General features: G+C 35.7%; 2 protein-coding genes and 1 non-coding gene across 3 annotated transcripts; 2 read left to right on the top strand and 1 right to left on the bottom strand.

Annotated features, from left to right (window-relative positions):
* Positions 1-3,125: 3,125 nt before the first annotated feature.
* On the top strand, positions 3,126-12,898 carry tcof1 (treacle ribosome biogenesis factor 1). Its single transcript, XM_067383501.1, has 9 exons — positions 3,126-3,337; positions 3,868-3,923; positions 4,023-4,057; positions 7,092-7,172; positions 7,388-7,407; positions 7,506-7,644; positions 8,665-10,011; positions 10,107-10,189; positions 12,126-12,898. The coding sequence occupies exons 1-9, from the start codon at positions 3,221-3,223 to the stop codon at positions 12,189-12,191; spliced, it is 1,944 nt and encodes a 647-aa protein (XP_067239602.1). The 5' UTR covers positions 3,126-3,220; the 3' UTR covers positions 12,192-12,898.
* A 2,005-nt stretch (positions 12,899-14,903) lies between these two features.
* Positions 14,904-14,985, bottom strand: trnas-gcu (transfer RNA serine (anticodon GCU)). Its single transcript has one exon. It is a non-coding gene; the product is annotated as a tRNA-Ser (tRNA).
* Positions 14,986-16,483: 1,498 nt separating this feature from the next.
* On the top strand, positions 16,484-47,942 carry f8 (coagulation factor VIII, procoagulant component). The gene is made up of 25 exons (XM_067393023.1): positions 16,484-16,673; positions 17,423-17,520; positions 17,615-17,737; positions 26,949-27,161; positions 27,645-27,818; positions 29,336-29,560; positions 29,647-29,896; positions 29,970-30,150; positions 32,225-32,312; positions 32,592-32,809; positions 33,607-33,757; positions 33,872-34,081; positions 34,871-35,999; positions 37,122-37,287; positions 37,723-37,965; positions 39,324-39,552; positions 40,018-40,200; positions 40,655-40,771; positions 40,892-40,963; positions 41,269-41,354; positions 41,793-41,954; positions 42,733-42,877; positions 44,687-44,835; positions 45,590-45,772; positions 47,111-47,942. The coding sequence occupies exons 1-25, from the start codon at positions 16,525-16,527 to the stop codon at positions 47,264-47,266; spliced, it is 5,100 nt and encodes a 1,699-aa protein (XP_067249124.1). The 5' UTR covers positions 16,484-16,524; the 3' UTR covers positions 47,267-47,942.
* Positions 47,943-72,089: the final 24,147 nt, after the last annotated feature.

Here is a 72,089-nt window from a genome sequence, read left to right as displayed (position 1 = left end):
CAGGTCATTTATGTTCATAACAAAAAATCTGTTTAAATGTCTGATGCAATATCTTGCCCTTTTAACTGTTAAGGGGTTTTCCCGTGACTGACAGCGCTAGTCAAAGCATCTGTCAGTTGTTCCGTGTTCACAACAATTCAGTCTTTTCAATGTAAAAGTCTTTGCTACTCACTGACTCACTCATAAAGACACTCTTTGCTGCCATCTAATGGCATAATAATGTAACTTCTGTTGCTGTTCACGGTCAGGGACTATTTTTTTCCGGCGGAATGAAGGTTTTTAGTGATTTTACTTCATGAAAGTTACTTTGATACATTTTTTTTTGCTTTAATATTTGTATTGTGTAGTAACCGTTTTATAAAAGCAATAAGGTGCTCGAGGCTAGTGCTGTATCGTGAATAAGTCACGACTGAAGGGATTGCCTAACAACGCCCTTCAGCCCTGACTTATTCATGATACAGCACAGCCTCTCGGACCTTATTGCTTACATATGTTTACTATTGTTCAAAATTTCTAATATTTTTATGCAATATTGCAGTATAATTATAAATGATTTATCCATGCACATCATGTTTTTTTTATTTACGTTCTTAGTAATCTTGAATCAGAATAACTTCCCCCTCTTGCAGCGACATTTCTTCTCTGATGATGAGGGCAGGGCAACCTGTCACTCACATGAGATCCACCAATAGCAAACCACAACCATCCAATCAATTCTCCACAGACAAAATCAAGCCCCGCCCTACATTTGTTTCTATTCCAGAAGCCGTTTTACATAATATATGTCACAATAGGGAAGAAAGGACTATTGCGACTTCCATTTCATGTGCATGTTGTGCATGTTCTTGTTTTGCTCTATAAGTCACATGACATTCACAGCTCAGGTGATTGGCTTAAAAGTGCGATCCCATGAGCTGCTGCTATTGAGATGAATGAGAATGGATTGCTAATGAGACTGCTAAACTCTTTCCAGTACAAGTATAGTATAGCCCTCCTTGGTCAGATGAATTGCCGTCAATAGAGAAACATCCTTTTTTGCCCAAATATGATGTAGTTACAGCATGTAAGATAACTGCAGAAGCTAACCAGCCAAACCCTGAACCCCTGGCATAACCATTTACAAACTCTCTTTTTCTCAAATACTCATGAATTGAGCTCTGTGAACGCTGGTTACCCCACTCCCCCTGTCAGCTGACCTGCTTACCATCACCCTAAAGAGCTAGTGAAGAATTTCTCCTTCATTAATCATGCAAACAGAGCCAAATGTTAGGGAATTGTAAGTTTCATCACAGTCATGAAACTTTGAAACTGCTGTGTTTTGGATTTATCCCAGGTTGTTCTTACCACCCCAAATCCCTTTTAGAGAAACACGTAAACACGAGTGGGCTGTATCGCCCTAAAATAAACATATTGACACATACACACCCTTCACACTACATACACACGCTCAGACCTCGAGGACACACTCCACAGCTCGAACCGTAATCCAAACACACCTGCTCACATTCATTTTACCACACTGGCGGGTTTGGATGTCTGGATCTGATTGGTCTTGATTGGTCGGAGCCAGGCGTTTGTGGTTTTACACTTACACAGAGATGTTTTTTCCCTGATGTGACTCTGGTGGACATGCTGACTCTACTGTTTTTGAAATCAGACAAGAAGTGTGACCCCGGTGAACTGCTCAGGTAACATGTTCAAACAGACCACACCAAATCATGCCGTGGTTGAGATGTGTCTCAGAGCTATCAAGACATGCGCTAGAACCGCTTGATCACTTCATAGATTAATATAAAGTGAAATACAATTGAATTAAATCATTTCCTTAAACACTGTGCCGTGATAAGGAACAAAACTGCACAGAGTCATGTGGGTAATTGTTAGCACAATTTTTAATGTACATATATTAATCATATCATTATATATATATATATATATATATATATATATATATATATATATATATATATATATATATATATATATATATATATGCTGTCAAATTGATTTATCGCATCTAACAAAAGTTTGTAAATACAATAATCACGATTAATCGATTTGACAGCATTTATATATACACACACTTAAAAACAACCCAAGTTGGGTTAAATATGAATAAACCCAGCAGTTGGGTTAAATGTTTGCCTGCTGGGCAGTTTTATTTAACTCAACTATTGTTTAAAAATGATTATATGTCTGGCTTAAAATGAACCCAAAATAGGATGGAAATTAAAAATCAGACACATCATTAATAGAGGGAACAATAATAATCAAAAGGTGAACATTTATTATTAAGCAATTTAATAAATGTTTATTATTAATTATTAAACTTATTAATAAATGTTAATTTCCATCCTATTTTGGGTTCATTTTAAGTGAGCAATATAGAAATTTTTAATAGTTGAGTTAAATAAAACTACCCAGCAGGTTGGGTCAAACATTGGGTAATTTTTGAAAATGCGGTACATATATATTAAAAAATTAAACATGAAAAATAAAATTAATTAAAAAAAAATATGATTTATTATAATAATAAGGTAAATTTGTACTATATTAGATATCAGTGCGTTCAAGTCCTCCTGGGAAGTTCGTATTTACTAGTTGGGAAGTCGCGTTTACAATGTCAGGTGACTTTCGTCTGACTAATATGGCGTGTAAGTACATAAATAAAAAAAAAAAAAAAAAAAAAAACTATAGGCCTACTTCTAGAAAATGAATGAGAATGTATATCAGGTGTGTTTTATGTTTTTAATTAACGACTTTAATTAACTTTACGAAGCCACCTTATTGTTACATAATATTGTTAGATTATATTTTTGTGCAGGCAATTGTTGTAAAATAATTGTTGTAAATAAAAAAACCTGACAATGTCACTGCTAAACACCTTAAAGTATTGTAGTATCCCGCGATGTTTCTCACTGACACGCCCCCAACTCGTAAACTCGAAGTTTAAAGAAAATTCCGAACGTCCCAATCGTATTTACGACATTGTAGTGACGTTCATGTACGTTCAACTTGTAAATACGATCTTACATGACTTGAACACACAAAGAGCTCACACCTTCAAGAACTACATTTCCCACGATGCAGTGCGAGCAGTGGAGAGTTCAGGGGTCAGAGTGAAGGAATGCGCGTGTTGCTGCTGTGCTAGCGTAGCGGAAATAGAAACATGCAGCAAAGTTTTTCACGCCACCGTTTTTAATTTACCACCATCACAAACATGACCTCAAATAATACAGACGCAGCGCAAGACAAGCTGATCAATTTAATATATCACCATTTAAAGGACAACGGCTACAAGAAAGCAGCCAAAGTGCTGAGAAAACACGCGCCTCAGGTGCAGATATGTTATGCATGTGTGTATGAGGGTGTGAGTGCATGTTCGTAGATCAAGAGATGGGTTTTTTTGCATGCATTTTTGAAACATGGCAACAGAGGTTAAAATAAAGCATTTTAAACTGTTGCATTACAGCCTCCGATGCATTCACCAACAGCAATTTATTTAGTGTTAATCATTTCACACTGGAATCACTGCCTGTTAGTGACTACAGTACACGGACATATTTACATATGGACATAATGCAATAGATAAAACTTGATTTCTACAACATAGTTGTGGCTTCATGCATGCATGCATGACATATGAGCTGAGTGGTAGAACAGAAGTTTGTGCATGTAGTGCAAATGAACTTTGTCCTGTGTTATACTGATATTAGTGCTCAAATAAAAGCACTAAATAAGATTTATACTCATGCAACAGTTCACAATGTTTTATTAGAGTGATCCTATAGAGCTCAGCACTGTGATATGCACACATATATGAATTCCCTGAATGCACTTTATGTTTGTATTAAATGTCAATTGCAGGTGGAAACTGAGAAAGTGAAAGTGTCTTTGAGTGAGATCTTTCAGAAGTGGGCAAGGTAACATGATGCATGTGTGTCTTATATTGTGGGCTCTGTTGAAAAGCTTTCAAACTAACTGATCATTTTTCCCTCCATTTCCCAACATGATGTATTCAGCTCAGATGATGGAGTTATTCCACCGGTGCCTTCTGGTATGTACATCAGCTGACGCTTCACATCTAATATTTATCAGAAGGTTCATGGGAAAAAATGGGGTATCCTACATAATAGAGAGCTAGGGGGTTATTATTATTATTTATTATTTAGAAATAATAAATTAATACATTAGATTAAAATAACTATTAAAGGGGTCATGAACTGCATTGTTTTATGTTTCCTGAGGTGCACTTATAATGTTAGTGTGCTTTTTACATCAACATTTGTCACAATTTAGAAATAAAAGGCATTTTTCCCACCCTGATTTTAGCCCTTATTTAAAGGAACACTCCACTTTTTTTGAAAATATGCTCATTTTCCAACTCCCCTAGAGTTAAACAGTTGAGTTTTACCGTTTTCTAATCCATTCAGCCGATTTCCGGTTCTGGCGGTACCACTTTTAGCATAGCTTAGCATAGTTCATTGAATCTGATTAGACCGTTAGCATCGCGCTTAAAAATGACCAAAGAGTTTTGATATTTTTCCTATTTAAAACTTGACTCTTCTGTAGTTAAATCGTGTACTAAGACCGACGGAAAATAAAAAGTTGCGATTTTCTAGGCTGATATGGCTAGGAACTATACTTTCATTCAGGCGTAATAATCAAGGAACTTTGCTGCCGTACCATGGCTGCAGCAGTGCAATGATATTATGTAGCGCCCGTGAGCCCCTGCTTGCACAGGGAACGTGCCTTGCAACCATGGAGACGTTTGTGAGAGACGCTGCGTAATATCATTGCACTGCTGCAGCCATGGAACGGCAGCAAAGTTCCTTGATTATTACGCCTGAATGAAAGTATAGTTCCTAGCCATATCAGCCTAGAAAATCACGACTTTTCATTTTCTGTCGGTCTTAGTACACGATTTAACTACAGAAGAGTCAAGTTTTAAATAGGAAAAATATCAAAACTCTTTGGTCATTTTTAAGCGCGATGCTAACGGTCTAATCAGATTCAATGAACTATGCTAAGCTATGCTAAAAGTGGTACCGCCAGAACCGGAGATCGGCTGAATGGATTCGAAAACGGTAAAACTCAACTGTTTAACTCTAGGGGAGTTAGAAAATGAGCATATTTTCAAAAAAAGTGGAGTGTTCCTTTAAAGGGTTAGATCACCCAAAAAATGAAAATGTCATTTATTACTCACTCTCATGCCGTTCCACATCCGCAAGACCTTTGTTAATATTCGTAACACAAATTAAGATATTTTTGATGAAATCCGATGGCTCTGTGAGGTCTGCATAGCCAGCAATGACATTTTCTCTCTCAAGATCCATTAATGTACTAAAAACATATTTAAATCAGTTCATGTGAGTACAGTGGTTCAATATTAATATTATAAAGCCACGAGAATATTTTTGGAGTGCCAAAAAAACCCAAAATAACGACTTAATAACGAATCAGCTGTTCGGAGCGCCAAAGTCACGTGATTTCATCAGTTTGACACGTGATCCGAATCATGTTTCGATACACTGACTCATAACGCTCCGAATCTTCTTGAAACAGTGTTTTGAAATCGGCCATCACTAAATAAGTCGTTATTTTGTTTTTTTGGCGCACCAAAAATATTATCGTCGCTTTATAATATTAATATTGAACCACTTTTTCACATGAACTGATTTAAATATGTTTTTAGTACATTAATGGATCTTGAGAGAGGAAATGTCATTGCTGGCTATGCAGACCTCACTGAGCCATCGGATTTCAACAAAAATATCTTCATTTGTGTTCTGAAGATGAACGAAGGTCTTATGGGTGTGGAACAACATGAGGGTGAGTAATAAATGACATTAGTTTCATTTTTGGGTGAACTAACCTTTTAAACACTGTTTTAAGGGGCGTGTCTGCTTTGAGACTTCCCTGCTGTGATTGGCTGACATCTTTCCATTTGAAATAACTAAGTATTATTCTCTCTTTTAGCATGTTTTTAATATTACTGCTCTCAAGTTTGACTAATCGTGAAAAGTGCTGCATTACATTTAGATCTATGGCATTTCGATCGTGGCATGAAAGGTTGCAGTGATGATCATGTAGTCGATCACTTGACATGTTGTTGAGCCCATGAAAGCAGTGATCTCGTCATCGCAACTCAATTTCTGCACACGAACGAATGCTTTCATCATAACTAATAGTGCAAATGCATTGTAACTAAGAGATTCGTTGAATAAAACGGGAGTTTGGGACGTGTCCAGAACTGATAAACTCGCATAATTTGATTGACAGCTCCAGCGACTGTAAAGGGAGCGTTCTTTGATCACTTTCTTTATATAATTTAATCACCTTTTAAATAACTGATTATTTTCATCCTACTAAGAGAAACAAGGTGAAGTTGAGCGTTTAGTCACTGGTTTGATTTACTGACACAAAGAACATCTGGCTGTACATGAATCATTAATATCAGATCAGGCATTAGAATGAACACAGTTACTGACATGTTGTTGCATTACTGTCGAGTCCAAATCGTAAAAGTTTGTTTGCAAAGCCTGTGCCGAAATGAGATTGATTTACCAAAGAATCCAGAGTGAAATTGTGAATGCAAATAAGTAAAGCTCAACTGAGACATTCACATTCATGATTAATAATCATATTCCTAACATTAGGATCCTTCGAAAGGTAATGTTATTTTTTGTCCTGTATCGCTCTTCTCTCCTCCTCATCTCACTTCTGAAACCTACAGGATATTCTTATAGTACGATGACCTCTTATATATCAAAAGCTCAAGGAAAAGCTGATTTCTCAATTCATGATCGCTTTAAAATAAATGTAATTCAAATAAATAATAAATACATTTGATTAAAATGAATGAATGAATAAATAACGATAATACAAATATTTGATTAAAACAAATGGCAAAATGGGTAAAAAGATTGAAAAGCCCTGCAAGAATGTTTGACAGCCTGTTTTGATAGAAATCAAATATTTTTGCCACCATTTACTAATTTCTAGATGTCAGTATTAACACTGACACTTCAAAACCTAGATCAAGGGCTCACAATTATTACATAACCTACAGAAACTCTTCGTATCCACAGGTGTTCAGCCTCCTGCAAAGAGACAGAGACAAAGAGCCCCTTCAGCTGGAACCAAGTCTAGAATCACAGCTCTCTCTGCTGGTAAATGAGTAGTCGCTTTTAATATTATGTTTATGATGTGTAATGTGTGTTTGAGCAGAAGCTTCAGTGTTTGGCTGACATCTGTACACATGCTAACTGTTAAGTCTTACTTAATCACTATGTTACCAGAACGCACTGACCTTTTTTTTTGCTTTGTTTCTGTGTGTGGACCGTACTTAATCCAAAAAAACCTGTTGGCATCATTAAAATTTCAGGATCAGCGAGCAAATCAGCGGTATTTGATTTAAAGATGACTGAAATATTTTATTCAAACTTAACTGAGCCACTAAACAGAAGTCACCTGACATATTCATCATTGATTCCACTGCACAGAAACCGAAGAAAAAGGAAAAGTCCAGCTCTGAAGATGTTGGGGTGCCTCCGTCAGTCGCCGCTGCTCCGGGGAATGATTCCGACTCTGACTCCAGTTTAGATGTGGAGAAGTGGAGGAAAATGCTTTCTCAATTATCAGGTGCGAAAAAAAAAATGTATAATGCACAATAGAAAACATGGTAATATTGTGAAATATTTAAAATAGCTGTTTTCTATGTGAATGTATTTTAACATCTAATTTATTCCTGTGATCAAAGCTGAATTTTCAGTTCCAGTCTTACAAGATTAGTTCACTTTCAAATTAAAATTTCCTGAAAATTTACTCACCCCCATGTCATCCAAGATGTTCATGTCTTTCTTTCTTCAGTCGCAACAAAAATAAATAAAATACATTTTTGATGAAAACATTCCAGGTTTATTCTCTTTATAGTGGACTTCAATGGGCTCCAAACAGTTGGTCAAAATTATTTTCAGTGCAGCTTCAAAGAGCTTTAAACGATCCCAGATGAGAAATAAGGGTCTTATCTAGAGAAACCATCGCTCATTTTCTGAAAGAAATTTAAAAATATATACGTTTTAACCATAAATGCTCATCTTGAACTAGCTCTCTTCTTCTTCTTCTCTATATACACTGCCGGAATTCAAATAGAGAAGAAGAAGAAGAAGAGAGCCTATATATTTTTAAATTTCATTTAGAAAATGATCGATGCTTTCTCTAGATAAGACCCTTATTTCTCATCTGGGATCGTTTAAAGCTCTTTGAAGCTGCACTGAAAATAATTTTGACCTTCAACTGTTTGGAGCCCATTGAAGTCCACTATAAAGAGAATAATCCTGGAATGTTTTCATCAAAAACCTTCATTTCTTTTTGTTGCGACTGAAGAAAGAAAGACATGAACATCTTGAATGACATGGGGGTGAGTAAATTATCAGGAAATTTTAATTTGAAAGTGAACTAATCCTTTAAGTGTCACATGATCCATCAGAAATCATTCTAATATGATGATTTGCTTATTGATCTAAAACTTTTGTGTACGTAGTGTACGTATGACTGAATGCATATGTATTTCCTCTTTTATTTTTGATGTAAGGGTGAAATGTGACATTGCATAAGATTTGAACAGAAATATGATCATTCAAGTTTGTCTGTTGTTACCAGATGCCGACCAAGAGAAAATGGTCGTTCTCTCAGTGTTGGATGAATCTTTAGTCTTGGGGAAGCCTGCAGCAAAGAGAAAGAGGACAAGGAAGCCGACAACATCAAAAAAAGAGGAAAACCAAGCCAAGGGAAAGTCCGCTACACCAACAAAGAAAGCAACCGATGCACCTAAGAGTCGTTCAAAAAAGCCGAAAGGCAAAGATGCTGTAGTTCCTGAAGTCAAGACACCATCAAAAAAGACTAAAAATAAGAAAAATAATAGCATCTCAGGTCTTGAAGTGAATGAGACCTCAAAAAGTACTAAAGCTAAAACTGCCAGCAGCTCATTTGATCAGGGTGAGGGCGATAAACCTGAAGCACATCATGAAAGTAATGGACTGTTGGAAACTGGCACTCCATCTTCAAGGACTAAAGAGACTGGTGTATCAGATTCAGAAGTCATTAGGACTCCTAAAAGAGTTCATTTTGAAACACACAATAGTTTTTCACAGCAGGTTGAGACTCTTAATGCTTGGAAAGATAATAGTACCTCAGAAACCAGCAGCACTCATACTCCATCTAAAAAGGCCAAAAAAAAGAAAGGCCATTCTGAAGCTAGTGATGTTGAAACTGACACCTGTCTCTCGAATAATATTCAACAAGTTATAGAAACCAACCTTACGACGGACCAGTCAAAGAAAGTGAAAAACAAGAAGTCTAAAAGTGTCGTGGAGCCTGTTCTCAATGAGACGCCTTCTAAGAAGGTTAAAGCCAAGAAAACAGAAGGTCCTTCTGAGATTGACCAAGAAACAACATCTGAGAAAGCTCCAGAATCCATTAATCCAGAGTCTTCACCTAAAAAAGCCAAACGTAAGGCCAGTGAAAGCCTCTCGGAAACAGTCGAGTCTGAAACGCCATCTAAAAAATCTAAAGCCGTGAAAGAGCCTGGTGAGGTGGAAACAGCCAATAAGAAGCCGGATGCTGATCTCCTGCAGTCCGACTCTACAAACAGCACTCCGAAAAAAGGAAAAAGCAAAGTGGCTGCTGATGGCGTGGAGATCCAGCATGACGTTCCTTCAGAAACGCCTGAGAAAACCGGTCAATCTCGAGCACAGACTCAGGATGATGTTGGAGATGGTTTGCGAAATGAGGAAACCTCCAGTCAAGAGTTAAAAACTCAGTCTAAAAAAAGAAAAAAACACAAAAGGGAAGAAGCTTGTGACGTCCCAGCCACTTCAGAGGTCAAGAAAGACAAAGTGAAGAACAAAGACAAGGAGGGAGAAAATGGAGAAGATGCTCTTCAACCTCAACCTCCACCACCACCAGAAGAAGAAGAAGCATCTGATGCAGTGAAACATAAGAAAAAAAGTGAGTAATTAATTGTATGCATATGTTGACTGGAGGCTTTTTACTGCATCCTTCAATTTTTTTGTTTGCTTGTGTCACACTGAAATTATGTACAGAGAAGAAGAAAGAGAAGGAGAGAGAAGAAAAAACTGAGGAAACAGTTCCTGAGGATCCTCCTGAGGTGGCAGTGCACAAAAAGGTAAAATTGGTGGACTGATGGATGGTTTCATAATTGCATGTTCAAAATAATGCTGTTTTTGAGCAGAATTTTTTATAGTCCTGTTCCCTGTGTACTTACTATAGTAATTACAAATACTACGTAATAACTAGTCTAGGTACTAACCCTGAACCTACTCCTAAACCTGGCCTTAACTCATGTAGTTACCTTATATTACAGTACTTTCTTAGGTAAGTTCACTGTAAGTACACATACTGTCAAATAAAATGCAACCAAATTTTCTTCTGAACTTTATCACTGTTCTTCACCAACAAAAATACACTTAAACCTATAAAGCCTACTGTATTATATGTGATACACATATTTGTTAAAACCCTGTCATGCACAATCTACTAGTCCTTCTGTCTCTGATTGATATTTTATAGGTTTTTAGCGAGTTGAAAGACTGTGTAATTCTGAAAACGCCCTCTTTCATAATACATGTCTTTTTGTGAGTAAATGTAAGAATAACTTGTTATTATACGTGTTATAAAATATTTGCCCCCCACAATTAAAACTACTAAGCATTTAAATATTATCTTACTAAGACATATTGGAGATATAGGATGACAACTGATATTTATATGCATTTAATTTTTTTAAGTAATCTTATAAAGATTTCATTGATTTGCATTACAAGAATCAGAATTTAATTTTTTTGTCCATATACCAGCATCTGCACTAAACTAGGGAAGAGGATTAGGGCCAAGCAATAATAAAAAAATAAAACCATCTCGAGATTAAAGTTGTTAAATTTCGAGAAAAGTCTAGATAAAATTTTGAGAATAAACTCGTTAAATTACGAGAAAAAACTCATTAAATTTCGAGAAAAGTTGAGATAAAATTGAGAATAAACTCGTTAAATTACGAGAAAAAACTTGTTAGATTTCGAGAAAAAAGTCTAGATCAAATGTTGAGAATAAACTCAATAAATTATGAGAAAAAAGTTGTTTAATTACGAGAACAAATTCGTTAAATTACGAATTTGTTCTCATAATTTAACATTTTTCTCATAATTTAACGAATTTGTTCTCGTAATTTAATGAGTTTATTCTCAACATTTTTTCTCGACTTTTTTCTCGAAATTTAAAAAAATTTTTCTTGTAATTTAATACGTTTATTCTCAAAATTTCTCGACTTTTTTTCTTGAAATTTAACGGGTTTTTTCTCGTAATTTAATGAATTTATTCTCAACATTTTATTTAGACTTTTTTTCTCGAAATTTAACAACTTTAATCTCGAGATGGTTTTATTTTTTTATTGCTTGGCCCTAATCCTCTTCTGTACTAAACTCGGTTTGCACCTCTGAATAAAACTGAGCTGTTTGTTCTTCCTCAAGTTTGAGCTATAAAAGCCTAATGTATGAAATATGATACTAAATAAAAATACATATGTGACCCTGAAACACAAAACCAGTCATAAGTCGGGTATTATCGTAGATCATAGATCATGTTCCATGAAGATATTTTGTAAATTTCCTACCCAAAATATATCAAAAATGTATTTTTGTGAGTGGATATACATCACTAAGGACTTCATTTGGACAACTTTAAAGATGCAAAGAGATTCCAGATTTTCAAATAGTGATCAAATATTGTCCTATCCTAACAAACATCAATGGAAAGCATATTTATTCAGCTTTCAGATGATGTATACATCTCAATTAAAAAAAAATTTTTTTTTTAGATTTTGTCTGAAGGTTCCAAAACTGTTCCATTTAAAAACAAAACTTATATACTGTATATCTAAAGTATTTGATATTATTTTATATGTCAGGCATTACAGGGTTAATTATGAGCAAATACTAATTTGCTTCTGCTGTGATTCTTTAATTGACTTTCCAAATGATTCACTTTTCTGTAATAAAAGACGGATTGTTCTGTGAGTGAATGACTTTTACTGCTCTTTTATTGTCCAGAAGAAGAAGTCTTCCAAAGAGAAACAGCTCAGTAGTGACGAAGTTCATGGACTCAATAGCACATAATGTTCAAGACATCAGCTCTCAATCTCCCCGAGGACGAAAGGCTGAAATAATGACTCAATCTCAATGCATGCTCCGTCCCTACTGTATGGATCATGTGTGTTTATATGTATGTAAGTCAGTGTTTGTTTTATATTTCTATGGAGAAGTGGAATTTGAGAAATATTTAGGTTGTTTTTTTTTTTTTTTTGTCTTTTCTATTTTTGATAACTGACTTTGATAAGAAGAATTTTATGCTGTTTGTATTCTTTTAAACTTTTTTTAAAAAGAACAAATCATGAGAGGCAAGAAAGAACTAATCATGCGGTTTTATTTTCATTTTGGTCATCTGATAAGTTTTCATCATCATTTTTATTTTATTTTTTAAGATAGATTGTAAAAGTAAGAAGTACAACTGTTTAAGATCAACCTCTTAATTCTATAAATGTGACATCTGTGTTCAAATGTGTGAAAAAAAAATGTGTCTTTTTTTTGTGATTCAAAATACATATGAGATGGTTTTATTTATATTTGTCTCTCACCTCATTCTTCACACAGAAATGAACTGCATTTTTACATATGTTGTAATATTTCCTATTTAAAAACAGGACGTTTGGGTGGGACATATTGAATGTTTTTTTAATAGCTAAGAGACAAATCTGTGACAAGATACATTTTATAAAGTAATTTTCAAATGTGTACATTTGTAGATTTCAATTATAATACATATCTTTAAAGGCTTGTTTGTTCTCAAAATTATTTCCCTCATGCACTGAGACAGAAATGTCCACTTAAGCATCACTCTTGTACATCAAACTTTCCATTTTTTGTCCTATCTATGTTTTGAAGGGGTTTATTTTTTACTGAAGGGTTTTTTCATAAATCATTGTTTATATACACTGATCAGGCATAACATTCCATAACAACCATCGGCGGTGGACAGGGGTCAGCATGGACACCCTGACTGGTCTATGCAGCTCCATTCGCAACAAACTGATGCACTGTGTATTCTGACACCTTTCTATCAGAACCAGCATTAACTTCTTGAGCAATCTGAGCTACAGGAGCTCATCTGTTGGATCGAACCACACGGGCCAGCCTTCAAAGAGCCTCGGCCGCCCATGACCCTGTCGCCAGTTCACCACTGTTCTTTCCTTGGAGCACTTTTGATAGATACTGACCACTGCAGACCGGGAACACCCACAAGAGCTGCAGTTTTGGAGATGCTCTGAGCCAGTCGTCTAGCCATCATAATTTGGTCCTTGTCAAACTCGCTCAAATCCTTACGCTCGCCCATTTTTCTGCTTCTAACACATCATCTTTGAGGACAAAATGTTCACTTGCTGCCTAATATATCCACCCACTAACAGATGCCGTGATGAAGAGATAATCAGTGTTATTCACTTCACCTGTCAGTGCTCATATATATATATATATATATTCCTTAGAACATGGTGACTTTTTTCCTGGCTGTTAACAGTATTTTCAAAATGATGAGGGAGAGAGAGAATGTCCAAAATCCCTTCTGTAAAATTCCTCAACATTTTCTAGCTTTCTGTTCTGAAAATGTATGCAAATTAGTGTATATTTAATTGTACAATTCCTCATTTGCATATTCAAGCAAAACATTACAGAAAACGGATCTGTCTTAATGTACTGCGATTAATCAACTGAAGAATTATGGTGATATACAGTACAGTCCAAAAGTTTGGAACCACTAAGATTTTTAATGTGTTTAAAAGAAGTTTCGTCTGCTCACCAAGGCTACATTTATTTAATTAAAAATACAGTAAAAACAGTAATATTGTGAAATATTATTACAATTTTAAATAACTGTTTTCTATTTGAATATGTTTGACAAAGTAATTTATTCCTGTGATCAAAGCTGAATTTTCAGCATCGTTATTCCAGTCTTCAGTGTCACATGATCCTTCAGAAATCATTCTAATATGCTGATTTGCTGCTCAAGAAACATTTATGATTATTTTCAATGTTAAAAGCAGTTGTGTACTTTTTTTATTCAGGATTCCTTGATGAATAGAAAGTCCAAAAGAACAGCATTTATCTGAAATACAAAGCTTCTGTAGCATTATACACTACCGTTCAAAAGTTTGGGTTCAGTAAGAATTTTTATTTTTACTTTTTTGAAAAGAAATTAAAGAAATGAATACTTTTATTCAGCAAGGATGCATTAAATCAATCAAAAGTGGCAGTAAAGACATTTATAATGTCACAAAAGATTAGATTTCAGATAAAAACTGTTCTTTTGAACTTTCTATTCATCAAATAATCCTGAAAAAAAATATTGTACACAAATATTTTGTACAATTGTACACATTAAATATTTCTTGAGCAGCAGATCAGCATATTAGAATGATTTCTGAAGGATCATGTGACACTGAAGACTGGAGTAATGATGCTGAAAATTCAGCTTTGCATCACAGGAATAAATTACTTTGTCAAATATATTAAAATAGTACACAGTTATTTAAAATTGTAATAATATTTCACAATATTACTGTTTTTACTGTATTTTTAATTAAATAAATGTAGCCTTGGTGAGCAGACGAAACTTCTTTTAAAAACATTAAAATCTTAGTGGTGCCAAACTTTTGGACTGTACTGTATATTAGTTACATCATTTTCCTTTTTCTTGAATTAATATGCAGAAGTGCTTATGAAGATTTTTCCAAATTACTGTCCTGGCTAAACTTTTTTCAAGAACAAAACCTGTACCGACGAGGATGGGATTCGAACCCACGCGTGCAGAGCACAATGGATTAGCAGTCCATCGCCTTAACCACTCGGCCACCTCGTCACGATACCGCATGTGCGTTCTGTACAGGTGCTCGTGGCGGCACGTGATAGCTATTTTAAAACTACCCTAAACTCGGTTCAATGCTACATAATCAGTTCTGATCTTCTTACCGGTTTATCAGGCGAGGACGTCAAATCATATACACGTTTCTGCGTGTGTGTATGCGCGCGCTCGCTACTGTCATGTCCACAAGGGGGCGCAGTTACATCTCAATTATCAGACAGTCTCTGTTGTATAATGTTCAATATCTTCCTTTTTGGCTAATCTAGGACGTCTTCTTGACACTGAAAGCCCATGTTTACATGTTACACAAGATAAAACAGAAAGCAAATGCTTCACTTTAGTCTAGATCCTAGTCTTAATGCAGTTTTTCTTAAAGTATGGGTCACGATGTGTGTTTATAGCCGAAATGTACAATAACTGCTTTAGCTTAACTTAAGTTAGTAAATTAAATGTGCTCTGGTTAGTCCGCTCTCCCGCACCGTGACTGTGAAACTGAACTAACCGGGACTACAAGGCTTTTTTCTAATGATAATATCACTACGCAATATCGTTTGTGTGACGCGGTCCGCACTTGAGAAATCATATCACTCCGCGGTGTCAGCTCCTGTGCATCGGTTTAATGGACTGACACTAATTAGCACACGATCCAAAGATGACAAAATCAAATAATGTGTTGTTTGGACATGTAAAAAGTAACGAGTAATTATTTAACAATTAAAATAAAACCCTAAGAGGGTTTTTTTCAGAACTGGGCGAAAAGTTTTTTGTAAGCAAATTGCTTACAAATGTCTACTATTATTCACAGAAGTATCCAACCTGTTTAATCAGATTTATTTTCTTTAGAAATGTAATATCATAGTTCACTCCAAAATATATAAAACAATAAATACATTATAAGAAAACTACAATAAACCCATTAAATTTATGTAATAATAGCCTACCTAAAAATTGTAAGAAGCTTTCAGAAACTTTCATTGGAAAAAACTTGTGTTATATTTTGTTAGTTTGGTTGTTTCTGTGAATGTTTAAATGTTTAATATGATTTAAAATAGATATTTCATTGATAATGTCTGTATTTGCCCATGTTTTTTTTTTTTGCCTAAAAGCCCAGATTTACAGTTTTTAAGTGTGGGTTTCAGATAAACAAAATATTTTTGGCCCTGGGCTAAGAATACTGAAGATCCTCTGCTTTAGACACACAATTGTACTTTGTTTCCAGTGATAATGTAATTAAATATTAAGTAAATATAATGAAGACTTTTGTAAGTGCTATTGACAAGCATCACTAAAACCGCTGAAAAAGACATAAAAATAGGCTAGTAGGAATTTACAAAACTGTGCAAACAGTCATCCTTTCTTTCTTTTCTTACTTCATTCTTTCTATGACTCAGACACTCATTATTACTCATGATTATCATGCACATTCTCTCTCTCTTTCTCTTTCTGGCTCCTCCCTAAACACTTTTCACAGTTAAATATGTCCCGACAGCATCCCAGCATCACATTCAGTCAGCGTGTCTAACTTGAGCTCCAGTGATGAAGGTCGTGCCGTTCCTCCTCTCCCTCACGTTGTGTCTGAAGTGTTCCTGTGTCCTGGCGAAGACTTTGGAGTTCTTCATCGCAGCAGTGGAAACTAAGTGGGAATATGTGTTTACAGACACAGCAGATCCTACAGCAAACCAGAGGTGGGCACTTCTATCATTATGAACACATAATAATTACATGCATTACAACCCAAAATGTTTTATTATGCACCATTTATGAAATCTTATTACAGTGTTCTCAAAAAACACAATTGTGTTCAAACTGTGGTATAAACTAGAATGTGACTATAAAGCATACTGTCATCAGTTAGTCAGTATTGAAAGGAAACAGCTTTGAGAAAGTGTTTGGTCTTTTCATTAGTTGAGATGGACTCAGTCCAGCAACATTCAAAGGCAAAAACTTTGAGGACTGTCCAAATTTCAATTACGCTTCCATAGTTAAACAGAGCGTGACAAAAGTGAAATAAGTTTGCATTCAGTGTCGTTAACAGTTTGATTGATCATTTTAGGAAGCCTAATTTGGTTACTTTTTAAAAAATTAAAAAACAAAAAGCAGATGCCTGTTATTTATATTTGATATATTCTAGAAGTGATTTATGAATAGTGCATGCGGTCAGAACAAACATCTTGGTGTTTTAGAACAGAGTGTGATAACAGTTCATCAGTGTGAAACCGCAGAGGATTGTTTGCTGAATATGCATATTTCTTGCAACCATTCATAATACTTTATAAGACAGAACATACTGAAATATTAAAAGACAATGTCTGGTACAATAACTGAACATTTTGCATTGCATTAAGAAATTGCCCCTTGTGTGCATTGTTTTTTGTTTTATTGCTTTGCATTGTTTTGTATAGATGGTTATTTACAGTTTATTCATTCTGAACAGGAAATTTGCATCTGGTGTCCAGAAATACATCAAGGCTGTATATACGGAATACACCGATTCCACTTTTACAACGCCAAAGTCAAAACCTCCATGGGCTGGTCAGTATAAACTCTGCTTCTTAGGAAAAACATTAAGATGTTTCGAATGAAACAAATAGAAAGTTAATTTATTTCTGTTTTCCACCTGTTTCAGGTATTCAAGGCCCGACCATCAGAACAGTGGTGAACGACAGGGTTGTGGTGCACTTCAAAAACTTTGCATCACAAGCTTTCAGTATTTCTCCCATCGGTATTCCGTACTGGAAACAATCGGAAGGTAAATCTGATGGAATGTGCAGCAAATTTGCATTAATCTTCTTGGAATTCTATAGAAATTTACATTCATTCATTTAGCAGACGCTTTTATCCAAAGTGACTAACTATTGATGAATACAACAAGTGATTCTTCTTGAGGCAATAAACTTGAGTAATACAAAGATTCAGCCATCAGTTAGAATTACAGAAGCTTGGTTCCGCCGCTAAATAAAAAAGGTAATTTTTCTCGCAAGTGTGCATTTTTATCACAATTCTTTGATAAAATTCTTGCAATTCTGACTTTATATCTCACAATTCTGACTTTATAACTCGCAATTCTGACTTTATGTCTTGCAATTCTGACTTTATAACTCGCAATTCTGACTTTATAACTCGCAATTCTGACTTTATAACTCGCAATTCTGACTTTATATCTCACAATTCTGACTTTATAACTCGCAATTCTGACTTTATAACTCGCGATTCTGACTTTATATCTCGCAATTCTGACTTTATATCTCACAATTCTGACTTTATAACTCGCAATTCTGACTTTATATCTCTCAATTCTGACTTTATATCTCACAATTCTGACTTTATAACTCGCAATTCTGACTTTATGTTTCGCAATTCTGACTTTATATCTCGCAATTCTGACTTTATATCTCTCAATTCTGACTTTATATCTCCCAATTCTGACTTTATGTCTCGCAATTCTGACTTTATAACTCGCAATTCTGACTTTATATCTCACAATTCTGACTTTATAACTCGCAATTCTGACTTTATAACTCACAATTCTGACTTTATATCTCACAATTCTGACTTTATATCTCGCAATTCTGACTTTATATCTCACAATTCTGACTTTATAACTCGCAATTCTGACTTTGTCTCGCAATTCTGACTTTATATCTCTCAATTCTGACTTTATATCTCACAATTCTGACTTTATAACTCGCAATTCTGACTTTATGTTTCGCAATTCTGACTTTATATCTCGCAATTCTGACTTTATATCTCTCAATTCTGACTTTATATCTCCCAATTCTGACTTTATGTCTCGCAATTCTGACTTTATAACTCGCAATTCTGACTTTATATCTCACAATTCTGACTTTATATCTCACAATTCTGACTTTATAACTCGCAATTCTGACTTTATAACTCGCGATTCTGACTTTATATCTCGCAATTCTGACTTTATATCTCACAATTCTGACTTTATATCTCACAATTCTGACTTTATAACTCGCAATTCTGACTTTATATCTCACAATTCTGACTTTATAACTCGCAATTCTGACTTTATAACTCGCGATTCTGACTTTATATCTCGCAATTCTGACTTTATATCTCACAATTCTGACTTTATAACTCGCAATTCTGACTTTGTCTCGCAATTCTGACTTTATATCTCTCAATTCTGACTTTATATCTCACAATTCTGACTTTATAACTCGCAATTCTGACTTTATGTTTCGCAATTCTGACTTTATATCTCGCAATTCTGACTTTATATCTCTCAATTCTGACTTTATAACTCGCAATTCTGACTTTATAACTCGCAATTCTGATTTTATATCTCACAATTCTGACTTTATATCTCTCAATTCTGACTTTATATCTCGCAATTCTGATTTTATAACTCGCAATTCTGACTTTATATCTCACAATTCTGACTTCATATCTCTCAATTCTGACTTTATATCTCACAATTCTGATTTCATATCTCGCAATTCTGATTTTATAACTCGCAATTCTGACTTTATATCTCACAATTCTGACTTCATATCTCTCAATTCTGATTTTATATCTCACAATTCTGACTTTATATCTCGCAATTCTGACTTTATATCTCGCAATTCTGATTTTATATCTCACAATTCTGACTTTATATCTCTCAATTCTGACTTTATATCTCGCAATTCTGATTTTATAACTCGCAATTCTGACTTTATATCTCACAATTCTGACTTCATATCTCTCAATTCTGACTTTATATCTCACAATTCTGATTTCATATCTCTCAATTCTGACTTTATATCTCTCAATTCTGACTTTATAACTCGCAATTCTGACTTTATAACTCGCAATTCTGACTTTATATCTCGCAATTCTGATTTTATATCTCACAATTCTGACTTTATAACTCGCAATTCTGACTTTATGTTTCGCAATTCTGACTTTATATCTCGCAATTCTGACTTTATATCTCGCAATTCTGACTTTATATCTCACAATTCTGACTTTATAACTCGCAATTCTGACTTTATGTTTCGCAATTCTGACTTTATATCTCGCAATTCTGACTTTATATCTCGCAATTCTGACTTTATAACTCGCAATTCTGACTTTATATCTCGCAATTCTGATTTTATATCTCGTGATTCTGACTTTATATCTCGCAATTCTGACTTTATAACTCGCAATTCTGACTTTATATCTCGCAATTCTGATTTTATATCTCGTGATTCTGACTTTATATCTCACAATTCTGACTTTATATCTCGCAATTCTGACTTTATAACTCGCAATTCTGACTTTATAACTCGCGATTCTGATTTTATATCTCGCAATTCTGACTTTGTCTCGTAATTCTGACTTTATAACTTGCAATTCTGACTTTATATCTCTCAATTCTGACTTTATATCTCTCAATTCTGACTTTATATCTCTCAATTCTGACTTTATATCTCTCAATTCTGACTTTATATCTCACAATTCTGACTTCATATCTCTCAATTCTGACTTTATATCTCTCAATTCTGACTTTATAACTCGCAATTCTGACTTTATGTTTCGCAATTCTGACTTTATATCTCGCAATTCTGACTTTATAACTCTCAATTCTGACTTTATATCTCTCAATTCTGACTTTATATCTCTCAATTCTGACTTTATATCTCTCAATTCTGACTTTATATCTCGCAATTCTGACTTTATATCTCTCAATTCTGACTTTATATCTCTCAATTCTGACTTTATATCTCTCAATTCTGACTTTATATCTCACAATTCTGACTTCATATCTCTCAATTCTGACTTTATATCTCTCAATTCTGACTTTATAACTCGCAATTCTGACTTTATAACTCGCAATTCTGACTTTATATCTCGCAATTCTGATTTTATATCTCACAATTCTGACTTTATATCTCTCAATTCTGACTTTATAACTCGCAATTCTGACTTTATAACTCGCAATTCTGACTTTATATCTCGCAATTCTGATTTTATAACTCGCAATTCTGACTTTATATCTCACAATTCTGACTTCATATCTCTCAATTCTGACTTTATATCTCGCAATTCTGATTTTATATCTCGCAATTCTGACTTTATATCTCTCAATTCTGACTTTATATCTCACAATTCTGACTTTATATCTCACAATTCTGACTTTATAACTCGCAATTCTGACTTTATGTTTCGCAATTCTGACTTTATATCTCGCAATTCTGACTTTATATCTCGCAATTCTGACTTTATAACTCGCAATTCTGACTTTATATCTCGCAATTCTGATTTTATATCTCGTGATTCTGACTTTATATCTCGCAATTCTGACTTTATAACTCGCAATTCTGACTTTATATCTCGCAATTCTGACTTTATAACTCGCAATTCTGACTTTATAACTCGCGATTCTGATTTTATATCTCGCAATTCTGACTTTGTCTCGTAATTCTGACTTTATAACTTGCAATTCTGACTTTATATCTCGCAATTCTGACTTTGTCTCGCAATTCTGACTTTATAACTTGCAATTCTGACTTTATATCTCGCAATTCTGACTTTATAACTCGCGATTCTGACTTTATATCTAGCGATTCTGACTTTATAACTCGCAATTCTGACTTTATAACTCGCAATTCTGACTTTATGTCTCGCAATTCTGACTTTATATCTCGCAATTCTGACTTTGTCTCGCAATTCTGACTTTATAACTTGCAATTCTGACTTTATATCTCGCAATTCTGACTTTATATCTCGCAATTCTGACTTTATAACTCGCGATTCTGACTTTATATCTAGCGATTTTGACTTTATAACTCGCAATTCTGACTTTATAACTCGCAATTCTGACTTTATGTCTCGCAATTCTGACTTTATATCTCGCAATTCTGACTTTATATCTCGCAATTCTGACTTTATATCTCACAATTCTGACTTTATAACTCGCAATTCTGACTTTGTCTCGCAATTCTGACTTTATATCTCTCAATTCTGACTTTATATCTCACAATTCTGACTTTATAACTCGCAATTCTGACTTTATGTTTCGCAATTCTGACTTTATATCTCGCAATTCTGACTTTATATCTCTCAATTCTGACTTTATAACTCGCAATTCTGACTTTATAACTCGCAATTCTGATTTTATATCTCACAATTCTGACTTTATATCTCTCAATTCTGACTTTATATCTCGCAATTCTGATTTTATAACTCGCAATTCTGACTTTATATCTCACAATTCTGACTTCATATCTCTCAATTCTGACTTTATATCTCACAATTCTGATTTCATATCTCGCAATTCTGATTTTATAACTCGCAATTCTGACTTTATATCTCACAATTCTGACTTCATATCTCTCAATTCTGATTTTATATCTCACAATTCTGACTTTATATCTCGCAATTCTGACTTTATATCTCGCAATTCTGATTTTATATCTCACAATTCTGACTTTATATCTCTCAATTCTGACTTTATATCTCGCAATTCTGATTTTATAACTCGCAATTCTGACTTTATATCTCACAATTCTGACTTCATATCTCTCAATTCTGACTTTATATCTCTCAATTCTGACTTTATAACTCGCAATTCTGACTTTATAACTCGCAATTCTGACTTTATATCTCGCAATTCTGATTTTATATCTCGCAATTCTGACTTTATATCTCTCAATTCTGACTTTATATCTCACAATTCTGACTTTATATCTCACAATTCTGACTTTATAACTCGCAATTCTGACTTTATGTTTCGCAATTCTGACTTTATATCTCGCAATTCTGACTTTATATCTCGCAATTCTGACTTTATAACTCGCAATTCTGACTTTATATCTCGCAATTCTGATTTTATATCTCGTGATTCTGACTTTATATCTCGCAATTCTGACTTTATAACTCGCAATTCTGACTTTATATCTCGCAATTCTGATTTTATATCTCGTGATTCTGACTTTATATCTCACAATTCTGACTTTATATCTCGCAATTCTGACTTTATAACTCGCAATTCTGACTTTATAACTCGCGATTCTGATTTTATATCTCGCAATTCTGACTTTGTCTCGTAATTCTGACTTTATAACTTGCAATTCTGACTTTATATCTCTCAATTCTGACTTTATATCTCTCAATTCTGACTTTATATCTCTCAATTCTGACTTTATATCTCTCAATTCTGACTTTATATCTCACAATTCTGACTTCATATCTCTCAATTCTGACTTTATATCTCTCAATTCTGACTTTATAACTCGCAATTCTGACTTTATGTTTCGCAATTCTGACTTTATATCTCGCAATTCTGACTTTATAACTCTCAATTCTGACTTTATATCTCTCAATTCTGACTTTATATCTCTCAATTCTGACTTTATATCTCTCAATTCTGACTTTATATCTCGCAATTCTGACTTTATATCTCTCAATTCTGACTTTATATCTCTCAATTCTGACTTTATATCTCTCAATTCTGACTTTATATCTCACAATTCTGACTTCATATCTCTCAATTCTGACTTTATATCTCTCAATTCTGACTTTATAACTCGCAATTCTGACTTTATAACTCGCAATTCTGACTTTATATCTCGCAATTCTGATTTTATATCTCACAATTCTGACTTTATATCTCTCAATTCTGACTTTATATCTCGCAATTCTGACTTTATATCTCGCAATTCTGATTTTATAACTCGCAATTCTGACTTTATATCTCACAATTCTGACTTCATATCTCTCAATTCTGACTTTATATCTCACAATTCTGATTTCATATCTCTCAATTCTGACTTTATATCTCTCAATTCTGACTTTATAACTCGCAATTCTGACTTTATAACTCGCAATTCTGACTTTATATCTCGCAATTCTGATTTTATATCTCGCAATTCTGACTTTATATCTCTCAATTCTGACTTTATATCTCACAATTCTGACTTTATATCTCACAATTCTGACTTTATAACTCGCAATTCTGACTTTATGTTTCGCAATTCTGACTTTATATCTCGCAATTCTGACTTTATATCTCGCAATTCTGACTTTATAACTCGCAATTCTGACTTTATATCTCGCAATTCTGATTTTATATCTCGTGATTCTGACTTTATATCTCGCAATTCTGACTTTATAACTCGCAATTCTGACTTTATATCTCGCAATTCTGACTTTATAACTCGCAATTCTGACTTTATAACTCGCGATTCTGATTTTATATCTCGCAATTCTGACTTTGTCTCGTAATTCTGACTTTATAACTTGCAATTCTGACTTTATATCTCGCAATTCTGACTTTGTCTCGCAATTCTGACTTTATAACTTGCAATTCTGACTTTATATCTCGCAATTCTGACTTTATAACTCGCGATTCTGACTTTATATCTAGCGATTCTGACTTTATAACTCGCAATTCTGACTTTATAACTCGCAATTCTGACTTTATGTCTCGCAATTCTGACTTTATATCTCGCAATTCTGACTTTGTCTCGCAATTCTGACTTTATAACTTGCAATTCTGACTTTATATCTCGCAATTCTGACTTTATATCTCGCAATTCTGACTTTATAACTCGCGATTCTGACTTTATATCTAGCGATTCTGACTTTATAACTCGCAATTCTGACTTTATAACTCGCAATTCTGACTTTATGTCTCGCAATTCTGACTTTATATCTCGCAATTCTGACTTTATATCTCGCAATTCTGACTTTACAACTCGCAATTCTGACTTTATATCTCGTGATTCTGACTTTATATCTCGTGATTCTGACTTTGTCTCGCAATTCTGACTTTATAACTCGCAATTCTGACTTTGTCTCGCAATTCTGACTTTATAACTCGCAATTCTGACTTTGTCTCGCGATTCTGAATTTATAACTCGCAATTCTAACTTTATAACTCGCAATTCTGACTTTGTCTCGCAATTCTGACTTTACAACTCGCAATTCTGACTTTATAACTCGCAATTCTGACTTTGTCTCGCAATTCTGACTTTACAACTCGCAATTCTGACTTTACAACTCGCAATTCTGACTTTATATCTCGCAATTCTGACTTTATAACTCGCGATTCTGACTTTATATCTAGCGATTCTGACTTTATAACTCGCAATTCTGACTTTATAACTCGCAATTCTGACTTTATGTCTCGCAATTCTGACTTTATATCTCGCAATTCTGACTTTATATCTCACAATTGTGACTTTATAACTCGCAATTCTGACTTTATATCTCGCAATTCTGACTTTACAACTCGCAATTCTGACTTTATATCTCGTGATTCTGACTTTATAACTCGCGATTCTGACTTTATGTCTCGCAATTCTGACTTTATAACTCGCAATTCTGACTTTGTCTCGCAATTCTGACTTTATAACTCGCAATTCTGACTTTATATCTCGCAATTCTGACTTTATATCTCGCAATTCTGACTTTATATCTCACAATTGTGACTTTATAACTCGCAATTCTGACTTTATATCTCGCAATTCTGACTTTACAACTCGCAATTCTGACTTTATATCTCGTGATTCTGACTTTATAACTCGCGATTCTGACTTTATGTCTCGCAATTCTGACTTTATAACTCGCAATTCTGACTTTGTCTCGCAATTCTGACTTTATAACTCGCAATTCTGACTTTATATCTCGCAATTCTGACTTTATATCTCGCAATTCTGACTTTATAACTCGCAATTCTGACTTTATATCTCGCAAATCTGACTTTATATCTCTCAATTCTGACTTTATATCTCGCAATTCTGAGTTTATATCTAGCAATTCTGACTTTATGTCTCACAATTCTGACTTAATATCTCGCAATTCTGACTTTATATCTCGCAATTCTGACTTTATATCTCGCAATTCTGACTTTATAACTCGCGATTCTGACTTTATATCTAGCGATTCTGACTTTATAACTCGCAATTCTGACTTTATAACTCGCAATTCTGACTTTATGTCTCGCAATTCTGACTTTATATCTCGCAATTCTGACTTTATATCTCACAATTGTGACTTTATAACTCGCAATTCTGACTTTATATCTCGCAATTCTGACTTTACAACTCGCAATTCTGACTTTATATCTCGTGATTCTGACTTTATATCTCGTGATTCTGACTTTATATCTCGCAATTCTGACTTTATATCTCGTGATTCTGACTTTATATCTCGTGATTCTGACTTTATAACTCGCGATTCTGACTTTATAACTCGCGATTCTGACTTTATGTCTCGCAATTCTGACTTTATAACTCGCAATTCTGACTTTGTCTCGCAATTCTGACTTTATAACTCGCAATTCTGACTTTATATCTCGCAATTCTGACTTTATAACTCGCAATTCTGACTTTATATCTCGCAATTCTGACTTTATATCTCGCAATTCTGAGTTTAAATCTAGCAATTCTGACTTTATGTCTCACAATTCTGACTTAATATCTCGCAATTCTGACTTTATATCTCTCAATTCTGACTTTATATCATGTAATTCTGACTTTATATCATGCGATTGTGAGATTATATCTTGCAATTCTGAGGAAAAGTCAGAATTTTGAGATATAAAAGTCGCAATTACCTTTTTAATCTTTTATTTCATGGCAGAAATAAGCTTCCATACAGAATACAACAAGCTAGAACATGGAGGGATTAAGGAATAGTGAAAGATTTATTTTAGATTAATTAATTCCAGGCTCCACATTAGGTTAATTGTGTCAAGAAGGAATTCACAGCATCATTATTGGCTCCATTTGGAATTCTGGAATTAATTTGTAACACTGGAGATACTAATAAATTCCAGAGTGCTTATGTGATTTCTTGTTTGACAGTTGTATAAACCAACATATAGTAAGTCTGGGCTTACCCATGGAAAACGAAAGCAAAATGAAAGCAATATCCTGAAATATACAGCAATATCCTGATATGTTTAAAAACCCATAGTGTGTAAAAATAAACCTCAACATCCTTCTGCTTTCTAACGGCAGGCGCGGGGTACGAGGACTCCAGTTCTCTTCAGGAGAGAGTGGATGATGCAGTGCCTCCTGGTGGTTACTACAAGTACGTGTGGGACATTTCCCCCAACTCCGGACCAACCCCATCAGACCCGGACTGTCTCACCTACATTTACTCATCACAGGTCGACATCGTCCGAGATTTAAACAGCGGACTCATCGGGACTATTCTGATCTGTAAAACAGGTGTGGCTCTGTTCCTTCTCTGTTGTTGGGATGTTTCAAATATATCAATTTAGAAGTAAAATATCAGTTTAAAGGGGTCCAAGTATGCTTTTTCCCATGTTTATCTGTCTTTAGTATGTAATGTTGCTGTTTGAGCATGAAAAAGTCCCTCCAGCGGGAGTTCTTCTCTATATCAGTGTCAGTGTTTCTGAACTCCCTGAAACGCCTCTATTGTAGTCTTGAGAGCACATTGTACTTTTCAGAAGGAGGGGCTTCATAGAGACAGGAACTAAACAGAGTGTTACTAACAGGCTGGGAAGAGAGGAGCTGCAACAATGGAGAATATGAGGAGAATAATCAACATTCAAGCAGGAAAACCTGTTCTAGTAGAACACAAAAACAACATCTAGACTTTGTAAAAAGGCATAAAATGACCTCTTTAACCACTGATGTTTTGTACTGAATGAATATTTGACATGTCCTTTAACATTTGACCTCTCTCAGAGGCTCTGACGGAGGAGAGACAGCAGAAGGTCCCAGAGTTTATTTTGCTTCTTGCTGTCTTCGATGAGAGTAAGAGCTGGTACCAGGACGTGGGCAGAGCAGACAAACTGAAGAAAACATCCAGTCCAACCCAGTACCACACCATCAATGGATACATCAACTCTACATTACCAGGTGCAAAATTACCTCTTACACTACTCGTCAAAAGTTTGGAATAATTAAGATTTTGGAACGTTTTCATAGTTGCTATTCCTACTGGAGTACTGAAGTACCTGCTTTTTGGCATGTTCGCACCGCAGGAACTGGTAATGATTTTAGTTATAGAAACACCAACTAACTCCACAAACATAGAAAACAGCGATTGATGGACTGACGCAGAAGTCCAGGCACTTCTCAATCTTTATGCTAAGGAGGAAATTCAACACTATTTTGAAGAGATCAAGCGAAACATGATCATGTATTTCTGCTCAGCTAAGGGGCATCAACTACATGGCAAACACTATAATACTTACACATTTACTTTCTTTGTTTAACAGTTATATTTAATAACAGACTGTTAAACAGATTGTAAACATGGTGTTCTCAGCGCCGTCAAAATAAAAGTCCCGCACGACAACCAGAGCGGCAGGACGTAAGTGATGGCTTACGTCACTTCAGAGTTGTATGGAAGCTTGTGAATGAAAAATTTTGACATTTTTTCTCTGAATTGCATGATATAAACTTGCAGTTGCATGTAATAAATTCAGAATTGCGAAATATAAACTCAATTCTGAGAAATAAAGTCAGAATTGCAAGATATAAACTCGCAATTGCAAGAAAACATCAGACATGAGCTTTTTTCCCTTCAGAAGTGGACTTTATAACTTGAAATTGCGACTTTACATCTCACAATTCTGAGAAAAGAAGTCAGATATTTATATTGTGAGATACAAACTCGCAATTGACCCTTTGCCGGGAGTTTGATTGACAAGCGATCTAACCAATCATAACGCAGAATCTGCCATTTTGTCTGACAAAGCAGTCAGGAGTTATAAGATTAACCTCGGTGGACTTGAACTTGAAAAATGGTGTGTACTGACATCTTTCCGCGTTTGAAACAACATTCGTTCTGATGTTCATGCATGTTTATTTGATGCTATAAATAACTAGTTGAAAGAGATGATCGGTTCACGGGCTGCTTGAGCTGAGGCGCTACAGTGATCTGTCACAACACATTAAAGAGCCACAAAACGTTTATTATTGTTAGAATTTCTTAAAACATTACACAATTTGAAAGCTAGGACTATGTTTAATATCATAAGTAACCTGCTCGGTCTTGTCTGTCGACGTGTTGTCAGTGTCCTCTTTTCTCCGCGATGAATTTTTCACTCTGTGTGGCATGACAGAGCCATGGCTTGTCGGACAAAGCAACAGTAACTAAGGGGGGCGGGTCTTTGCGAAGGCTCAATTGCGAGAAAGAAAAAGTCAGAACTGTAACATAAAAAGGCACAATTACCTTTTTTTGGAAACAAGCTTCCATAGAGTTGCTAATGGCTGTGCAAAAATGGCCTTAAGGGAAAATTTAGTTCTTGAGAGACCGTCCTGATGGCTAGTTCCTAAGATTCAGCATCGCACTGTTAGGAGTTGATGTGTTTTATTTTACATGTTGTAATTCTCAAATGTATTCTGCATCTCTGCTCTTGTTTCATCAGGTCTAAACGTGTGCCAGAAGAGCCCGGTGGTGTCCTGGCATCTTATTGGTCTTGGTTCCACCCCAGAGATCCACAGCATCCAGTTTGAAGGACACACCCTAAAGGTGTTCGACCATAAGCGGATAACTGTAGAGATGACGCCCATGACCTTCACTACGGCCCTGATGAAGCCGTCCGCTCCCGGAAAATTTCTGATCTCTTGCAAGATCCACTCTCATCAGACAGGTAAGACTCATGTAAAAGGTTTCGAATTTGAAATCCAAACTTTGTTTTCATGTTTCTCTAATGTTTAATTTAACCCTCCTCTCCAGCTGGTATGAATGCATTCTTCACCATTGATAACTGCCCTGAACCTGTGGCGGTCCCAATCCCAGACAAGCGAAATGTCAAACAATCTGATGACGATGAAGAGGATGAAGACAACATGTTCTCTATAGTGTTCAAGCAAGGAAGCCCTGTATCTGTGCTTCGTTCGAGCGCCAAGGGAAGACCTAAAGTGTGGGTCCATTACATCGCAGCAGAGGAGATGGACTGGGACTATTCGTCTCAAAGCGGCGAACGGTACGGCTTGAGCATGTCCTGAGATGAATGAATGTGAAACTGATTGAAACTAATGTTGATTTTCATGTTTCAGGCCTTCGAAATCATCAGCAGCAGCAACTGAGTGGTTCAGAAAAGGTCCTCAGCGCTTGGGTGGGGTCTATAAGAAGGTGGCTTTCATTGAATACACAGACAAGACCTTCACTGTGAAGAAAACCACCGGCAAAATGCTGATGGGTCCAGAGCTCAGAGGGGAAGTGGGAGATAAGTTTCAGGTATGAAATGTAGATTTCCCGCAGATTTGGATCGATCCTTGAGAACTTTAGCACCACACACACACAACATCGACTGAGCTTGTGTGATTACCTGCGTCTGTCCTTCTTCAGGTCAAGTCATATATTCATGAAAAAATCAGTTGTCAAAAGATGAAAGCGATATCTTTCTCGTAGTATCCTTTTGAACATTTAAGGGTATTTCCCATGACCGCCATCAGCGCTGTTCAATGCTATGAATCAATGCCACTGATATCTATGAAGTGAAACATCAGCTTCAGCATTACCCAGGTGATGCGTTGCTCATCAATTGAGCATAGGAAAGTTGTGCTCAAAGTTAAAGGGATAGTTCACCCAAAAATGAAAATTTGATGTTTATCTGCTTACCCCCAGTGCATCCAAGATGCAGGTAACTTTTTTTCTTCAGTCGAACGCAAATTATGATTTTTAACTGCAACCGCTGCCGTCTGTCAGTCAAATAATAGCAGTAGATGGGAACTTCAACTATAACAGTAAATAAAACTTGCTTAGACAAATCCAAATTAAACCTTGCGGCTCGTGACGGCACATTAATGTCCTAAGACACGAAACGATCGGTTTGTGCGAGGAACCGAACATTATTTATATAATTTTTACCTCTAATACACCACTATGTCCAGCTTCGTTCAGCTTCCTGTTAGTGAGGTCAAAAAACGCGTTCTGTTGACGGAAGTGATGTCTCGCGCTCATTGAAGTATATGGGCGAGACATCACTTCCGTTGTCAGAGCGCGAACAGACCTCACTAGCCGGAAGCTGAATGAAGTTGGACATAGTGGTGTATTAGAGGTAAAAATGATATAAATACTGTTCGGTTTCTCACACAAACCGATCGTTTCGTGTCTTAGGACATCAATGTGCCGTCACGAGCCGCAGGGTTTAATTTGGATTTGTCTATGGAGGTTTTTTCGACTCTTATTGTTCAAGTTCCCAATCACTGCTATTATTTGACTGACAGACGGCAGCGGTTGCAGTTAAAAATCATAATTTGTGTTCGACTGAAGAAAAAAAGTCATCTACATCTTGGATGCCCTGGGGGTAAGCAGATAAACATCAAATTTTCATTTTTGGGTGAACTATCCCTTTAAATTAATCTAAATGAATCAACGTATTTAAGCGAATTAATCATGACTTACTCATAAACACAATGCCATGCCGCCACCTAATAGTGTAACAATGTAACTGCACTGACTAACAGCCTGCAATTATGTTCAGTTTTAAAGTCTTATAGTCTCTTCAGTAAGCCAAAATATCCTAATATTGATAGTGTTTTGCGTAAACTCTGTTCTTAAAGGTCTATTAAAATGTTCATAGTGAAATGAATATTTGTTGTGCTTATTATTATTATTTAATTATATTATTGTAAATAATATAACCATGGCAACATCTGCGTTATTACTTTATCTGTAAAAGTTAACAGTGGCAGTCAACAGAGAGCTTACATATCACTTATATAAAGCTTGAATGATCGGGAACGGTATCGGACGATCATGATGACAGGAAATCGGTAGTCATATCGACTGCAAAAATCCTGAACAGAGCATCTCAACTTTGAACCCTGGCTAACAAGCTAAGAGTCTCCCGCAGATGGCGCCAAAAGCAATCCGTGCATGAAATAAATACATTATGCAGATTATGTAGTAATCGTTTAAGGCTATTTTGCGATTTCAATCATTATGAAGTAACCAGTGCGAGTCATACTTTTCAGTTCATATAATAAATGTAAATCTCTTTACCTTTATGTTGTTCCGAACCTTTATTCTTTCATGGAACACAAAAAGAGAAATATTATGCTGGTTGCTTTTTTCATCTTAATGAAGAGAATGTGAAATTACTATTTACTGAGTGATAATTGACAGTTCATCCTGATATTTAAAGTCGCGATTGGAAGTAGTGGCAGATCTTTTCTTCTATATTTTGTGAGTAAGCAGATGAGAGAACAGAAGATTCAAATTCAGTTCATTGCTGACTTTAAAGTGATAACTGAGACAAATAAATTTGATGTGATTAATTTTTCACTCTTTTGTATTTCTCTATTAGATTATTTTTAAAAATATGGCCAGTCGACCATTCAACATTTATCCAAATGGCCTGACCAGCGTTCAGCCTTTGAAGGCAGCGAACAAAGGTATGAGACATTTAAAAAAAAATTGAAATTTTTATTTTAGTTTTAGTTATTTTAATACTAAACAGAACATTTGAAATGAAAATGAGATATGTTGCCTTGGCAACTTGGTTTTATTTTATTTCAGGTAACGTTTATTTTATTTCAAAGTATAATTCAAAACTAAAAACATGGTTTTAGTTAAAGATAATAACCCTGGTGTCAAATAGAGTTATTCTAGTTAACGGGATGCAAATGACTTTTAATGGAATTAACGTATTTTTCTCTGTTTGTGGGTTGAAGACAAACAGGTGGATCTTCGTTCTTTGGCCGTTCCACCAGGTGAGATAATGATGTACCTTTGGAAGCTGACATCAGAAGATGGACCCACAGATGCCGACCCACGATGCCTCACCCGCTTATACCAGAGTATGGTGGATCCCGTTCGCGACGTGGCGTCTGGGCTGGTGGGACCCCTTATCATCTGCAAATCCCAATCTCTGGACAAAAGAGGGAAAGTGGTGAGAAGAGACCATGATTTAGATCTGATTATCTCAACCCAGGCTCACTGCAAAAACATGCCTGCATGTGGCGTCATTTCGCACAATTATATCACATTGCTCTGTTGCACGTTTTCACTTTTAAAGTGAAATATTGTGATTGATTGGTGCTAAAAGCATATCCTGTCTTATCTGAAACCGATACATTTGAATGTGTAGTATATTATATGTATCACTTTTGAAAAGAATGGACCACCTACACTAAAACTAACTGAAAGAGTCAACAGAAGCAAACGTGAGATAAAAAACATTTTCTGAAGCAACCATGCCATTTTAGCCTGCTTCTACAAGCCTTTGAGCTCTTTTATCCTGACTCTTGTTTCATGGGACTCGTTTTACGTCACAAGAGCAATGCTGTACCAGGTGAGCTACTGAGCAAGTTTACTGTGTCAGAAAAGCCAAACATATGGAGCTGGTTATGTGATGCAAACGTGAAAATGTATAGCTTTACAAATCATGCACTATGGTAAAAGTGTGTTTTAGGAACAGCCAAAAAATAAGTCTTCGTAATAGATAATCTGCCCCTGTACTCATAATTTATGTGATAAAGAATTAAACCTGTTGGTGTTTTTACTGACACTAGTGTTCATTTCAGTGTTTTTATGAGCAAAAATGTAGGTAAAGGCATGTTTTCCAATGAGCCTATGTTGGTTTATCAGATGGATGGATGGATGCATGGAAATTATTATTAATAAATACAAACTATGAGTACAAATATGGATGGTAAATGATAGTTAATGCTCTTAATGTTTTCACAGCTAACTTCAGATAAAGAGAAAAAGCTCCTGTTTACGGTGTTTGATGAAAACAGAAGCTGGTACTTTGAGGACAACATTAAAAGGAATAGTGAAGATCCAACAAGGATTAACCGCAATGATCTGAATTTCTACAATTCAAACGTCATGCACAGTGGGTGTTGTTTTTTTACTCTCTGGATGTAAAACATGGGATAATCTGTGGTGGCTTTTTGTATTATTATATCTGCATTTTTAATAAATTAATCTTTCTGCCTGTCTGTTTCAGCTGTTAACGGCTTCATGTTCAATCAACTACAATTCAAGGTGTGCGTTGGCGATGTCATACTCTGGCATGTGGCGAGCATTGGTGTGCAAAGCAACTTCCTGTCAGTCTACTTCACAGGAAATACGTTTGAGAGGGATAAAAAATACGGCACTGTTCTCACACTCTTCCCAATGACTGGAGACACAGTGACCACTGAAGTGGAGATGCTAGGTAAGGGTCAGAGGTCAAGGCACACCTGAACGTTATAAATACGGTTTTTACTATATTTTTGATTAAATTAAATGATTGCATACTTTTGACCAGTATTAAAACAAATTAATACAAAATGACAAAAACTCTGATTAAATAAAATCTCATTAAACTTTACCTAAAATTGATAAATATAAATTTATAACATAATGAAAAAAAAGGGTTAATTCACCCATAAATGTAATTTCTGTAATTAATTACTCACCCTCATGTCGTTCCACACCAGTAAGACCTTCGGAACACAAATTAAGATATTTTTGATGAAATCCAATGGCTCAGTGAGGCCTGCATTGCCAGCAAGACAACTTACATTTTCAATGCCCAGAAAGCTACTAAAAACATATTTAAAACTGTTCATGTGACTACAGTGGTTCAACCTTAATGTTATGAAGCGACGATAATACTTTTTGTGCACCAAAAAGATTTTATTCAACAATATCTAGTGATGGGCGATTTCAAAAAACTGCTTCGGAGCCCCCCAGTGGTGAAACATTGAAATTTCGAAACACTTATGGCGTAACGAAGCCTCGTTTACTGAAATCACGTCACTGGCAGTTTGATACACGCTCCGAACCACTGATTTGAATCAAAAGATTAGTTGGAAATATAAAAACTATAGTATATGATACTAAAATGACACTGGTTTGATGAAATCGTTTAAGGGTGGAGCAAACCATGAAATATGATGAAGATGAATATAAGAATCATGTATAAGAATATGTTCATAAGTCTGATGTCTGATCTTTGTAGGTGAATGGGAGGTCAGTGCATTTGACCCCTCTCTGAAAAAGCTAGGCATGAGCGTTCGCTACACGGTTGTTAACTGTGAAAGAGTTCTTCCCCTGGTGGACAACGAAGACTACGATGACGAATTCATTGAATTAATTGAACAGAACTTCCCGACTCCACGGGGCACAACGGGAAAGAACCACAGTATCGCCATCCGTCTGTGCCGAAACAGAACTGTGACTGGCTCTGAGACTGAACGAGTAAACATGAGCCGAGCTTCAGACAATGGGAGACAAAACAGAACCCGCGTATGTGAGATAAGATATGTTCCGGTAAAGCGGGAAAAAGATCTGGATGCGTTATCACAGGGTGGGATTCCACAGGATATTTTGGATCAACTGGAAGAGGAGATGGGTGGAAATTCTTTGGAACGTCAGAAAAGGTCCCACCACAAATTGGAGTCTTACAGAAACAGGCCAGAGTTACCAAACAAGATTGATCCTACAGACATAATAAGTGCCACAGAAAACAGGGAATTAACAGGGGAAGATCAAAATCTGAACGTTGCAAACATTCAGTCAGATGCAGATACACACAACAAAACACATCCAAGTGGTAAAACAACAAATGACCTGTTTAGAAAATTCATTCTTAAAGATACAAACTTGTCGACTAACCTCAGTCAACTTCTAAACAACTCTATGGAGGTCATATCAGAGAGAGTGAGGAATCGACGGGAGCTGTGGAGCATCAGCAAAGACAAACTCAACAAAGTGGATGTGAAAGTTCTGAGCAAAAATGAGGTTCTGGAAGACTCTGGAAGTGCGGGTCTAAAGATGGACAAGATGGAGGAAAGTTTGAATCCACTTAACTATAATTACAAAGATGCAAAGAAGTTCCAACCAGATTTGGAACCGGTTTTGGAACCAATGTCAAATTCCTCAGATAATCAGACATATGGCAGGAAATCCTTGGAAAGTGACTATGATGATTATAGCGATGAGGGAAGCGTTTTTGGTTTGGATCATCATACTGAAGATAATGTCGGCATTAGGTCAACGGAGTCAAGGTTTCGTAGTTACTACATCGCGGCAGAGGAAATCATGTGGGATTATGGGATTAATAAACCAGCTCAGCTTATCAAACAAAGGTAACAATGCATGTAAACATACTGATGTGCCACAACCACAATTTTGATCATTTTAGCAGACAATTCAAAAGAATTTCTGTTTGGAAATATACAAACACAAACATACACACACGTTATATTGTATAAAATCTAATTTTTGATGGTGTCAGATTGAATCAAATCCATTTAATTTAGTTGTTTGTTTACTAAATTAAATATTTACTTTATTTACTTATTTTATAGTGCAAAATACTCCTTGAAATTACACAATGCAATGCTCTTTTAGATTGTGATATTAATATTTTTTACTTTAAAACCAGCCTTAAAGGATTAGTTCACTTTCAAATAAAATTTTCCTGATCATTTACTCACCCTCATGTCATCCAAGATGTTCATGTCTTCCTTTCTTCAGTTGAAAAGAAATGAAGGTTTTTGATGAAAACATTCCAGGATTATTCTCCTTATAGTGGACTTCAATGGACTCCAGAAGGTCAAAATGACAGTTTCAGTGCAGCTTCAAAGGGCTTTAAATGATACCAGACAAGGAATAAGAGTCTAATCAAGCGAAACGATCGTTCATTTTTGGAAAAAAATGTAAATGTATATGCTTTATATAAACAAATGATCACCTTTCATGTGCTTCCGCCAAAACTGCACTTTTGTATTCTTCAAAAGCTAACGCTGCATGTCCTATGCCTTCCCTATTCTACTTATGGAAAAAATGGAACTGGTGCCGAGTTTGTTCCGTAAGTAGAAAAGGGAAGGCGTAGGACATGCAGCGTAAGCTTTTGAAGAATACGAAAGTGCAGTTTTGGCAGAAGCACTTGGAAGGCGATCATTTGTTTCAGTAGATAAAACTCTTATTTCCTCGTCTGGTATGGTTTAAAGCCCTTTGAAGCTGCAATGAAACTGTAATTTTGACCTTCAACCGTCTGGAAGCCACTGAAGTCCACTATAAGGAGAATAATCCTGGAATGTTTTCATCAAAAACCTTAATTTCTTTTCCACTGACGAAAGAAAGACATGAACATCTTGGATGACATGGAGGTGAGTAAATTATCAGAAAGATTTTATTTGAAAGTGAACTAATCCTTTAATGGCTTCCTTAATTGTATTTGCACTAAATGTTTGATGTGTCCACAGGGAGATGCGACGGGGAATGAGAAAATATTTCCCAGCCTATAGAAAGGTGGTTTTCAGAGCCTATCAGGACAGAGATTTCAAGAATCCAATCAAACGAGGAGAACTAGACGAGCACCTTGGCATTATGGGTCCTGTGTTGAAGGCAGAAATCAATGATATTCTTACTGTAAGTTTCTTCATTAAAAGGAGGTACTACAAACCTCTTGATCAAACTGAACATTCTTACGATGCAGTCAATCTAGTCTTTTCAATAGAAATCATTGGGAATTTCTTGTAAAGGCGAAATATTTCGCAACAGGTTCAATCATGTGAATTCTCTGCACTGACTAATTCTAATTTTGTTCCTACAATAAGTTTCTTTATTAGAAATGTGCTATTAAAAGCCTCTTGATTCAATTGAATATTGCAGTCACATTTACTGTTCTGCTTTTGCCACTTCAATAGAAATCCGCACAATTGGGAACTTGATGTGAAGGCAAAAGCTTAACTAGAAGACACAAATCTCACACAAAAATGCATCATCAAAAAAAAAAGTATTTATTAATCAGCAAAGTTTCGGTCCATCGCCCACACTAATTTCTCGCATTTCTCTTCCCACAAGGTGGTTTTCAAGAACCTGGCGTCCAGACCATACTCTTTCCACTTGCATGGGGTGTACGATAAGACACAGGGGAGTTTCAGCCCTGGAACGGGCCCAGAGAGCTCCAAGGCTGAAGATGTACCAGGTGATCCAGTTCCTCCCGGTGAGGAGAGGGTGTACAACTGGAGAATCTCCAGACGACAAGGTCCCTCAGCGTCAGAGTTTGACTGCAAGGCTGGGGCCTACTACTCCAACCTCAACATGGTAATCCAATATGCAACACAGGAATCAAAATTAGGTTGGATTTAAGGAAACATTCATGTCATATTTATGTTGTCTTTACTCCCTCCTGTTGTGTCGGGTCAGTTTGACCTGCATTTGATTTTCAAACTTCTTCAAACAATGATTAAACTACTTCTGTCATGGCAACTCTCAGAGTGTTTGGCATGGTAATGGATATGATAATGTTGATAAGTTTGGTCTTGGTGGAACAGATATGCTATGCTGCAGCTGTTGGTTTTTGATGCTGCAGAGCAAGTATAGGAATTGCTACTGCCAAAACAGATAAGACATGCTGCTGCTGTACAATAATGCATACATGTAGTAGATCTATACAGGTGGAGCTGGGGAAGGCGGAGGGTTTCTGAAAGTGCGCTATACTACAGCAAATGCTGACTGGTATTTGAAGGTTGAGCAGTGAGCTCATTGGCTACTGATACAGCAGGGACCAATCAGCTGTGCCCTATGGAGTTTCATGACAGAACTTTTGCTGCTTCCCAATTCACCTACTTCTACTACGCCCTAAAAGTATGTACTCTTTTTGTGAACACTTTTGAGTGTGTAGCAAAGGAGTAGACAAGCTTCGGGACATACTATCACGTCATACAATTGCGTCTTTGCTCTCTGTCGCATCTCGTCACCGTAAACTGGCCTGTCAATCATCTTACATCCTCCACCAGACTTCATTCCTACCGTATCGGAGAGAAATGCAGTATCACGTTGATCTGCAGTTGCGGGTCTTTCATGTGGAGAACTTGTTGTGGGCAATATTAGCCTTTATAGTGTGCACGGATCCACACTTTGAAAATCTACCGGAAATAGTAGACCATCCGGGGACTTTTGGCATACTCTTTTCAACATACTATGCTTTGGGACACACTTATTTTAATCTCGCATGCTATTTAGGATGGATAGTATGGACATTGGGACGCAGGGTTCATTTTTATTTCTTGAAAATTTGTGAATACTTTTAATTCAGGGTCATCAGTAAGCATGCAAAGTTTTGCGCTTGTTTAGAAACAAAATTAATGAGATAGTTGGTGTCAGATTTCATTGGTGATTTCAAATATGAAATTTAATCGAAAGCTTGGCAAACAGCTTTGGAGAATTTGATGTTTCCCCCATTCAAAGAGATAGGAGCTGCACTTGGATGCCCGAGAGGCGTTTCAAAGATGGCCGCCAAAAGAAATGACTTGTCTTAAAGGGACTTCATGGATTTGACCCATAGGGAATGCATGAGCTGATAAAATGTATTGATTGAATGCAATGCAACTTGTTTTGGATAAAAGCGTCCATAAGTGAAATGTAAATAACGCCTTTTGTATTCCTCCGGTGTCCACCAGGAGAAGGACATAAACTCTGGACTAATCGGTCCGATGCTGATATGTCGTCCTGGTACCCTCCGTCCACGCGTCTTGCTCCAGCCTGACGTGACAGATTACTTTCTTCTCTTCACCACCTTCGATGAAACAAAGAGCTGGTACCTCGACTACAACATCAGGAAGTTTTGCACCCCACCCTGCCAGGCCAAAGTAGACGATTCATGGTTCGAGACGAGCAACAAGTTTGCAGGTACATTATGCCATAATTACCAACGCATTCATGTTGTGTTGGAAATTTCTGAAATTACCAGATGACCAGTCTGATCTGTTCACGTCCTCCATCTCGAAAATTATTTGCACCTATGCTGATAACAACAAATGCATCCATTGTTATTGTGTTACTTATGTAGTTGTTAAATAGCCTAAACTTTAATACTTTATTACTTTTCTGTAGTGCAAAAACAGTAAACAGGTTCCATGTAACCAATTTTTCTAAATATAAAGAAACATTTTGGAAATGCATTGATTAAAAGTGACACGTGCACATTAACATTTATGCATTTGGCAGACGATTTTATCCTTACATTGCTTTCAAGGTATACATTTTATTGTTCATGCATTCCTTGTGAATCGAACCCATAACCTTGGATATATATTATGAACTGTTATCATAGCTACAATATAATTTTGTGTTGTGTTTCATGGGTACTTGTAGCTATTAACGGGTACGTGTCAGAAACGCTTCCTGGCCTGATAGTTGAACAGTACCAGACGACTCGCTGGCATCTTCTCAACGTTGGGAGTCAAGGCGAGTTTCACGCTGTGCACTTCCACGGACTGCCGTTCGGAGTCGGAAAAGATCAGGAACACCGCATGGGAATTTTCAATCTCTATCCCGGTAAACTATACATAAATCCTTCACACGGCACCTTGCATGCCTGTTTATGTTTGGATTACAAATTACAATTCATTAAACATAATTTGGGCAATCTTACAGCATATCTACCATTCAAACGTTTGGAATAATCAAGATTTTTTAACTTTTTTCTGCTCACCAAGGCTCTAAGGCTATTTAAAGAAAAATACAGTAAAATCAGTAATATTGTGAAAAATTATTGAAATTTAAAGTAATAGTTTTCTATGTGAATATATAGTAAAATATAATTTATTCCTGTGATCAAAGCTGAATTTTCAGCATCATTACTCCAGTCTTCAGTGTCACATGATCCTTCAGAAATCATTCTAATATGATGATTTGATGCTCAAGAAACATTTCTAAATATTGATATTTGTGGAATCTGTGATACACTCTTTCTCTCTTTCAATATCAATAATTCTGTTTCATTTCGCAGGTGTTTTTGGGACGGTGGAGATGAGGCCAGCCATCGTAGGCACCTGGTTAATAGAGTGCACTATAGGAGAACATCAGATGGCCGGCATGAGAGCCAAGATGCTGGTCTACAACCCACGTAAGAGCTTTTCTCGATGGGAGATTGTCATGGATCTTTCTTGGCATCCTGTTTCTGCAGTCATGTTTTGAATCACTAAATAGTAAGAGGCACCTGAAACTGATTGATTTTGTTTAACAGGATGCATTCAGCCATTAGGAATGCAGTCAGGATGGATTAACAACAACCAAATAACTGCCTCTGATCACTATGGTAAGAGCATCAAAGTGCAATATAAAAACCACAGGGTAATAGTACGATGAAAGTATGTCTGATGTGTGCAATGGATTTGTTCAAACTTCTAAGTAATTTTTCCAGCAACATTTGTGCCCCACACATGAATGATTCATCAAATCATCTGTTTTATTGAGGAGAAATATGTTAGCAATAAGTCTTAAAATAGGATTTTCGCCTGGTGCAAATCCCATAGAAAATTGGGAGTGGGCTCTTTTGACTTCAAAGCCATAAAATCTAGTATTTTAATACAATTATTAATTGAAATGCCATTTCTCTTAAAGGTGACTGGAGGCCCGGTTTAGCCAGACTCGAGTTATCTGGATCTATTAATGCCTGGATGGGCAGAGGAATGGATTCCTGGCTCCAGGTAAAATAAACTGTGTTTGCAGAGATAACATGCTGTACTTTGGCTCATTTTTTAAGGAAAACTTGTTATGATTTATATGTGGCTCATATCACAGACAATAGTGACTCTTTGCACCACAGTCATTCAGTCAGTCTTGACACATTTTTCTTCCATTCTCAGCAAGACAATGTTTTGAAACACTATAAATAGGTTTGCACAGTAGTTTTAACTTAACCTTTGCTTCAATAGTGTGTGGAAGAGCAAGAAAAAGAGAGAAAGTGTGTAGGATACACAACAATTCTCTATTTTAGGCAGGGCATTTATGATCATGGAGACCTGGAAATGTCAAGGAAATTAATTCAATCTTAATCTTGGCATTTCTGTAGGGAGGTATTTATTTAATAACTAGAAATTGCTCCAGTAGTAATCCAGTTCTGTTTGTTTTTGTATGTGTGTTAGGTGGATCTGTTAAAGCCCATGCTCCTCCATGGTATTCAGACTCAGGGTGCAAAGACCTCGATGGGTTTGAGCGAGTCTTTCACTATTTTGTACACCATCAGTTACAGCAATGACCAGGAAAACTGGACCATGTACAGAGGAAACAGCACCAAGTCATCTTACGTCAGTATCAACATCTGAATTTACATAAAAACAGACTGATTTAAAGGGGCCATATTACACACTTTGCTTTCCAGTCCTCTTATAATGTTTCTTTCACCGAAAACAAATATAATTTAGCTTTGCCGCCTACAGAGCAATCTCTACAGAACCCCTAAAGGGACATAAAGGAAAAAAATGATATTTAACTTTTTTGCGTTCCCCCAAAAAACTTTGTGTCCTTGGTTTCATGAGCCATTTCAAAGTTTCTCAGGGGAACACAAAAGCCTTGACATATAATTTTTCCTCCCATCTCATATTTTTTTTCCAAGAAGATATAAGAAATTATATTTAACTCAAAGAAAATGAAGCCTATTTTAGCACTATTAACAGCTCAAAAATAAAATATCCAGGCATATTATGAAGAGCAAAAAGAATTTGGGATGGAAATATAATGAATAATGGCAATGCATGAAGTCTTAATTAACTAATAGATTTAATTCACATATTGACTCTGATACATACTGACTTTTTTGATTTTCAATAAAGTTACTAGCTTATCCCTACCACTTTTTTGGTGATAATCATTATATTTCAAGAGCTATTTTTAGAAAAGAATTCTATCTGGCCACTTAAAACCTCCCGAAAACAAAACCTCCCGAAATCTCCCACCCCTTGAACATCACAATCTTTAAAAAAATGCCAGATGAAACTAACACCAACATAATTTTTTCCAATGAAACTGTTTTGGTTTGATTTCAAAGGAAGTGCTGCCCTGATTATACATTTGACTTTTTTACAGACTTTCAATGGAAATATGGATGGTTCCAGAATAAAAGAAAACGTATTTTCTCCACCCATCGTGGGTCGCTACATCCGGATTCACCCAGTGACCTTCAAGAAGCAGCCCACCCTGAGGATAGAACTGCTGGGATGTGACCTCAATAGTGAGTGAACACACACACACACACACACACACACACACACACACACACACACACACACACACACACACAGAATGATGAGTCTTATCAAATCACAGCACTGTCTAATGATGAAGAACTGAAGGAAAAATAAAGACGATACAATCAATGCATCAACTAGAACACAAGTTAACTGCAAGATTTTTATTTATTATTCAGTGAATCATTATTCAGTGAATAATGCAAAGCAAATTTCTTGTTTGCCTCTGCATGCCATTTTTATCAGCATGAAGCTATTTAAAAATGTAAATCTGAAAGCTCTTGATGTTTTTGTTTGTTCATGAGAGTCTGTCATCCTGCTGGAGCATCAGAAAGATTCACTTCCTACTTTCATTCAAGCTTCAAGGCTTCTAAATCAGTCCTTATGTCTGCTCTCTTCTGCTTTGAATCACTTTTTCTCCCTTCAAGCATCAATTGCAAAGTCCGAAGTTTCATTATAAAAGAGAAGTTTGAGTAAATAAAGTTTGAGAGAGCTGAATAATGCATGTGTTTCTGCACATCTAGAAACACTTCTCCAAAACAAGGCCCTTGCAGTATAGATGTTTTTCAGACTTAGGCCCTTTTTACACAAGTGCATTTTCGTTTTAAAACGCACAAGTATTTCTACAGTTTACAGCCGGCGTTTTCGAAACTCGAAAACAGAGACTTTCAAAAATGCTGCAGACCAGAGTTGAACGTTGGCAGCCATGCCATCGTTTTCAGGAGTCTCCGTTTTGGTCCGTTTATACTGAAACTCAACCCCGTTGTTTTCAAAGTAAAACGTTACTTTGAAAACAACGGGGTTGAGTTTCAGTATAAACGGACCAAAACGGAGACTTTTGAAAACGATGGCATGGCTGCCAACATTCACTCTGTGTATCCTTGACGACCGTGTGAACAATAACATAGAGGCTGGTCAGGTGGTACTCCCAGTCTACAAGCTGTAATTACGAGCTCTACGAGAACGTGAACACTTTTCACAAGCTAAAATCTCATAATTACAGGAATTACGAGGTGGTGTGAACACACCTTGAACTGCAATCTTTGCTGGCTTAACCTAAATGCGCAAGAGGCAACTGTTTACACTTGTACGCACATGCCCAGTGTGCATGAACGGTCATGTGACATGCATTTTCGGTCGTGGAGTATAGATGGAGATCGTTTCCGAAACACTGTGGAAACGCCAGTGTAGATGAAGGATCTCTGTTTTAAAACGAAAGCGCAATAGTGTAAATGGGACTAAATTTTAAAGAACCCTTTATGCCAAAAAGGTTTAATATAAGAAATGTCTTAAATGACTGCATAATAGTTTCATGTTAATCAGGTTATTTAAAAATGTTTCTTGTGATAAAGTATGTTTACAACCTGCTTAATTCATAAAATTGAAAAAAAAAAAAAATAGTTAAAACAAAATTAATTAAGAATAAATCTATAAAATGACGCCATGATGGAACTCCTAATAGGTTCTAAATATGAAGCGTCTGACAGAATCCTTTAAGGTTCCATATAGAATCTTTTCATCTAACACCGTGTCTACACCGGACGCGAGCGGCGCGACACGACACGTCAGAAGACAATAGAACCCATTATAATCAGTGATATTGTCTACACTGACACAACTAATTCCTGACAGTAAACAGATTCCCCGTTCTATTTCTGACATACTCCAACAGTCAGATTGTCGAATTCAGAGTAGACAACAGTAGTGTCTGGTGTAGACAATGAAAATCATAATGAAATTACAATAACACTGCTTTAAACAAATAAGAGCATGTTTGTTTGTGTGTTCCTCAGGCTGTTCTATGCCATTGGGAATGGAGCGCAGATCGATTCCCAGCAGTAGCATCAGCGCCTCCTCGTTCTTAAACAAGTGGTTACTATCCTGGAGTCCTGACCTCGCTCGACTCCACCAGGAGGGACGAGCCAATGCATGGAGACCCAAGGTACCCATCTGTCGGTTTGTCTGTCTATCTATCTATCTATCTATGTATCGCATGTTTTTATAGCGCGAAAGTGAATTTTCTCTCTACCTTGTGTGTGTTTTCTAATCCCATTGTGAGTGTTTCCTCTGCCCCGTCGGTCCTCCATTGTCTTAATCCCTTAATGGTTTTTAAGTTATTGCTCTTTCTATTTCCTCTTTGAACAAGATTGCGCACAAAGAGCCAAGCACTGTCATGGAGGTGGATTTATGAGTTATTTAGAGCCGTTTAGTGTGCCGCTCTGCTCCACATGCAATTCTGTTCTGCATTATAACTTAACATTTATACCTGCAGAAATCTGTGCTTCTTAAAGGAAAGTGTCATTTATTTTCCCAAAAAATATACAGAGTCAAATAAAAGTAAATAGAGAAAAACAGAAATGGAATGGAATGTTCTGCCAGGTCATTATCCATTAAGTTTACAAGCGTGTTCTTTAACCCTTAAACTGCAACACAATAAAGTGCCTAATTCAAAACACGGATAAAACACCTGGGAAAAATCAATATGGAAAATTCCTTCATGTTAACACAGTACATTGGGCCCTATTTTTACAGCCTTTTCTTAGAGTGCAAGCCATTTGTATGTAGATTTATGCACATTCCTACTGCTCATGGGTGTTTGATGAACATTTGAATGAATAGAAAATAAATATTGTTCAACTGTCCATCTTATATTTTGTCTTATCATGTCTTCCCCTTCTTCTTCTCTCTTTCTACAGACTAATAACCCTCATGAGTGGTTACAGGTGGACTTTCTCTCAATGAAGAGAGTGACTGGGTTGGTCACACAGGGGGCTCGATCTGTCATGAAACTGATGATGGTCACTGAATTTACCGTCTCCATTAGCAACAACGGTCACAGCTGGACCAGTGTGAAGGAGCAGGGCACAGACAGTGACAAGGTATGGCGATATTTAAGTGTATTAGCTTCTATTAATAATCAGTTTTACATTCCTTTACTCCCTAAAATGTAACTAATTGTGTTATGGAAAGTAATGAATTACGTTACTTTTGCATTACTTTTTCCTTACCTCAGCTGGGCTTGTTTGATCATTTAATAACATAAAAAAACAAAAGTTCTATTTTTGGCAAATGTTAAGGCCGTTTCACATAAGTGAAATGATACGCCTCAGGCTGAAGCAAATGCAAATTCATGCCTGTACAGTAGAGGGCGCAGCTCAAACAAGCCTAAAGTAATTTTTGCTTATTAATATGGTTGAATTGCATCATGGAAGGTTTAGCAGCAAAGACTCAATAAAGTGAGACTAAATGCATAAAGTATATTTAACATACTTATTTATTGCAGGTTTGCTTAATGTTCTGAGTTTGCATTTAACTGTTTTTATTCATTTTGATGATCTGTTTTTGTCCAAATGAGTAGTCTAGGACTACAATAACCATCATGTTCACACACAACGCCTCTGCATTTACTCATGAATTCACTCAACATGGGGACAGGAGAGCTGTCAGTCAATAAATGGGAAAACAAAACTTGTTTTATTTATTTGAAAAAGTACCTCAGATATTTTGTTGTAAATTTAAAAGTAAAGCATTAATTTACTAGTTACTTGAAAAAGTAATCTGTTTACGTAACTTGCATTACATAACTTCAACACTGCTAACAAATTATTACGATTTAACTAAAATAAGGGAAAAAAATAGTAAATCATGGACACGATTTACTAAAACAAGGCAATGAATTAATAAAACAAGGGAATAAATTCTCAAATCATGGCCAAGATCTGTATGTATATATATTTCCACATGTCATGTGCAGGGCTCTGTAAAAATGGCATGAAATACAAAGACAGTACAAGAACACTGCAATGTTGTGTACCATGTTGACCTGATTCTAGATCAGTTTGAGTAGCAGTATCAGATTGTGAGTGTTTGATTGGCGGAAGACCAAATCGACCTCCAATAACTTTAGACCCGCCCCCTCTCTCTCTCTACACCAATCAGAGGGCTGCAGTAATGATTATGAGCAGCTGTTGGTGTGGAGGTCGAGTATAAAGCCCACTGTTACAGAACAGGCGAATGTAATGTGTGTGAGAACTAACTGTTTTAGCAAAATAATTGGGATAATTCAAAGATTTCATATTTCTCTTAAGAATAATATATATTCATTCAGTATGGTTCCCTTTTTGTCTTTCTTTTAATTTTGGGGTGACATGGACATGTTCTTGATGGATTTCATGAGAGTCATAGTTTCATGTTGTTTCTTTTTCTCCCTAATGTAGATCTTTGAAGGAAACAGCGAGCATGATGAGGAGGCACTGAACATGTTTGATCCGCCTCTGTTCGCACGCTTCATACGGATTCACCCGAAAGGCTGGGTCAATGATATTGCCCTGCGGCTGGAGTTTTTGGGCTGTGATACTCAACCAACACTTTGAGCAAAAGTGTTATACTTACTACATCTAAAACACACGGCTCTGTTCTAAACCATAGGAAGCTATCTAATGCCTGCATACGTTTGCATCATAACTGCAATGGAACCTCATAAGTGACTGATCTGAAACATTTTTCATGGGTAGCAACATATGCCACACAATTAGTGCAAAATAATGCCCAAGTTTCAATTTTTGTCAATTTTTAGTAACAAATAAAATCATCAACATTGCCCTTGACCTACTAAGCTGGTTTTGTGCAATTGTCAGCTGCCTATGATGCCTATAATGCTGTCTACTTAGGCAGCTCATATAACACTACATAAGTGGATCTCTAGAACAGGTTCTTCATGTGATCATTTATGCATTTTAAATCTGTTAAGAATTATTGTAAGTTATGAGTGTTGTTCTGATCAGTACGCTGCTCATTTTACTGTCTGCTTTTGAGACATTATTCTGCTAAGGAAATAAACTACCAATATCTATTTTTCTAGTAAATGTACCCATGCATATCAAAAACTCATGGAAGATTATTTTTATGGTTATTAGATGTTTGTATATTCTGGTCTGGAATAACTACTGAATCTGCCCTATGCTGTACTTTTGAATTTTGCACTGTGAGATTATTATTTTATAAAATATTTAATGTTTAATTGTGTGAATAAAAAGACTATGAAAACGCCATGATTTCCCTAGCATGCTTTGTGTTTCTTTGACAAATATTATTCTTTCACAGTCTGTTTTCCTCCCTTTTGGTGTTTGGCCAGTAAAACTCGGTAAATCTGTTTTCAATAGCTGGCATCAAGCATTCTTATAATTATTTTTGACTATAATATATGCTTCTCACACAATTACACAGACACACACACTGTATGACACAGGCTCTATAAAATGTGTGAAATTAACGGCAAAGCAGATAAATGAAATGTGGTAGGTGAAAGTTTAGTGTTCACGGTCACGTCACGATTCTGCATGCAAAGACACAGACTTGCAGGCAAAGGGTGGGATGAAGAGGCCCACAGGAATACGATAACATTTCCATGTTCTGTCCGAGATAAAAATGGAGCGTACTATCAGTTCCTGTTTGACAGGAAGTGCTCTGGGGATGTGTTTAGCTTGGAGGGAAAATGAAGGCCTGAAGTTGGTGACCTATTGTATCACCTGTTATCTCAAAGACAAACACTGCTGCTGAGGAACAAACACACGACTGGAAGCAACATGGCTAACTTTCATTACTTTTATTAGGTCATTACAAAACATTACTGCATTAATATATGATGCTTAACAGATCATTAATAATGTACATGCAAACCTGTGAAGCAACATCATTTTAACTGTTCAAATACAAAATAGGAATTTTGTATTTGATAGGAAGGAATAGGAATTTATTGTCTATATATTATTATTGTAGAGGTGTAACGGTACACAAACATGACGGTTTGGTACAAACCTCGGTATTGAAGTCAGGTTCGGTGCAGCAGGGGGGAGAAAACTAAACATAAAATGCTTTTTTTTTTATTAAACAGTGGTTTCTTGAACAAAATGTGTCTCTCTCTTTAAATAAATTTAATTATTATTAACATTTTCTCAAGTATAAAAAAATCTCTCTCAGCTAATGTTGTAAACTATATACTGGGAGCTCTTTATTGCACAATACCATAATATTAAAGGTTACAATTAACAGAGCCCAGACTATTAAATTCAGCTGCTATTTTTTTTTTTTTAAGATATAATAATCACTACTCTAAATTTAATTATAAAATTATTACTCCCGATTCATTTTGTATAATCATTTAAACAGTTACTGTCATAACTTGTTTTCATGACAAATTTATTTAAACATATATTAAATAATTAGTAAGGTAAAGTAAATATAATATATTTACTAATATAAATTAATGAATACAGGTGCTGGTCATATAATTAGAATATCATGAATATAAATTTTTTTATTGTAAATTATTTTTTAAAAATGAAACTTTCATATATTCTAGATTCCCTACATGTAAAGTAAAACATTTCAAAAGTTTTTTTTTTTTGATGATTAGAGCGTACAGCTCATGAAAGTCCAAAATCCAATATCACAAAATATTAGAATATTTCCTAAGATCAATCAAAAACTGGATTTTCAAAACAGAAAAGTTCAAGTTCTTTAAAGTATGTTCATTTGTACACTCAATACTTGGTCGGCAGCACATATTACAGCAAATGACTTGCTCCTTTTCCTGGAAAAGGAAATCAGCATCTCCATAAAGCTTGTTAGCAGATGGAAGCATAAGGTGCTCCAAAATCTCCTGGAAGATGGCTGCATTGACTTTGCACTTGATAAAACACAACTGACCAACACCAGCAGATGTCACGGCCCCCCCAAATCATTACTGACTTCAGAAACTTCCCACTAGACTTCAAGCAGCTTGGATTCTGTGCCTGAAGATGTCTGAGTGTGGTGACTCTTGATGCGCTGACTCCGGCTTCATTTGACTCATTGTGAAGCTCTCCCAAGTGTTTAAATCGGCTCTACTTGACAGTATTCTCAAGCTTGTGGTCATCCCTGTTGCTTGTGCACCTTTGGCTACCCAATTTCATCCTTCTAGTCAACTTTGCATTTGATATGCTTTGATATATCACTCTGTAAACAGCCACCCCATTCAGTAATGACCTTCTGTGACTTACTCTCTTTGTGGAGGATGTCAATGATTGTCTCCTGGACCATTGCCAAGTCAGCAGTCTTCCCCATTAGTGTGGTTTCAAAGAACAAGAGATACCCGGAATTTATACTGTAGGGATGGTCATTTAATGACACTCAAATGGAAATATTCTAATATTTTGAGATACTGGATTTTGGACTTTCATGACCTGTACGCTCTAATAAACACATTTAAAAAAATAATAATAAAAAATAAAAAAAACTTTTGAAAATATTTTACTTTACATGTAGGGAATCTAGTATAAATGAAAGTTACATTTTTAAAAATAATTTACAAAAAAAAAAAACTTGTTCATGATATTCTAATTATATGACCAGCACCTGTATATATAATGCATATAATAAATATATTCAATATAATGGATATATAAGCTAATATAGAGCATATATTAAGTGAAATGCTCCCTCAAGAGTTCATTTCTCTAGTGAACATGCTGTGGACACTAAATGACTTGCCTGAGGTAAATGTAATGCTACATGAGATATTATTCTCAAGCTGTTTTATTGATGTCTCTCCATGGATTAAACACTGGTTGAGAGATTACACGCATATCTAGGGCTGCGTTCCAGTTAGTTTTTTTTATGCCATTCCCTCGCTAACTTCCCTCAGTCTCGTTGACTCGGATGTACGTCATTGCTTATGTTGCACAAGTGCCCACTACTGGTGGAACTCATGCAATGAGCTGAATTAGAACGTCCTGAGCCCTTGATCACTTGGAATCTGCTAAGGAGTTGTTTTATCATTTACATTTTTTATTCCTTACGAAACTGTTTAATACAGCATTCTATATGTATATAGGTGTGTTTGGGCTGTTTTAGATATTTAAAAAAAGTAATTAATATATCGGTGGGGTAAATTAACACGATATGCACATTCGTGTTGTATTGTTGTATATGGAGCTGCCTGAAGTGTACATATGAAGTAGAATCGCTCCCTCAATTTTGATTTTGAGGGTCTGTCCATATAAACTTCCCTTGTCCACTTGGCGGCAGGAATTCCCCTGAGGGGAAGTGCTTAGGGACGCGAGCGTGTGTCTAAAAGTGGAGTGGAACGCAGTCTAAATTTTTATCCCATTCACTTGCTAACTTCTCTCCGTCTCGTGGACTCGGATATGCGCCATTGCTTATGTTGCACGAGTGCCCACTACTGGCGGAACTTGTGCATAAGGTTTAAATTAAACGCACAAAACCCTTGAATTCACTATGGAGCTGATTTACTCATTAATAATAACTCATTTTGTAATTATGCATTTGTTATATATATGCTTATAAGATGTTGGAGAAAATATATAAGATCCTATAGGTGTATGAGCTGTTGGAGAAAAATAACTTTGACTGTAAACATAAGGTAGCTACAAGTATTATGTGATTGAATCTCAACGTAATCAAAGGGTTAGTTCACCCAAAAATGAAATTGTCTGTCATTAATTTACTTTCTCTCATGTCGTTCTGCACCTGTAAGACATTCGTTCATCATCAGAACATAAATTAAAATATTTTTAGCCAGAACTTCAGACTGACGGCATGTTTCCAGATAAGTGTGCCATATGCATCAGACGTTCAGCCAACAGTCCGTGGGAGTGACGTCTGAGGCTGAGACTATTCATCGTCTGACTGCATGAACTGAACTGTGACGTCTGTACTGTACAATTCGGGATGAATACATGTACCGTTACACCGTTAATCATTATATTATATTATTATGTTAAAGGATTAGTTCACTTTCAAAAAATTTTTTCCTGATAATTTACTCACCTCCATGTCATCCAAAATGTTCATGTCTTTCTTTCTTCAGTCGAAAAGAAATTAAGGTTTTAGATGAAAACATTCCAGGATTATTCTCCATATAGTGGACTTCAATGGCCTCCAGATGGTTGACGGTCAAAATTACAGTTTCAGTGCAGCTTCAAAGGGCTTTAAACGATACCAGACGAGGAATAAGGGACTTATCTAGAGAAACGATCTGCCATTTTCTAAAAAAATACAACTGTATATGCTTTATAAACACAAATGATCGCCTTGCACATGCTTCCGCCAAAACCACAGTTCCGTATTCTTCAAAAAGCTTACACTGTATGTCTTACGACTTCCCTATTCTACTTATGGAACGAATGCAGTGCCAGTTCTGTTTTTTTCCGTAAGTAGAACAGGAAAGGTGCAGGACATACGGCGTAAGCTTTTTGAAGAATGCGGAAAGCGGAAGCACGTGCAAGGTGATCATTTGTTTATATAAAGCATATACAGTTGTATTTTTTTTTAGAAAATGGCCGATCGTTTTATTCCTCGTCTGGTATCGTTTAAAGCCCTTTGAAGCTGCACTGAAACTGTAATTTTCAACCATCTGGAGGCCATTGAAGTCCACTATAAGGAGAATAATCCTGGAATATTTTCATCAAAAACGTTTATTTCTTTTCGACTGAAAGAAGGACATGGACATCTTGGATGACATTGGGGGTGAGTAAATTATCAGGAAAATTTTATTTGAAAGTGAACTAATCCTTTAAGCACTACAAGATATCTTTTGTTTTTTGTTACTGCATGGTGTTTTATTCACTATAATAACTCTCAAACATTTGTAGAATGTCTAGTAGGGTTATTCTAGATAATTGGGTGTGTTTCTCTTATATAATAATAATAATAATATGATTACTTATTATTATTATCTTATATTGAGCACTACAAGATGTATTTTGTTTTCTTATTGCATGGTGTTTTATTCAAACAAAATTCACTAAAATCTGTATTAAGCCTACCTTAGACCTTTTCTGTGGAAATCTGAGCATGTCTGTTTTACTCTTCAGCACAGAAGCAAAACCACACCGATCCCATAGGCAGCACATGTGCAGTTCATTTGAACAGCACGATTCAGCATGTCATTCTTCATGTCTCACCAGCGCCACTGGAATGGAAGAAAACATGACTCAGTTTTTGACTGTGAGCAAAACTGCCCTCAGTAATGGATTAAATAACGCTTTTACTACTTTTCCCCCCAACCCACTCAAACACAGACACATAAAAGTGAGATTTTCTTTTTCTTTTTGGTGCTATTTCAGTGACTAAAACAGTTGAATCCAGGGGCACAGTCACTCTGAGTAACACACTTGAAAGGCAGACGGTGATTTGATGTCTTACACACAGCATCTCTTCACATATTTCCATCTTGTTGCCTTTCCAGCTGCAATCCTCATCTCTGTTACCTGTTTTACAAGTAATAAGTTAAAGATGATGCTCTTCTCCTTCCTGTCTGCAGTACATAAAGTCCTGCTATGTCTGTATAAAAAAGACAACATCCTTGTGACCATATATGTCCACAGGATCAGGTTGGAATAGCTTAATATTTATGAGAAATTCATCTGGAAACAATATCCTGAACTATAAAATCTTTGGTGTGTAACTTGCTCTCAGGGCCTACTGTTATGGTTTTAGACAGCAATTTTGTGTTTCTCTGGAACTGCTGAGAAGAAACACAGAAGAAGGCCAGAAAAAGAAGCTCTATTTAACTGTCCATAAATCTGTTTTTAATGATCAGCTGCATAATGCCTTCCAAGATACCTTCCTCTGGACAAATTCAAAGGCAGCCAGCATCACATGTAAACAGAAAGTCAATTTTCTGTGCAAATCTCCAGAAAATCACACACATAGTTTGGAAAAGGTATTATTCTTATTTTCAGATTAGAGATAATCAAATCAGTAAATGACAAACACAGTTAGTGTCACATGATAAGATATAAATGGACATACTTAGAAACTTGAAAGATCTTATTTTTTTTTTAACATGATGTGAGAATTTCAAGAGTAGAACAAGAACTTAGAGATAATAATGTTAGCTTGTTTCTGCTTCTTACTTATCTCTCATTTGCGAGTTTATATCTCGCAATTTGGGCTTCATAACCTGCAATTGCACGTTACATCTCAAATTTCTAAGGAAAAAGGTCAGAACTGAAATGCAAAATTGTGTGGCAAGAGGTCGCAATTACATTTTTATTCCGTGGCGGAAAAAAACTTTCATAAAAGAGAGAATGACACACAGCGACGTGATAGGGAATATCATTCTAAAGCCTAATGCAGTTTGGACTTCATGTGGAAATCTACTCGTGTATACATCATAATACTGACTAAATGTGCTTGGAATGAATTCATTACATCATTTCACTCGCTCACCACGCATCACTCATAAACTCCTTCTAAATGCATGCAGGAGATTCCAGTGATGTTGCGTTATTCTGGTATATCAATAATTACAACTTAACTCAAAGGAAGAATTTAATTTGAAACTGGACCACAATCTTGTTTTCTGTGAGGTTCAGGTTACTTACTGTTCAAGACAAAACTTTTATTTAAAAGTCCGCTTCGATGTCGTGTAAGATATACTAACCACTTAAAAATGACCAGGGTCAAAAACAGCCCACTTGAGCCCGCTGGTCAATGATTTTGAACTGGACAGTGAGCGCCACCTGTTGGTTCAGTGGTGTCATTACACAGGCCCTCATCAAATACAGTTACTGAAGACCTGTAAACGTTTACCAGGGCTTTACATCATTTCATTTTAAACTCGTTAAGATTAATTTTAAGATTATTTATTCTAGGTCGCCCCATGTTCTGCAAAAATAGTTCAGATGGGAGCTAGGCCATCACAATCTGACAAGTCACAGTTATTTCTGCAATGTCTATCCCTGAATCATCAAAAACATAGCAATAATATTAATATGATTAGCATGTGCTGCAAAAAGAAGAAGGAAGGAAATTCCCTCAGTCATATTTAATATTATTGACTGTTAATTGACCAGTTTATTTCGCCGTTACACAAACTCGTTGCCTTTCGGCAAAATTCGCTATTCTGACATGATCGAAAGGCCATTTACATGATTTGGGCAAATCCAAGGACTTTTTATTTGAGGAGGGTTTACAAATACATATATGAAGGGAACAGGCTGTCTTCAGTAGTTTCTTTTCATCTTACCTTCATATGTGTACACAGGGGCGTAGTTTGTGGGGGGATGGGGAGGAGGTAACCCCCCCAATATTCAAATGCTTCAGTTACAACCCCCCCAATATTTCAACATAAAAATCACCATAGATCAGATGAAAAATATGTAGAATTAATTTATTTTGAAGCAATAATTTCGTTTCTATTGAAATATGAGTTCGTCATAATAAATTAGAGAAAAAAATACCTCCCCCTCCATTGAACCGATTGGTAACGTCCAACCAATGAGTGTCGCACTTTCACCAAAACAACGCGAATTGCGCTCTACTGTTTGAATGAGAGAGTTCGGGTAGCTCAAAAAATGAAGAGAACCGCTTCCCAGCCGACTATATTAAACTGCTGGTCAAAGAGAGACGTTAAAAAGAATAAAGCATGTACTGAGAAGGAGGTATGAGAATATTGTAATAGCTAGGTACACTCCACATATATTTTAACTAGCTAGTCCATTGCAATTCAGCCATAGCTAACAGTGTAACTGCAACCAGTTACCAAAACAGCCATCTGTTTTGTTAGTTCATGTTTTAATAGTGTCTGTATTTATCAATGACAAAAGTATTCACATCGGTGTTTGTTTTCTTCCTAAATTAATCTGACTTTTGAACGAATTGGCTGAATGAACGATTTAAGTGACTGACTCAAAAAAAAAAAACGAATCGCTGCCACCTACTGGCTGTGTTAATATTTAACATAATTTCTTTCTTTTTAGAATTACCCCAGCAAACACAAAACGTTTTTACAACTTTTCACAACGTTGTATTTTGGTTGCAATTAGGTAATGTTGTAGTACAACGTTTTAAAAACGTTTTAAAAACGTTTTTTAAAATAAAAAAATAATGTAACCAAAATAAAACGTTTTAAAAACGTTGTGAAAATACCAAGCTGGTATGTTTTCTTTAAGTAGTCAAAAAAACGTTAATATCACGTTTGTCTACTACGAAAACGAAACTATACCAAATTGCAACTTTTGGGAGACGTTTTATTCAGGTGTTAAAATAACGTAATCTGCACGTTGGAATACGACGTTTAAAAAACGTCATGACAGTACCAAAATACAACCATGTCAAAACAAAGACTATGCTAGGGCCAAAACACATACATTCTGTTTTTTTTTTATTATTTGTTGTGCAATAGCCTATAGCCTACTTTTATTTGTACACCACGTTGATCATTTCTGGTATATAAAACATATGTTTTCTTTAGTCAAAAAGAAAAAAAGAAAAGAAAAAGAAAACGTAAGTATTCTAAAGCTATATTATATTATATTATATTAACCCCCCCCCCCCCCCATATTCAAATCCATCAGTTACAACCCCCCCCCCCCCCCCCCCAATATTTCAACATGAAAATTACAGTAGATCTATACTAAAATATGTATAATTCATTTATTTTGTAACAATAATTTTGTTTATAATCGAATATGTGTTTGTCATAATAAATTAGTAAAAAAAAATACCCCCCCCCCCCCCTCCATTGAACCGATTGGTAACGCCCAACCAATGCGCATCGCATTTTCACCAAAACAACGCCAGTGGCGCTCTACTGTTTGAATGAATGAGAGCGGGTAGCACCAAAAAAGAAGAGAACCGCTGCCCAGCCGACTATATTAAACTTCTGTTCAAAGAGAGACGTTAAAAAGAATAAAGCATGTACTGAGAAGGAGGTATGAAAACATTGTAATAGTTAAGTACACTCCACATATATTTTAGCTAGCTAATCCATTGCAATTTAGCCATAACTATCAGTGTAACTGTAACCAATTACTAAAACAGCCATCTATTTTGTTACTTCATTTTTCAATAGCGTCTTATCAGTGACAAAAGTATTCAAATCGGTGTTTGTTTTCTTCCTTAATTAATCTGATTTTTGAATGAATTGGCTGAATGAACGATTTAAGTAGCTCACTCATTAAAACGTCGAATCGCTGCCACCTACTGGCGGTTTCAATAACATAATTTATTTATTTTTAGAATCACTCCGTTATGTTAGAATTTGATGAATAGTTATTCCATAAAGTTATGATAGATAGATAGATAGATAGATAGATAGATAGATAGATAGATAGATAGATAGATAGATAGATAGATAGATAGATAGATAGAGAAGAAATAAATTATCCAATAACGCTACACATAAAACAGATTTTTTTTTTTTAATTAAAAACACACAAAAAAAACAGGCAGCATACCAACGCTCAACCCCCCCAATGTTGAAACCAAATCTACGCCCTTGACTCCATCAGTAGCCTATTGTTTTAACGCTGTAATGTAAACGATAGCTGCTTAACTTTTGACATGTTTAATTGGCGTGCGCATTTAACATTTCGAGTCCCGTGAGCAATCGGATTGGAGTCACCATGGAAACGGGGCGGCAACCAGGCGGCAACTCAACCAACTGACAAGTGTCAAGCAAGAGCACGACCGTCTGTCACTGTTATTTTCACTGCTTTCAGGTAAGTTTAGTGCCTAAAATTACACAAATAATACATACAACTGTTCTTGACACGTTCATACATGTAATTGACAAGCTTCTGTTGAATATTTTCTTCATAGAAAAGGTTTGTTGTCTTTGGAAAAAGATCGTTAGAATCTCAACCGTTAGGCTAACTTTAAGAGGTAGACTAACTTGACTTAAACTCTTATTTATGAAAGTTTGGGCTTTTAATCACATTTTATGTGTAGATTAGAGGTTTTGATAGTTTTGTAAATGATTTTCTGCCAATTTGTCAATGGATGATTAGAAAATATAACTTAAAAGTATGCGGTGTACTGTTAATCGGTGACGTCACTTATATAGAGCATGAAAATGGGGTGAAACTAACGTTATTTCAAACATGTTTTGATATTTCATGGTAAATAAATATTGATTAAAATTGCACTGTGATTTCAGGAGCGTCAGATATATGAATAATTTATATTTATTGCGTCCAAACATAATTAAGTGACATTGTATGAGGAATACTAAATAAGTAAAGCTACAAATGTAAATGCTGGCATCTTAAGACTTTTTTTTACACACACACACACACACTCAGACAAACACACATAGCCTATATATACATATATATGTATATATATATATATATACACATATATGTATATATATATACACATATATATACACACATATATATGTTCTGTATATTATTCTTTCTCATTTCTGCATTTCACCTCTATTCTATTTTTTTTTTTTTTTTAATAAACCTGACATTGAATACTACATTTTGTTGGCCCTGTGACAACTTGTTTATGTTCCTAGATTCTTCCATGTTAAAGTTTGATCAAAAGTTTATCAAGTATTCAAAAAATTCATCAAATATTTTTTGAGTCCTCTATGGCCATCTTGTTTAACTCTGCATTGAGGACACTTGGTATAGAGTTAGCAACCTACAGTAAGGTCCAACATAATTCAAAATGAGACAGATGATAATAAAAAAAGTACTGAGCATTGTGAATGTAAGAGCCTCACATTATATTAATAACAATCATTGTTGGTGTGTGAATTGCATTTCAGGGCAGTTTGTGAAGACGAGATGCTGTGACAACCTGGACAGAAGTCAGTTCCAGATCCACCTTCAACACCAGACTTCTCATATGGATTGCTGTATACTAGCATATTATTATTCGCTTCAGAATTGGGTGCATGCAGACAAATGTTTATAACATTCTTTCTTTCTGGTGTTGTGTCGAATTCTGTGACCTACCAAATCATATGACTATAGGCATTGCATTGACCTAATCTGACTAAACCTAACCCTAATCCTACCCTTTTGATAATTAACCATGGTTTTACTATAGTAAAATCTTGTTGTTGTTTTTTTTTTGTTGTTGTTGTTTTTTTGACGTATTGATTACCATTTGTATAATCACACAAATACCATAGTTAAAACTGTTTTTCTAGCAGAACCATGGTTCATTTGTGGTAACCATGGAATTACTACAATGACTATATTTTTTTGCTTTTAATCATGGTAAAACCATGATAAATTTCCATAACCTACACCTTATAACCTACTAGGGTCACATAATTTAGTGGGTTACAGAATTCGGCATTATAACTGTTTGGATCAGCAATTAAAGGGTTAGTTCAACCAAAAATGAAAATAATATCATTAATTACTCACCCTTGTGTCAGTCTACACCCGTTAGACCTTCGTTGATCTTCGGAACACAAATTAAGATATTTTTGCTGAAATCTGATGGCTCAGTGAGGCCTCCATTGCCAGCAAGTTAAAGGATTAGTTCACTTTTTGAATGACAATGTCCTGATAATTTACTCACCCCATGTCATCCAAGATGTTCATGTCTTTCTTTGGTCAAAAAGAAATGAAGGTTTTGATGAAAACATTCCAGGATTATTCTCCTTATAGTGGACTTCAGTGGACTCCAGACGATTGAAGGTCAAAATTACAGTTTCAGTGCAACTTAAAAGGCTTTCAGTGATACCAGACAAGGAATAAGGGTCTTATCTAGCAAAACGGTCAGCCGTTTTTAAAAATACAACTGCATATGCTTTATAAACAGAAATGATCGCCTTGCGAGTGCTTTCATGTTCCGTATTCTTCTAATGCTGTATATCAATGCCTTCCCTATTCTACGTACGGAAAAAAACTGAACTGGTGCCGGGTTCGTTCCGTAAGTTGAATAGGAAGGCGTAGGACATACAGCGTAAGCTTTTTGAAGCATACACAACCCAGGAGCACTCGCAAGGCGATCATTTGTGTTTATAAATCATATACAGTTATTTTTTATTTTTTCGAAAATGACTGATCGTTTCACTAGATAAGATTCTTATTCCTTGTCTGGTATCATTTAAAGCCCTTTTAAAAGCTGCACTGAAACTGTAATTTTGACTTTCAACCATCTGGGATCCATTGAAGACCACTATAAGGAGAATAATCCTGGAATGTTTTAATCAAAAACCTTCATTTCTTTTCGACTGAAGAAAGAAAGACATGAACATCTTGGATGACATGGGGTGACTAAATTATCAGGACATTGTCATTCAGAAAGTGAACTAATCCTTTAATTTACACTTTCAGTGCCCAGAGAGGTACTAAAACGTTTAAAACAGTACAGCGGGCCTACTAATATTAGTATTGGGTCTTAATATTGTAGAACAGCACAAGGGTGAGTAATAATATTGACATAATTTTCATTTTTGGGTTTACTATGTCATTAAGACAGCTCCTAGCTGCCACCTACTGGCATAACAATGTAACCTGCAATGAAAGCGCTGAAAAATCGAGAAATCGCTAACATAGTTTCTCAAAATCAGGTATTTATTGAACAATAAACTTCTTATTTAATATATATTTTTTAAGTTCCGATGCCTATATATCTGTAATTTGTGTTGAAAAAAATCCTTAAAATATAAGCATTAGTTTTACTGCAAACAAGTGATTAAAATATAATTATTATAATCGCAATAAAATAATTTGTATCTATTTAAAATGAAATACATTACAATTTACAAATTAAATGTTTTTTTTCTTCTGTAAAAACATCTGTCCTCTGAAATTTCTTGGAATTTGTTAATGATCCATATTTAAATTCGCCAGTCATTGCATAATTTTCATGTGTTTTATTTATTTACATATTTACCTTTTTTTCCATATCATGTTACTTTTTTTACATTTTGTGAATAAATATGAGTGACAAAATTTGTGTGTAGTATAGACTATTAGGCCTACATATATGTTAATGTAGGCTTATACAATGGACAACAACCAGAGGTCTGCTCTACAGGTAAGGTAGTGCAATGTAAAAAAAGTTCTGCTGAATATTCAGATTTACAGAAATGTTGTAAACTGACATAATAGCTTATGATGAATTATAAAGAAATATAAAATACACCACTTAATGTATTTATCTTACTATACATTTATGTTTTATATATTTGTTTTATATGGTTTTAGTCATTTTATCTGGAAAGATAACACTAAAAAAAACATTTTGATGGCAGCATATGAAGTACCAGTTTGGACGTGTCAAGTACGTTTTTAAAACGTTGCAAGGAGACATTCAGACGTGATAAAAACGTTATAAAGACTTTTCTGCAATGTTGTGAAAAAACGTATTTATAACGTAAAAAAAACCCGACATCTGTCGTATTAAATACGTCCGATTAAAACGTTATCACGACCTTTTCACAACGTGAAAAAAACGTTTTTACAACGTTATTGTGTTTGCTGGGACAGTTATGTTAGAATTTGATGAATGATTATACATACATTTCATAAAGTTATGATAGATAGATAGATGGATAGATAGATAGATAGATAGATAGATAGATAGATAGATAGATAGATAGATAGATAGATAGATAGATAGATAGAAAATAAATTATCCAATAAACGTTACACACAAAACAGATTATTATAAAAAAATAAAATAAAAAAAAACAGACAGCATACCAACGTTCAACCCCCCCCCCCCAATGTTGAAACCAAATCTACGCCCTTGTGTGTACAGAAGTACTCTTCTTTTCCATAAAGCATGTCCTCCTATTGTCAGAGAGTGAATTTGCATTTTCATTCAGCCCGTTTTTGTTCATACCAATTATATATTACACACAATCATTTATGAAGCTGAATCCTCAAAATGTGAGGCCATTTTTTATAAAAATGTATAGAGTGAAAAATACATTGCGGAGCAAAGAGGACACTGACAACACATCGACAGACATGACAGCTTATGATATTAAACAAAGTCCCAGCTTTCAATTTTTTAAGAAATTCGAACAATAAAAATCGTTTTGTGGCTCTTTAATGTGTCTGACAGATCACTGTAGCGCATCAGCTCAAGCGGCTCGTGAACCGATCATCTCTTTCTACTAGTTATTTATAGCATCAAATAAACATGAATGAACATCAGAAGGAATGTTGTTTCAAATGCGGAAAGACTTACATACACACCATTTTTCAAGTTCAAGTCCACCGAGGTTAATCTTATAACTCCTGACTGCTTTGTCGACAAAATGGCGGATTCGACGTTATGATTGGTTAGATCGCTTGTCAGTCAAATGGTGCGTTCAAGTCATGTAGGAAAGATCGTATTTACGAGCAGAACCGACATGAACACTAGAGCCCTGCGCGGGACTGTTTTCTTCATCCCGCTCCCGCCAAATTTCTGACCATTTCCGCCCGCTCCCGCAACGTATGTGTTACACTCCCGCCGAGCTCCCGCAATATGTCCACTCCCGCCCGCACCCGCAAAACTCTGAGAATTTATTCCCGCACAATAATAGAGATGCATTGATTTTGTGTCTTCTCCCGTCCCGCAGGAAAAAAAAACACGTATTTGTATTGATATTATTAAAGAGATTCATGGGGTTGTTTGTTTCGTTTCCCTGGCCTGCATGTAAAAAAAAAAAAAAAAAAAGACAAAACACACAATACATTCAAATATAATTTCGTTTTTATCAAAAACTTTGCACATAAAAATAGACTGCTTTGCAAAAAATATATACATAATATGATAAACTAGGCTACATGAAAAACAGCAGTTTTACAATTATTAGCCAAATGTCGCAGGTATTCTGTTTGAAAAATACAAATAAGAATAAAAACATTCAAACTTAGGCAGCCTGCTCAATAACACTGGCATCATCACGCCTCTTGACCTAATTAACAAATGGCAACGAGGGGCTGTGCTCAAAAACAACACTAATAAATAACATAAAATAAACAACGTTAACGAATGAATTTAACAAATGAATCACTTTGCAATATTGCTGTGGAGGAAGAGAATGTTGCTGATCGACTGCGGTCCCAATCCCGTGCGTCTCTCTTCCAAGATGCGCCCACAGACACCAAAGGCCCGCTCTGAAGGCGCACTGGATGCGGGGATACTAAAGATGAAACGTGCCAGCTTTGATAGCGCTGGGAAGCGCTCTTTGTTGAACTTCCACCATTGAAGCACGCTGTCTGGGTCTGGGTTATCAGAGAGCCGGGAGCTGAGATATTCAGACTTTCCTTGCTTAGCTTTTGTGCTGTAAATACCTCGTTTGAGGTTCTTTTCTACATCATCTATTGACATCTTTTCAATCATGTCGCTAGGCAACCTCCCTATCCCGCGCTGTTTTTTTTAGCCGCCCATTCCCGCCCGCAGCAAAATTCAAACCGCCCGCTCCCGCGAGATTTGCGTTGGGTCCCGCGGGACCCGGCGGGACTCAATCCCAATGCAGCCCTCTAAACGCCACCACAATACCAGTGAGGAGCTCGTAATTTTCTTTAAACTCCGATCTGTACGAGTTGGGGGCGTATGATATCAGTCAGAAACAGAGAGAAATACCACAATAGGCTACTTACCTACTTACAGGTATTTAGCAGTCAGGCTTTTCTATTTACAACGAAGTAAGCTGATTACCAGAAAAAAAAAAAAAAAAAACAGCATCACAATGTAAAAATGTAATATAACAATAAAGTTTACAATGGCTATATAAATGAATTAAAAAACATAAAAAAGCAACATACAACTAATGCGCATTCTTTGCTCTACATTTTCTAGAAGCAGAAATGTTGTTATTTTGTGTAATTAATTTAGAGAAGGCACACCGCCATCATACTCCGACGAAAGTGACTTGAGCGCACATACCGTCCACACGACTTCCCAGGAGGACTTGAAAGCACCAAATCTCCCGGCGAAGGGTCAATTAAACAAACACATACCTAATTTAAAATAAATATTTTTATGGACTAACTTTTATATAAAAGCAACAAGACCCGTGAAGCCGTGGTTTACAGTGAATTTAAGGGGCGTTGTTAGGCACGACGTTGTCAAAACGTGTATTATTTGAAATGTAAAGTTGTTCAAATCGCAATTTTAACCACCATTTTACCGTTTAGACATCAAAAAGCGTGCCACACGAGTCCTGAAAAGTAAAACCAAAGAGTCTCGATTGCCCCCAGGTGGCTGGAAGCAGTATAGGTCATATTCACCGCCCTCTCCACGAAATATAAGACGCGAGACAAACTAAACAATCAAATATCAAATTACACTTTGAAAATTTTTTTCCAAAGACGGCTTCTGTCATTTTAGGCAGTTTTTTTTAGCACACTGGTGTTAGTTTTCGTTCTTTAAATAAGTTTGGTTTTTATTAGTTTTTTGATAGGCTACTATAAAATCAGGGGTGAGATGTCATGATTGACAGCTGAGATTGACAGCTTCTCTGTATGAGATAGCCTAATTAAGTCAGTAAATGACACAGTTAGTGGGTGCTTCTCAATATCCCTCCTTGTCTCCTCGCTCCTCCGTCGGCCATCTTGAAGGACATCTCAATTCTCTAATTGCACCGCGAGGATCGAGGAGTGAGGAGGCTTCCCGAGGAGTCATGAGCGAGGATACACAGGTTCTTATGCGAAAGAGTCCCAGGACTTTAATATAAATAAGATATAATTTCAGAATGATAGCATCATTTCAGATGCAATGAGTTTAAGATCATTCCAGTTATGAATAAATTATTCTGTCTTTTTTAATGCACGTTTTATTCCTAATAAATTTACTACAAGTTTCTTCTTTAAATATTTTTCCATCACGTTTTATCTGCATGTTATTTAGCTGAATAAAGAGTATCCACCCCAACGAGTGTACGAGTTACATTTATTCACATCTTGAGGAGTATCTTAAAATGTGCAGACGTAGTCGTTTTTTCAGAAAACAAATATGACTCATTTAAAATTCTTACATTACTGCATGCATAAGTTTTCAGAAAGCGAATGGTCAAATACAGTAGATCATTGCTAAGACATGGCACTGACCATTTTATGGTCCATTTATTAAGATTCTTAATGATTTTCAGTAGGCTATATTTAACATAGACAGACTATACAAAGTTATTGACAACATTATTTCTATTATACTTCATTTTTCTGAACATGTACACGGGTTCTGTCGCGTGCACAGACGCGCGTGCGAGCCTTTGAAAGTATTTAGCCGCAGAAAGACGCGTTCGGCGTGTGCGCTGCGCACTATCTAGTGGACTTTTGTTTTCAAGCACTGAATTTACTCTGTTGTACAGCATGGGCTGTTGCAAGACAGGTGCAACAGCGTGGACCGCAGCAAGGTGCTGAAAATGGGCGCCGCCTCGTACAAAGATTCCGACACCGGCTGCATGTGAGGCAAAGCCGTGCACCCGCTGCACCCTGCTCTATCGAAACGTGCTAACTTATCGAAAAATGCTACCGTAGGGCCTCATGTACAAAGCGTGCGTACCGGGTGTGTCTCATACGTCCTGAAAAGTGAAGCCGCGGGCTCTTTGATCGCTCCCTGGTGGCTGGATGCAGTACAAGTCATAAACCCGCCCTCTCAATGCAAACTAATGGCACTTGTCAAAATAACAAAAAATTAATTACACATACAATAAAAATTTCCGAAAGATGGTTTTGGTCATTTAAGGTAGTTGTTATCATGCTGATATATATTCAATAGTTCATTTTTGTGATCATTTTGATTTTTGCAAGCAAAGAAACGGGGCCTGTCGTCACGATTTACAGTTGATTGACAGCTTCTCTGAGGACTGTCGGAGCTTTGAGGGGAGATTGAAGATGAATAAATAACTATTATTTTTCGATTTCTGTCTTATTTCTCACTGACAAAAGTTGTTGTTCAGCAGTTAACTGTCCTAACCGACCTACAGATTTGACAGATCACTGAGTTTTTTTGGTCACGTTAAATGTGGGCTTTATAAGCTAAATGTTATTAGCCAAGATAACACGGCTAATGTTAGCCATGACGGAAAAAGCAGGTGATCATAATCTGGCAGTTACTAATTATCTTTATGGGTATAAAATAATAATTATCAGGACAAAACTAATCCTACTCTAGTTAATTAAAGAGCACTGTCTAACGTTACAGCAATCGATCTGCTGTAGAGTTAGTTCAACTTTACCGAGGTTTCAAAAATATTATTGCTCTAGAAACAGAATATTTTTACTTAAAAAGTATAATTTTAATTTGTGTATAATTAATTTATTTAAAATACATCAATTACGATATGTTGTTTTGACTTAGTTATGAGTAATTTAGTTTAAAACTGAACAATGTGCATTAATAAACATTCAAATAAATGTAAATTCCTTATTGCCAGATGTAATTAGCATCGTTTAAGCCAAATGAAAAAGGGAGGAGGAAAAGAAAAATATAATAAACAATAGATAATAAAACAAATAGGTGATCTGATCTTGGTGACGCAGACGTCTGGGCGGAAGTTTGATACCGCGACTCCGCCTCCGCCTCCTGTTTTCACTGACGAGTCTTTCTGCGCATGCCCAGGTTCCAACATGTCAACGCCCATCATCGTCCGTTTTACCTTCAGTTCATTACAATGGAAGGAAGCGGCGTCGCGTCGTCCATCTTTTTTTACAGTCTATGGTGCGTACGCACAGAAAAGTGCCGTAGGCTACGATCATTGTCACGGGCGGTCCACTAACAATTTAGGCCTTCTTACAAACCCACCTTTTCTTGTGAAATATTGGGTAACATACTGTCGACCCTTTGCCTCTTTCACTTCTCTTATTTTTTTCTCTTTCCGTTTTTGACTTCCAGATTTTTGAGCCATTTTCACATCCTCTGTCAAGTTGAATCTGAAGTCAAGCTGTTTGTGTTGCCTTGGTTACTGGATACAATTTGGGCGGACTGAACCATTTTATGATAATCGAGAGGGGGAGAGGGGCCCACGGACGTTTGTGTTTCCTAAACAAATACATTTTTTGACACCAGGAAACAGCAAATAGAATAATTTAAAGTTAATAATTATTACTATCAAAAAATTTTTTTTAGCACCACAATTTTATTGGGGGCTTCTCTGGGCCCCCTCTTAGTCATGGGCCCCGAGAATCATCATCGTTTACCCCCCCTTTACAGCGCCCCAACATGATAAGATATAAATGGACATAGTTGGAAACTTAAAAAGAGCTTATTTTTTTCTTAACAGGATGTGAGAATTTTAAGAGTAGAACAAGAACAGGAAGAAGAAGAAGAAGAAGAACAGCGATAATGTTAGCTTCTTTTGTTTATATCTCGCAATTTGGACTTCATAACCTGCAATTGCGAGTTACATCTCAAAATTCTCAAGAAAAAGGTCAGAACTGAGTCGCAAAATTGTGTGGCAAGAGGTCACAATTGAGTCATACCTGTTATACAGTGACTTTTACTGTTTCTATGATTTATTTACTCATATTTTCTCTAAAATGAGCCACATATTTTTAAGAAATGCCTTAAATTGTATATGTAGGTCTTCTTTATCACTTAAACAGAGATAATAGACATTAAAAAAAAATACTATTTTGTATTTCACACACCTTTTTATTGATGTATGCAGACTGTCAGCGTACTCTCAATAGGTACATTATTTATTTCTTAACATTTTAACATTCAAATTGTAATAATAATATAAAGATACTCATTGATGAAAATAAACTGTTATTAAAAAGGGTATTTATAACACTATAGGTCCTACATAGAACTTTCAAAGCACAGTTCTTATGGAACCTTATAAAAAGAGGCTCTATTTAGAAAAGGGTTCTGCTATTGTTACAAGCCAAAGATCCTTAATTTGGTACTTTATTTTTTTCTTAACTTAAAAGTTATTTTTAAAGCCTAATAAATGTCGAAATTGATCAGTTATACTGTTCTTTCTTTCTTTATTTATTTATTCATTTCGAGCAATCAAACAAAAAAACTAAATTACATCAATAAAAAAAATTTACATACGTCCAAAGACATGGTACATGTCTCTTCGATGATGTCAACAAATAATTTATATCACATCAGCTCGAAAAGGAGTGGGAAGAAGAAAACTTATTTAATCCCACCCCCATCTCACAAACATGTCACGCAAGCATAACCGCTTCCTTAAAGACAACTTTCATCAAACCAAGTAGTCACCAAACTCCAAAAAAAATAAAATAAAAAAATAATAAATTGAGAGTAATCTTCACTATATGTATGCATACCTACACATGCACACACACAACAAATATAACCACAAAACAAAAATAATTCATTATCTTGACTGTAGTGTGAATGTCTATCATTTAAAAAAACAATTTAATTATTTTCAACATCTGTAGCAGTATTAGTATCAGTGATACTGGCCTTCATTTATAAAAAGATGCAATTAAACAAATATTTAAACTGTTGTTATTAAAAAAAGGGCAATACTGTTCCTTCTTGTGATGGTTTTTGTGTTTGTTTGTTAATCTAGTTAATCCAAATGAATTACAGCATTTTTACTTTTAATCAAATATAAATAAAAAATAATAATTTATTATATCTGTCCTCTCTAATTTGTAATAGCCATCTGAACAGAGAATTGTTTTGCCACCATGATTGATTGTGATAAGGAACCACATAGCTATTTTTTGTGTCCCTCCCCCAAAGGAAATCTGGATTGTTTTATTTTTATTTAATTTTTTTTTTTTTATTGTTTTGAAACAATATTATATAGGTGCAGTTCCACACATTACAGATGGCAAACCATGCGGGACAATGACGGAAAGCTCATCCACTGTTAGAACCTGTTAACACTGGCGTTCCACCCTGTAATGCTCCTTTCCACCCTGTTAGACAAGTCATTTTAAATAATAATTTGACAGCAACGTTAAATGTTTGGCATACTTTTGTCTTATTTTGTGAGGTGAGGAGCACATAACAGCATATATATGTTTTTGAGCAATTTTGTGTTATTATTTGCCATCCTATTGGCAAAAATGGGCACAAAAAAGTACCTGTTCTTAATAATCAAGACATATTCTATTCATCAATAATTGATTTGTTATTGTTTCAAGAATAAAAAATACTAAGATGGCATAAATACTATCCAAGAAAAGCTCATTAATGTTTAACATTTACATTATTAACATGATTTGATGACTATATGCCCCTAGGATGGAATATTTTCATAGACAATCTACCCATAATTATTATTTTTTGAGTCCCTGCTTGACCAGTATGTATTCCTAATAGATTTTAATAGAAATCCTTTTTTTCCAGCACTTATGAAGCCAAAATGTTACCGCATACATGACCCATTTACATTTTTATTCCGTGCATAAAAGAGAGAATGACACACAGAGACGGGATAGGGAATATCATTCTAAAGCCTAATGCAGTTTGGACTTCATGTGGAAATCTACTCGTGTATACATCATAATACTGACTAAATGTGCTTGGAATGAATTCATTACATCATTTCACTCGCTCACCACGCATCACTCATAAACTCCTTCTAAATGCATGCAGGAGATTCCAGTGATGTTGCGTTATTCTGGTATATCAATAATTACAACTTAACTCAAAGGAAAAAGAATTTCATTTGAAACTGGACTAAAATCGTGTTTTCTGTGAGGTTCAGGTCGCTTACCGTTCAAGACTAAACTTTTATTTAAAAGTCCGCTTCGATATCATGTAAGAGAGTGAATCTCAACCTTTTTTGAGTCATGGACCCCCATCATATTTGGAATCATCCTCAAGGACCCCAGAATAAAAATGGCGCTGGTATCATTAATGTCTTTGTGACAACCAAATGCAATCAAGTATAATTTAGCACGTTTGTTGACTTGTCCTATATTTAGTCATATCGTCAGGTACATTATACCTATATTATCTTCCTCTTTTATGATATACTAACCACTTAAAAATGACCAGGGTCAAAAAGAGAGCCCGCTGGTCAATGATTTTGAACTGGACAGACAGTGAGCGCCACCTGTTGGTTCAGTGGTGTCACTGATGTTGAGGAGGGTTTAAAGGAATACATATCTGAGGGAACCGACTGTCTTCAGTAGTTTCTTTTCATCTTACCTTCATATGTATACAGAAGTAACGTGTAACCACTCTTCTTTTCCATAAAGCGCATCCATATTGTCTGAGAGTGAATTTGCATTTTCATTCAGCCCGTTTGCAGTTTTTGTTCATACAAATTAATTATATATTACATGCAATCATTTATGAGGCTGAATTCTCTAATTTATACATTTCCATAACAGTTTATTTCACACCGAAATAATGAGCTGTTCTGAGTGTGGGCGGGACCTTGATCAAAGAGTATAGAAACCAAGAAGCTCCGGTAGCGCGGCCGCCATTATGGGGTGAAAATACTAACAGGACCATTGAATCCTTCACATCTTACGCACCCAAAATCGAATTTCACTCCCAAATCAGGAGCGCAATAGAACAGTTTTCAAATTAAGTCACCAGTAAATTGTATGGCTCCTACAGTAAATGTTGTATTGTCTTATATATGTTTTATTTTACCAGTTGTGGAATTCAACCATCTGAGGTAATGTAGTTAGCCTACTTTATTGAGTATTTCCATTTTATGCAACTTTACACATTTATTAATAGTAAATTAATAATGAATACATTTAAAGGCTTAGATCACCCAAAAATGAAAATTCTGTCATTAATTACTCATTCTCATGTCGTTCCACACCCGTAAGACCTTCGTTCATCTTCAGAACACAAATTAAGATATTTTAGTTGAAATCCGATGGCTCAGTGAGGCCTGTATAGCCAGCAATGACATTTCCTCTCTCAAGAGCCATTAATGTACTAAAAACATATTTAAATCAGTTCATGTGAGTACAGTGGTTCAATATTAATATTATAAAGTGATGAGAATATTTTTGGTGCGCCAAAAAAACAAAATAACGACTTATTTAGTGATGGCCGATTTCAAAACACTGCTTCAGGAAGTTTCGGAGCACAGTGAATCTGCATATGATTCAGATCACGTGTCAAACTGCCAATGGATGAAATCACATGACTTTGGCGCTCCGAACCGCTGATTCGATACACTGATTAATTTGTGCTCCGAAGCTTCATGAAGCAGTGTTTTGAAATCGGCCATCACTAAATAAGTCGTTATTTTGGGTTTTTTTGGCGCTCCAAAAATATTTGGAGTGCCAATATCATGTTTGCAGTGAACAATATAGATCAGACCTAATGGAGTAATAGTAGGGTACAACCATAGACTGTAAAAAAAAAGGGTACAACGGGGCAAAAGGCACCTTTGATTTTATTTCCCTCTAAACCACTAGATGGCACAAAAACTTGCCGCAGCACTTTCCTAAACATCTGCTTTTCAAAATGCACGTGCAAATTTGTCTGATCTTTGATGTGATCGTGGGCAGGATTAATTCTGAGCTAGTTTGATGTAATATTTGATGTTTTTAAAATGTTGTTGATTTAAGAATCCATTAAATCAATGTTTGTATTTTCAGACAAAGGTCTTAATGATTTTCAGTTTTGTTCAAGGTAATTCAAGCAACAAAAACGGGTGAATATGGTTTTTGGGGTAAAAAGCGCACCTGACGTTGGGACAAAAGGCACAATAGTTAACATGATAATAAATAGCTGACTGACTTTTCTGTTTGTTGACATGACATGGTTAGATTCAGATGGCAAATATCATATATCAAACTGGGTATCCATCTTAGAGATAATACCCATATTTATAATGAAACAATCATATTTAAAAATATTATATTAATCATATAATAAAATATAATTTATTATTACTACTATAAATCTATAATAAATATTATGGGATCTCCTTCAATGCTTTAAGAATCTTTACGTTTTAAAGTAATTTAAATATATTTTTATATTAACATAGGCCTATTTTAATGACAGTATATTTACTGAACACAAATTAATTATTTTATTTATCAAAATAAACAGAAAATAGTACACATTTTGCTAAAGTGATTCTTTTGAACAAGTATTAACCGAGTCATTATTAAAAACATATTATTTTAGCTAAAGTATTTGTATGAATACTGTGTGCCTTTTACCCCCTCACCACCTCATACATTTATAAGATTTTCTAAACAAAATTAAACACTTTTATGATTTATTTTCACACAAAATCTGCTGCTCCATCAATGTTCAATATAAACATATATATTTTTCCTGCAATCATATCCTTTGAGAGTAGTGAAAAGCACAATTTTTCTTAAGGTGTGCCTTTAGCCCCGTTGTACCCTAATAATAGTATCACTCCACTATGTCTGAATTGAAATATAGCCTATATATTGTACGTTTTAATGGATCACGCTACAAACAAACATAATGGTCTTATAATACATGATGCATTGCGTCCGTTATCGCATGATTTCCACTTTTGGACACTTTTAC

This window comes from Chanodichthys erythropterus, chromosome 1, assembly GCF_024489055.1.
Source record: "Chanodichthys erythropterus isolate Z2021 chromosome 1, ASM2448905v1, whole genome shotgun sequence".
In the NCBI taxonomy this organism is placed as follows: Eukaryota; Metazoa; Chordata; class Actinopteri; order Cypriniformes; family Xenocyprididae; genus Chanodichthys; species Chanodichthys erythropterus.
This window is presented reverse-complemented; position numbering and strand designations above follow the sequence as displayed.

Excerpts from the sequence above, each read along its gene's own strand:
- tcof1 (XM_067383501.1), top strand. The coding sequence starts at position 3,221 with ATGACCTCAAATAATACAGACGCAGCGCAAGACAAGCTGATCAATTTA. Across the intron at positions 7,408-7,505 it reads GATCAGCGAGCAAATCAGCG|AAACCGAAGAAAAAGGAAAA; the intron begins GTATTTGATTTA and ends TCCACTGCACAG. Across the intron at positions 10,012-10,106 it reads AGTGAAACATAAGAAAAAAA|AGAAGAAGAAAGAGAAGGAG; the intron begins GTGAGTAATTAA and ends AATTATGTACAG.
- f8 (XM_067393023.1), top strand. The coding sequence starts at position 16,525 with ATGAAGGTCGTGCCGTTCCTCCTCTCCCTCACGTTGTGTCTGAAGTGT. Across the intron at positions 29,897-29,969 it reads TCGTCTCAAAGCGGCGAACG|GCCTTCGAAATCATCAGCAG; the intron begins GTACGGCTTGAG and ends TTCATGTTTCAG. Across the intron at positions 37,288-37,722 it reads AAATCAATGATATTCTTACT|GTGGTTTTCAAGAACCTGGC; the intron begins GTAAGTTTCTTC and ends TCTTCCCACAAG.